This window comes from Arachis hypogaea, chromosome 12 (assembly GCF_003086295.3).
Source record: "Arachis hypogaea cultivar Tifrunner chromosome 12, arahy.Tifrunner.gnm2.J5K5, whole genome shotgun sequence".
Taxonomy (NCBI): domain Eukaryota; kingdom Viridiplantae; phylum Streptophyta; class Magnoliopsida; order Fabales; family Fabaceae; genus Arachis; species Arachis hypogaea.
In genome coordinates, this window is record NC_092047.1 from 113,875,332 (window position 1) to 113,939,677 (window position 64,346).

The following is a 64,346-nucleotide window of genomic DNA, read 5'->3' on the forward strand; positions in this document are numbered from 1 at the left end:
CACTCCTCCTCCGCTCAACTCGTCTCTGCCATCTTCGCAACTCGTCGAATCGTCTGATTCGTCTCAGCACCGCTCCTCCCTCTGCCACCTCCGCCACATCCTCTCGACCCTCTCCTCCCGTGTCGTCGTCTCTTTGCTCCCTCCAGTCCTCGCATTCACAACCTTCGCCGCCGCTATCGCCGCCTACAACTCCGTCGTCTCCTCACACTTCTTGCTCCCGGAGTATTTCCCGGTTCTCAGGGCTTCTTCTTTGCCTTACCAGCTCACCGCACCCGCCTTGGCCCTCCTCCTCATTTTCCGAATCGAGGCTTCATACGCAAGGTTGGTACTCAGATTTCAGATAATGGTGTGAAAGAAAAAATTATACTTTCCTGCTTCGTAATAGAATTGTTCACTCAAGTGAAAATTACTTGATTTATGATATTGTATCGTTAGATTCTGTAGCTAATTTCGTCAAGTGGGATAAGTCTTTAGTTGTTGAATTTCAATTTTTGGAAAGCAATGCTACTATAACTGTTAAAAACAAGGGGAGAAAAAGGAGGAGATTTCAGTGTTTCTGTGAAAAACACCATGATTGTTTGGGTAGTTTCCTGAGTTTGTAACTAAGTTTGTAACCGAGTTTCCTGAGTTTTCCAGCCTTTCTTTTCTTTTTGAAGGATTTGATATGTTGAAACAGCTTGTTTGGGTTGAATCACAAACTGTTCTGTTTGCTTTGTTAACAAAATATGCAGTTACTTGGAATAAAGCTTGAAAAATTGAATGTGTTTGTGAACAGCTTCCAGAGTTTGGTTTGATTGCCTTTTCACTAATTTGCTTCTTTTTTTTCTTTTTAAATTTCTAGGAAAAGTACTTTTGTTTTTCTCATGGAAATAATATCCAACAAACTAGTAAAATAACGAACTTTAATTTACAAGAGGAGCAAATACTGTAACTTAAAATTTTAGAATTTGTAATGTTGATAAGTTCTGTGGATTGAGGTGACCAAATTAGATTGAAGAATAATGTAACTGTTATCTTTAATGATGGTTTATTCTGGGACTTCAAGTAATCTTGTTAGCTAATATACATTTTTGACATATATTGCTGATTTGGTTGTAAGGAGGTGTGATGGTGCACGTAGTTGTCAAAGTTTGTCTGACCTGTGTGCCTATTCTCTTCCATTCTTGTACTCTTACATACTTTGGACAAATTTATGTTGTTTCAAAAATAATGTAACTGTTATCTTTTATGATGGTTTATTCTGGGAGTGGCTGCTGAAATTAGATGGTGTACACAGTACTGCAAATTTGATGATTAACTTGTAAATGCGAACTGTAATATGCTTTATTCTTCAATCTAATTTGGTCACTTGCTATTTGTCATGATTAGTTACACAGTTACCATAATTTGCTATTTGTAATATTGAATTTGTAATGTACCTATTATAGGATTTTAAAGGAAGTGAATGCATACATTTGGCTTTGATGTGTGGCCAAAGTTGGTTGTGGGCACCTTTGGGAAGTAAAGGTGATATATTGATTAATCTTCATTTATGTTAATTTTTTTCATACTTCCAACTAATTTGTTAATTGTTATCTCTTTTAATTTTCAGGTTTAAATCTTGATTTGCAAACTTTTAATGATGATGAAGATGTTGAAAGTGATCAAGAAGAATAAGGGTTGAAGATCATTTTATATCTAATATTGTAATTTCTTTATTATGGTGTTAAATTTGTAGTGATCTAACAATATTTTTTTTTTAAATTTCAAGTTATTTTAGCTAATGACATTGTATGAATTTTATGTTTGTATTTTAATTTATCTATGAATTTTAAATTTTTGTCTTAATTTATATATGAATAGGTAAAAATTAAAATATTTAATTTTTACAGGGGCGGGTCGGGGTGGGGCGGGTTCGGGTTCTGCTATTTACTACCCGCGGGTAGTATATGCATAACAGGACGGCGGGGCGGGGTCGGGTAGGGCAAAAACCCGTCCCTACCCGCCCCACTGCCACCCCTAACCTCTTCCAAGACTTCTGTCGTCTTTGAGGTCGGGACGCACTTTAGCAATGGTGTGGATATTCCTCTTCTATAGAGGATATTTTTCACCAAGGTGTAACTTTGTGCCTCCCTTCAGATTTTCTTGGCTTCTTTTTCCTCCTTGGGTAGGATGTTGAATTTTATGTATTCGACTAATGGGGTCATCCACTCGAGGTATAAGCCGAATACCTCTAAGACATCTTGTTTAGCCTCCGTCTTTGTGACAGAGGGTTCTTGGAGGGTTTTCTGGATCAAACTTCGGTTATTTCTTCCTGGCTTGGTACTTGCTAACTTGGAGAGGGCGTCTGCTCTGCTGTTAAGCTCCCGAGTTATGTGCTTAACCTCGATTTCTGAGAATCCCCTAAGATACTCCAAAGTTTTGTCTAAGTACCTTTTCATATTTGGGTCTTTAGCCTGATACCCTCCATTGATTTGAGAAGTCACCACTTGAGAGTCACTAAAGACCACTACTTTGGTTGCACCGACTTCTTCTGCCAACTTCAACCCAGCAATCAAGGCTTCATATTCTACTTGATTGTTGGAGTCCGGGAATCCAAATTTCAGGGAGACTTCTATTTGAGTCCCTTCTTGGTTGACTAGTATTATGCCTGCACCGCTTCTGACTTTATTGGAAGAGCCGTCCACGTACAATTCCCAAGTTGTGGTGGCCTCCTCTTGATCTCCCACGTATTCCGCCATGAAGTCGGTCAGGCACTGGGCTTTAATTTCTGTCCGAGTTTCATACTTTAGGTCAAACTCGGGTAGTTCTATAGCTCATTGAACCATTCTGCCCGCAATGTCTGTTTTTAGAATAGTTTGCTTCATACGCAAACTTCTTGAGTTTTTGATACCTTAACTCGGGGCCTTGCAAAATTTTACTAGTGAAGTATACATGATGCTGCCCGATCTCATCTTCCCGTATCAGTGCTGGCGCCACAGCCTTTTCTGCTATAGACAAATACAGGACGAGTTCTTCCTCGATTTTGGGTCGAGTCAGAAGGGGAGGTTGACTTAAAAACCTTTTGAACTCTTGGAAATATTTTTTGCAATCGGGAGTCCATTCGAAATGGCATCCTTTTCTTAGTAGAGAAAAAAGTGGTAGGGATCTCAATGCTGATCCTGTTAAAAACCTGGAGAGAGCTGCAAGTCGGCCGTTCAGCTGTTGGACTTCCTTTAGACAGGTCGGGCTCTTCATTTCCAGGACTGGTCTACACTTGTCGGGGTTAGCTTCAATCCCCTTTATGTTAGCATAAATCCTAGAAATTTTCTAGCCTCCACTGCAAAGGTGCACTTTGCGGGATTCAATCTCATCCCATGTGCCCTTATGGTGCTGAAGACTTGTGAGAGGTCGGTCAGGAGGCTGGTCTCATCCTTGGTTTTATTAACATGTTGTCAATATATACTTCCATTAAACTCCTAAGGTGAGGTGCAAACACCTTATTCATCAGCCTTTGGTATATGGCTCTCGCATTTTTAAACTCGAAGGGCATGACCACATAGCAGTAATTTTCTCTAGGCGTGATGAAAGATGTATTCTCTTGATCCGGCCTATACATCGGGATTTGATTATATCATGAGTACGCATCCATGAATGAAAAGTATTGACATCCCGAGTTGGAGTCTACCAGGGTATCAATATTTGGAAGAGGATATGGGTCCTTCGGACACGCTTTATTCAAGTCGGTGTAGTCGACGCACATCCTCCACTTATCGTTCTGCTTCTTGACTAGCACCACATTTTCCAGCTAGGCCGGATACTTGACTTCTCTGATAAAGTCGGCCTCTAAGAGGGTTTGTATTTGTTCTTTGACCACTTGAGCCCGTTTAGGACCGAGCTTCCGTCTTCTCTGTTGGACAGGTCGGGACCCTGGATATACCGACAATTTATGCGTCATGAGCTAGGGATATATCCCAGGCATGTTGGAAGCTTTCCAAGCGAAGAGGTCAAAATTTTCTTGTAGGAGCCTTATCAACTTCTGCTTCAAATCCCCTTTTAAATTGGCTCATATATTGGTATTCTTTCTGCCTTCTTGCCCGATCTGTACCTCTTCAGTCTTTGTTCCGGGCTGTGACCGCAATTCTTCCTTAACTCGGATGCCTCCGAGTTCAATGGTGTTCACCTCCTTGCCTTTACCCCTCAGGTTTAGGCTTTCATTGTAACACTTTCTCGCCAGCTTCTGATCTCCCCTGATGGTTACAATTCTCTCTGGTGTTAGGAATTTCATGCAAAGATGGGGGGTAGATACCACTGCTCCAAGCCGATTTAGTGTCGTTCTACCTATCAAGGCATTATAGGCCGAGCCCACATCGACGACAATGAAATCGATGCTTAGAGTTTTGGATTTCATTCTCTTTCCAAAAGTGGTATGTAGGGGTATGAATCCCAGTTGTTTTATTGGTGTATCCCCCAGTCCGAAGAGGGTGTCAGGGTATCCCCTTAATTCCTTTTCATCTAATCACAACTTGTCAAAATCTGGTTTAAACAAGATGTCTGCTGAACTTCCCTGATCCACCAGGGTTCTGTGTAGATGAGCATTGGCGAGAATCATGGTAATTACCACCGAATCATCATGTCCGGAAATAATACCCTGCCCGTCTCTTTTGGTGAAACAGATGGTTGGGAGGTCGGGTAGTTCACTCCCGACCTGGTAAACTTCCTTCATATGTCTTTTACGAGATGATTTGGTGAGTCCTCTGCCAGCAAACCCTCTCAAGATCATATGTATATGTTGTTCCGGGGTCTATGGTGGTGGGTCTCTCCTATCTTCCTCATCTCGCTTCCTCTTTCTATGATTGTCCGACCTTTCTATGAGAAATTTGTCAACCTGACCTTCCCTGGCCAGCTTTTCTATTACATTTTTTAAGTCGTAACAATCATTGGTAGAGTGCCCATATAATTTGTGATATTCACAATATTCGCTACGACTCCCCCCCCTTTCTTGTTCTTGATAAGCCGAGGGGGAGGTAGCTTTTCAGTGTGGCAAATTTTTCTGTAAATGTCAACTAGGGAAACTCGTAGGGGAGTGTAAGAATGATATCTTCTGGGCCTTTCAGGCCCGACTTCCTCTTTCTTCTTGGGCTCCCTCTCCTTTTCCCTTGACGGATGAGGGTGTCCGGATCGCCAGCTCGGCTCCCGTAATCTGGCATTCTCCACCATGTTGATGTACTTTTCGGCTCTTTCTTGTACATCGCTCAAAGAAGTCGGATGCCTTTTTGAGATGGACTGAGAGAAGGGTCCTTCTCGAAGTCCATTTACTAGGCCCATGATTACTGCTTTTGTGGGCAGATCTTGAATTTCCAAGCATGCTTTATTAAACCTCTCCATGTAATCTCTGAGGGGTTCTCTGATCTCCTGTTTTACTCCTGGTAGGCTAGGTGGATGCTTGACTTTATCTTTCTGGATTGAAAACCACATAAGGAACTTACGCAAGAGGTCTTCGAAGCTGGTGACCGACCTGGGGGGAGGCTATCGAACCACTTCATCGCCGCCTTTGTCAAAGTCGTTGGAAAGGCTTTGCAGCGGGTAGCATCAGAGGCGTCAGTTAAATACATCCGACTCTTAAAGTTGCTAAGGTGGTGTTTCCGGTCGGTAGTCCCGTAGTACAGATCCATGTCAGGACTTTTGAAGTTCCTTGGAACTTTTGTCCTCATAATGCCTTCACCAAGATTGTGAAAATCGGACCGGTCATTGAACCGGTCAAATAACTGGTTCAATAGTTTAATGGTTTAACCGAGGTCGAACTATGGTTGAACCAGTTTAATTAAATATACACTAAAATTATATAAAAGTTCAATACATAATTTTAAATATACCAAATTTTCCTTCCTCCAAAGGCTTCCTTTTTTCTAAATTAGTTGGCTAAGCTACATGCAAAACTAAAGTTTCTTGATTTATTTTTATTAAAATTTCAAAACCAAATCAACAGATACTATGGGAAAAATAAAATTGCATATCTAACTGAAACAAAGTTCTCACGTTTCTACAGCCTTTTCAATATTCTTGATCATGACACCCTTAACTTCAGAGACCTTTTTCTGAACCTTGGCAAACTTGCTTATCTCCTCAGGGTGATCAATGCAGTACTGCATATGCTCTTTCAATTTCAGCCTGCACCATCCAAACAAAACAAAACAAAACAACACAATTTACACAAATTCAAACAAATCAACTTCCATAATCAATTAATCTTAGAAAATAACAAACATATATTAACAAAATTTATCAATAAACAAAATCAAAATGCATAAAAATAACATAATGTTCTACAATAAAAAATAACATTAACATATATTTTTATTGTATGAAACGAATTTAACTCGAAAAATTATTTTGTGATTGTATCTTCCAAATTTGAAAATCGGAAACTAACAAAATTAAGCATCAACAAAATTAACTCAAACAAGCAGCAGCAATTCAGAATATTAATCCCACACACCCAGAATCACAAAATCATAAAATCAGTATTATACTAACTCAGTAACTCAGAATAGTAAACCCAGCAACTCAGAATCACAGAATCAGTATTATTAAAAATAATTGAAAACAAGCAAAAATAAATTGACGTACCGACAGCGAGGGAGAAAGGAAGTGACGGCGATGAGATCTTAGATTTTTAAGTGAGTGACGGATCGTCCATCTTCAACATAAACAATGTAGTGAAAAGGGAGGAAATCAGAATAAATAAAATTAACAAAAAAAAATGAAAAATCAATAACTTGTTCCACCCACAACAGTGGAAACAAATAAAAAACTAAAGTGAAAAAGGGAGGAAATCAGTGAAAATAAAGAAGAGCACGAAGAAGATGTTGAAGAACGGCGAAGATTATTGAAGAACTCACGGCGACGGTAAAGAGTCCACGGCGGCACAAGTACGTTCGCACTACGCATTGAGAGTGGTGCTCAACAGAGAGAGAGAGAGAGAGAGAGAGAGAGAGAGAGAGAGAGAGAGAGAGAGAGATGGCTCGGAGACAGAGGCGTTTTGATAACGAGAAAGAGGCAGCCGACGACGGCATGGACAGAGGCGGGCTTTACGGTGAGAACAGAGTAGCGGTGGCTATTTGCTCTAATAGGGTTAGGGATTTCGCCATTTTGGTGAATACTAAGAGTGAGATAGAAGGGAGAGGGGATTGGGGGCTTTCAACGCGTTTTTTTTTTTCTTTTAAACCAAAACGACGCCGTTTTATGCTGAATAGGAGAGCCGGACCTTCAAAAAACTAGGCCGGTTCAGTCGGTTCATCGGTTAACCACCAGTTCGACTAATTTTTTTGTCGATTTTTTGCAAGTCGGTTTTAGACGTTGACGGAACTCGACTTCTTTGAGGAGGTCGAGTGAGCAGTAAAGATCAATCTTTAAATTGGGCCTTTTTAATTTACTTGGACTTGAACTATAGTATTGGTTATTGGATCATAACATTAATAGGTTTAATTATAAATTATTCAAAGTTTAAAGCTGTATTATTTTAATACTCAGTTTTGTACTTCTGGTAACAGATAGGTCAACTTGGTCAACAAACTTTTTGTTACATTATTGATTTCTGGATGTTTCTCTGATTTAGACATTACTTTTGCACTTCAAGGAATGCTAGTGGCCTCGTGAGTAACAACACAAACATGGCCATGAGAAATTATTTATGCTAATTATTAAGTGACTTATAATTTATTTTTTATTTAATATAGAAAAATTTTTTAAAAGTTTTTTAAAATATTATATCTTACTCATGGAATTTATTTTTATATAAAATTATTAATTTAAAATTATTAAATAATTTAATTATATTTAACTAAATTATTAAATAATAATTTTTAACTAACAACTTTACATAAAAATAATTGTAAATAAATTTTTATCAAAAAGCTTTGTTGACATTGAAAAAAGAAAACCATGATAAAGAACTGGTTTAACTGCCAGGGGAAATTAAATTGATTAAATATTATATCTTTGATAATTGATTAATAAAAATGTGTTGTTACAAGAATAAAAAAGCTTTGATCTGGCACAGGAGAAGGTGACCCATTAATGCAATTGGCATTATTATACTGTGCACAACGTGTAACATATTTTCAAGCAATCTAGCTTCAATTATTTTAGGAATTACCATAAATTTTAGAGAATAATTTTAAAAATAAATTTGAGTAATTATTAATTTTAAAATTTATTTTAAAATTTAAGTATAAATTTAGAAATTACTTTAAAATTTAACTCTATAAAAATCGATGTTAATTGATACTTAATATAAATTATAAAATTAAATAATAAGAGTTTGAGTGTTAATTGAAAACCAAATTAAAAAATAAAAGACATAAACTAAATATCGATGCAGTACAAAATTACGACGGATACATAATTTTTTATATAAATGCATTTTGGAAATTTGTTTTTTAAAAATATTATATGCACTTAAAACTAGTTATCAGGTTAGTTAGTATTTTTGGATACAAATATATATTATTTTATTATGATAATATTATATGATCAGTAGATATTATTATTATTATATTTAGTCCATATTTGATCAGTAATAATTTATAATCATATTTATTAGAATTTTACATATAAAAAAATATATAATTTATATTTATATTTATCAAAATTTATACACATAAATTAATATAGTTTGTACTCATATTTTTTAAAATTTATACACATAAATTAATAAAATTTATTTGTTAAAGATAATTTAATATTTGTATTGGTCAAATTATGACTAAAAATACTAAAATTTACTGATTTCTAAAAGTTTTTTGTTTATTATTTATAATTTATATTTTATATTTTATTATGTATTTTATAAAATATAATGATTAATTTAATAAATAACTTTTTTTTTGTTTATTTTACAGGTAACGTAGTTATTATTTTTTTTCCATCATGCCATTCCTCAAACAAATATGTTGGTAATTGTGTCCTTAGTGCCTAGTGGTAACTCCACTCAAGAAAATTTAGTAAATTCAATAGAATCTATGGCTCTGTCAAGAACAGTAGCTAATAAAAAAAGGCTGCCCCAACTACTATAAAGTACTCAGATAACATTAATGTCTTCTAAGAAGTAATTATAATAAAAGAAAAAAAAGTGTGGACTAGTTACATTGCAATATATAGAAAACAATATATATTTCATAGTTGAGTTCAGATAACTAAAAAGAAAGTGTTCTTTTATCTTTGTGGTTGTGTGTGTCTATGGCAAAGAAACCTGTCAAATATTCAGTGGTAAGTTGTTATTCTATGATGAAATGTGTCAAACATTTTAAGGTATGTTTTCTTAGGGTGTGTTTGGTATGCAGGTGAATGCATTCACTGATTCAGCATTCAAAGGGAACCCTGCAGCTGTGTGTTTCTTAGAAGAAGAGAAGGAACAAAAATGGTTGCAATCTGTGGCTGCTGAGTTCAATGTCCCTGTCACATGTTACTTAACAAGAATTGTTTCACATTCCAATGGAACCATTCATCACTTTCCTCGTTTTAATCTCAGATGGTTCACTCATGTTACTGAGGTAAGAATTTCTGTAATAATGCTGCATGGTTTGTAGTGATTTTTGGAGTAAGCAGTGAAAATGATTCTTCAAATTTTTTTATCTGTTAGTTAAATTAGTATTTTATATATTTATTCAATCAAATTAGTACATTATGTTTTTCAGCATCATCAATCATGTTTGTTTCTACTCGATTTTCCTTCCACATTCCATTAGTTCTACAAATTAGGAAGAGGTTTTCTTCTAAGTTGTGACGGTTTTAAACACCCACTAAATATTTTTGTAGTTTAAAAATTTGATTTATTTGTTGGTATTTGTTTGTTTCTTCATTACTACTCTTCTTGTTATCATTTTTCCCACCATTCATACTCGCTATAGAAGAGACTGAACAACCTTTTTTTTTTTTTTCTTATTATATGACATTGATTTATTTTTTCATTTTGATTTTTGTTTGATTAGAGTGTGGTGGTTTTAAAAACTACATTTTGGAAAATTGAAGCAATGTAATTTTGTGAGGGTTTTAAATTTCTTCTAAAATCGAATTGCAGATTTGTGGGAGTTTAAAATCCAAGAATAGATTTAAGATGTAACCTTATCAAGTAAGGATAGACGTGATTCACATTGAAAATTTTAGAAAATTAAATTTGGAAAACTAATTTGATTAATGTTAATACTTATGTAATGTTGAATTTATATGAGGTTAATAACTAATCGTTATTAGATAATAATTTAATTAAATATATTAAATTATTATTACCATATATTAAATTATTATTACCATTTTTAACTATTAATTTTATATAAAAATAACTGCAGGTAGATTTTTATTTGAGTAAAGGATATTTTCGTTCTTGATCTTTTTTTTTCGGACATTTCGTCCTCAAGCAATGGAAAATACATTAAAGCCTCTGACCCTTGAAAAACGTGAACATTTATGTCCTTCTGTTGAATTCAGCCGTTTGCACTGGACGGAAAAGGCTGAGCTAGCAGAGGTGGCACGTAACAGAGGCCAGGTGGCATGGAGCATTTCGTAATAGGACGTATAAGTCCCTGGAGACAGAGCATTTCGTAACAGGACGTATAAGTCCCTCGAGACGAAAACGACGCCGTTTCGTCTCCTCTCCCATCTGCCCTTTTCTTCTTCCTTCGTCCCTTTTCCCTTCCATTCTTCTTCCTCAGCCCGTACCTCCATCACCGCCGCGCCTCTGTCAGCCACCATCAACGCCGGCGACCTCCTCTTTCTTCTCTTTTCACGTCTTCTTCCCTTTATCACTCCCTTACTCCCATTAGTCTCTCTCTCTTGCCAGCCTTCACCAAAGGTCAATTTGTCAAAAAACATTCCATGTGTCGAGGGATATACCTCAAAAAGTAGTTATAGTTCTCTATCACTATCTAGTTGTTGTGCTTGTGCATTTGTTGCTGCCTTATCAGCTTCTTCCAAAACAAAGTTCTTCAATGAATCAACATCCCTTGAACCTGGCAATTCAAAAAACATGTAAACTTAAAATTCGATCTATTAATGCTCCCTCAAACGTTGGTTAATACATGGGGTGAGAGTGCAATGGGAAATAGATAATACATGCATCCAGCAAGTAAAACAAATAAATAATTAAGTAGATAAATTAGTTAATAATTGATGGTGAAAAAAGCCATGATGTTTTTCATTGAGTTAAAGAATACCTTTCTTCATTCATGGCTGCTTAGATAATTAGATAAAGCAGTAAAGAATCACACATAAATTATATCCAATAATCCAAGACCATTCAAAAATATTTTTCTCCATTCACGCACTTGTGTCTTAACAGTGTTGATACTCAATTAACTGTCAAATGCAATTCAGAATTTTACAAGAACAAAATATATCAATCATTGAACTCATAAATGTAGAAGTAGAGTGCAGAGTAGACTCAAACATAGCATGAGATTTTAAGAAACATGCGACACTACATTATAAGCATATGCCACAAAGCTCCTTTGATGATCACCGCAATCCACTTCCCCAATCTCTATTTCATCAGTTCCTTCAATTGCTTTTCCCAAATCATCCCACAACGTCCCCAAGTTCTTACTGTAATAATAACCATCATCATTTTACAGCTTAGAAATCACTCTTAGCTCAACAATATAAAAGCAGTTAAGAGAATGAATGAATCAATTACCAATGCTTGCACCAGGGAACGCAGAACTTGACAAACCAAGCAGTGTCCTTCTCCTTGATCTATGAAGGGAGAAAAGTTAAAAACATTCCATGTGAATCTCATTGAAATTTTCACTCCCAATCAGAAGAAAAGTAGTATCCCAAAGGTCAATTTCAACGGTTTTCTCGCAAAACAAACAAAAGGGAAAAAGAGTTCACCTTTACAATTATGCAAATTGAGGACCCTCAAGCATGTGAAACCATTGGCAATGACGTCGAGGTCGGAATCGGTGACGCTGGGATAGAACGACGGCGAAACGGACTGGGCAAGGTCCAATTCGAGCAAGCATGTGAAACCATCGCCAGGATCGAACGAAGCTCGTCGTCAGTGAGAGTGTCATTTATGCAGAGGTTCAAGGATCCCAATCCGACACTGTTCATTATTGTTGGTGCGGAGGAAAACCCTAACCCCTCGAGATTTGAGACTGATTTTTGCAGAGAGGCGGCGGCGCGGCGGTAGTGGGTCGCCGAGAAGGTTGTCGTGGACGAATGGTGGGTGGAAGGAGGGTGAGGAGAGAGAGACTAATGGGAGTAAGGGAGTGAGAAAGGGAAGAAGACGCGAAAAGAGAGGAAGGAGGAGGTCGCCGGCGTTGATGGTGGTTGACGGAGGCGTGGCTGTGCGGCGGTGATGGAGGCAGGGGCTGAGGAAGAAGAATGGAAGGGAAAAGGGACGAAGGAAGAAGAAAAGGGCAGATGGGGGAGGAGACGAAACGGCGTCGTTTTCGTCTCGAGGGACTTATACGTCCTGTTACGAAATGCTCCGTCTCCAGGGACTTATACGTCCTGTTACGAAATGCTCCGTCTCCAGGGACTTATACGTCCTGTTACGAAATGTTCCATGCCATCTAGGCTCCGTTATGTGCCACCTCAGCGCCACTTCTGCCAGCTCAGTCTTTTCCGTCCAGTGCAAACGGCTGAATTCAATGGAAGGACATAAATGTCCACGTTTTTCAGGAGTCAGGGACTTTAATGTATTTTTCATTGTTTGAGGACGAAAATGTCCGCAAAAAAAAGATCAGGGACGAAAATGTCCTTTACTCTTTTTATTTTTTACTAAATAGTAAAATTTGAAAGACTATTTTGGGTTTTCATCTATTTGTCTGACTCCCATAAATTAATTAGCAGTAAGTAGATGGAGCTGAGTTTGGACAGGACAGTGTTACGTTTCATAAGAGTGTCAGGTGTACTATTATATACTAGTTTATACTAAAATAATTTAATTATAAAATTAAAAATAGTATAAAGATCTAATTAAAAAAATATATAAGAATCTAATTATAAATTTGATAAAATTATAAAAATTAATAAAATAATTAAATTAAATAAAAAATAATATATTCTAAATTTATAAAAAAATGGTTTAAATTGGATTCTAATAATCATTCCACAACAGTATTGTGTGTGTGTGTTTTTCACCAAATTTGTAATATGGAGTTTATATAACTAAATGCAGGTTAATATTTGTGCCCATGCAACATTAGCAGCAGCACACACACTATTTTCATCTGGTTTGGTTGATTGCAATAATGTCATTGAATTTGTTACACACTCTGGAATATTAAGTGCCAAAAGGATCCAAGCCATGTTGCAAAATGGTTCAAAGAAAGACAATGGATTTTATATTGAATTGGATTTTCCTGCTTACCCTATTACAGAGCCAAACCTTGATGAAACTTCACAGATTTATGAAGCATTGAATTATTGTGCCTCCATAATTGATATAAAGAGGACACAAATTACGGATGACTTACTTGTAAGTTGTAATTATTTTTTAATATAATGGTTTAATTACTCTGTTGGTCTCTTTAGTTTTACTAAATTTTTAATTAGGTTTCTATACTTTTTTTTTTCTTTTTAATTGGTCCCTACATTACTTTTAATTTTGTAATTAGGTATTTTTGATATAAAAAATATTAAAATTAACAAAATATTTCTTCCGAAATACATACAGTCAAAGATCTAACTAAGTTTTTAATTATGAATATCTTCAATTTACGAAAAAATATTCAAAATTCTAATATTTTTTATATTTGGAATGACCTAATTATAAAATTAACAATATAAAGACCCAATTGAAAGGAAAAAAGTATAGAAATCTAATTGAAAATTTAAAAAATTATAGGAACTAAGGGAGTAATTAAACCTATAATATTATTATTTGTCTATTAAACATAAGACACGATATTGAAGGAAACAAATTTTGTAGCTTATGATTTGTTTGTGTTAGGTTGTAGTGTCATCAGGAGAAGCTGTAAGAAAAGTTGAACCGAAATTCGATGCAATATCCAAAATTCCTGGAAGGGGAGTAATTGTTTCAGGGATTGCTTCTCCAAGTTCCGGATTCGATTTTTACAGTCGATTTTTCTGTCCAAAAGATGGAGTCAATGAGGTAAAGATACTATGACTGCATTGTTTGTCTAATTCAGAAACATAACATAATAGTAAATGATTATTAGTAGTGTTTGGTATTTAATTAAGGATCCTGTATGTGGAACTGCACATTGTGGGTTGGCATCATATTGGAGCAAGAAGCTAGGCAAGTGTGATTTCAATGCTTATCAGGTACTACTATTCTCTAATTTGATCTTATTAATTGTTAGAACAATAGAAGATGCTTTTGAAAGTGTTGATTTGAGCAGGCATCAGAAAGAGGAGGAATTCTCAACATTCATATTGATGCCAAGAATCAAAGAGTGCTTTTGCGTGGAAAAGCTGTCACTGTTATGGAAGGCTGTCTTCTTGTCTAGTCTTGTTCCTACTTCCTAGCTGCAACTGCTTCATGTTTTGTATCAATATATATATATCCATGAAAAAATGGTTACAATTAATTTTAAATTAGGTTTAGAATTTTATTTGTCATTTTATTATGGTTGAGTTGCCTTTTTATGACTTTAAGGTCACAGGTTCTAGCCACTGATGTAATTATCAAGTTAAGCTGCGTATATTATATTCTTTGGGTATGGTCATTTCTTGAATCCTATTTTAACGCAGAATGCTTGTGTACTAGACAACTTTGTCCTTTTTATTATGTAATCATGATGGAATTTGAGGGATGAGAGTGAGCAGTGTTATTGAGAAGAAGAATAACAGAATATAGTTATAGTAAGTTTATTACTTAAACTTAAGTTAGTGCTCTACTCAGATCAGCTAATTCCTTTTCAACGTTGGCCTCACTTGTAAATTTCATGCTTATTCTATTGAAATCAGTTATAATTATTACGAATAAATGTTTAAAATGGCCTCTAAATTTTTAATTGTTATCCAATTTAATCTCCCATTTTAATAAATAACCAACTAAATTTCTAAAATTTCAAAAAATACATCTCCATTGGTCCCTTAGAGAAGTGTCTTCTAAACATCTATGGCGTGAAATATGAAGTGCCAAGTGGACATTGGATGAAATGACAGTCGTTGAGAAAGGAACACCCTAAGCATGTGAAAACGACGTCATTTCAAGATCTTCTTCTTTTCGAATAAATTATTCGCACTGGTCATCCCATTATCAACGTTTTTCCACCTTCCTCCACTACAACGCCAAGGTGGAGGATCTACCAGCAGTGGCATTATGTCGAGATCGATGCAATCCACCAAAGATATGCTCTCGCAGCGACGCACGTGGCGTACATCAACTCGCTCCAGGGAATCAACCACTCTCTCTACCTCTTTATTCAGCAAGACAAGGAATTAACGGTAGGAGGCGGCGCCGCTTCTCCTCCGCCTTTCTCTTTGGCGAAGGCTCACTTAGTGAAGCACGCTTCTCCTCTGTCTTCTCCGCCTTACTCTGATTCTGGCTCCCACCTCCACTTCCACTCCGACGAAGAAGATGACAACGACAAAAATCCTCACGCTCTCCACGACCACAACTTGTCCAATCACTCTTCCCCTCTCCACGTGGATCTCTCGCCATTCGAGGAGGGAGATCATGAGCTTCCATTGATGGGGACGGGGATGGAGATAGAAAGGATGCAGATGAATTTATGAAGAAGCAATGCAATCAACGCCTTCAATTGTGTACCAACAACAGAGGCTAATGAATCACGAAATTATATATGTAGATGAATCCTCTTTTTCGTATTCCTATTCGTATCCATATCCGTATTTGTATTCTTCTTCTTCTTCTTTGTATCAACCCTATTAGCAGCCCTACGATCCGTATGGTGCTCTTCCACTCTCCGTCTATAATGGATCTTATCCGCCACAACACTGTCCACCTCCTTCCTCCGCCAAGCTGTCACCGCCACCATGCACCTTCCTCTCCAAGAGCTTCCTCATGGGATTTTCTCAACTTTTTCGATAGCGGCGACGATGAAAAGTGCTATCCTCAAACATAATACACTCCCAGTTGTGATTCTAGGGCGGTTCGAGAGGAGAAGGGAATCCCGATTTAGAAAATGAAGATTACCAACACAAAGTCATCAAAGAAGTCCACGGAGATCACAAACTCGTCGACGCTCCTGCTTCTGCAGTTTGAGCAAGAGCTTATTAATTGGACTTTTCAATTTTCTAGCTGGATAAGTGTCGAAAAAGGTTATGTGAGAGCATTGAATAATTGGCTAATAAAATGTCTACTGTACGAACCAGAAGAACACCTGATGGCATAATTTTCTTTTTCCCTATTAGAATTGGTGTCCCCAATTTTTAGGGAAAGTACGAGGAGTCAATGGAATATTTATACAGTGTGTACAATGGAAGTTTAGAGAGTATTAGAGATATAATCATTAGTATTATCTTTTTTCATCAGCTGAAGTTTTTGGGATGAGTGGTATCATGCATGGTATTAGAGAACTAGATCCGAAAGGTCAAGATTTCAAGTTTTGGTAAACCCTAAAATCAATTTAAGCAATTCTGAATACCAATATAGTTGGAATTTTTACCCGGTATTTCAGGTTCTATGCCATCGACATTTAAATAGTACTTCTATAAAAAGACTAATGAAGATGCACATTTTGAAGTTTTAAAAATTTAGTTAGTCATTTATTAAAGTAGAAAGATTAAATTAAATAGCAATTTAAAATTTAGAAACTATTTCCAACATTTACTCTAATTATAACTAGTTTGACTTTACAATAAGTATTTTGGTCATAATTACTTGATGATTTATAAAAGAAAAAGCAAATATTTGTGTATAAGCAATTAGCTTGCCACATTTGTCAGTATTAATTATATATTAGCTAAAATATTATTTATTATAAAAAAAATTCATTCTTAAATACTATTTTATTAAACAATAATTGTTTTATTTTTTTATTTTGAAGCACATTAGTATTGGAACAACATATTGCTATTAACAGGAATATCAAAAGGGAGTAACAAAAGCCGAGTAAACATCCAATCCGGTCCTTGTCCATTTTCACGAAGGACAAAGCGATCTCTGTCCAAAAAAAGGGACACTTCGACCCTCGACCTTTTTATTTTGGGACAATACGGTCCCTCTATTAAAAAATTCAACAATTAATAATAAAAATTAGTTTTATAGGGGATTTTATTTGTATTTTGTGGGGGTTTTAAACCCCACAAAAATCTTTTCAACAATATAACCAATTATTACCACTACTACCATTGTCTTTTTCATCTTCATTATTATCACTCCTACCTCTACTATTTTTTTTGTGTAACCAAACTTTATTATCATCATTATCTCCTCTACCGTCATCATCACCAATACTAATATTAATAATTTTGTTTTTAAACAATTTCTTCATCAATGGTGGTTAAGTGAAAAAAAATCATTGATAAAAATGATGCCACAAAAAAAAAGTAATTATAGTACAATACCTTTTAAAGGAAAAAAATAATATCGAATAAGAAATAAAAGAAGAGAATTTTAATGTTGATAATATTGGTATTGGTGATGATGACGGTAGAGGAGATAATGATAATGATAAAGTATGGTTACACAATAAAAATAATAGAGGTAGGAGTGATAATAATGAGGATGAAAAAGATAATGGTAGTAGTAGTAGTAGTAATTGGTTATATTATTGAAAAGATTTTTGTGGAGGTTTAAAACCCCCCACAAAATACAAATAAAACCCCCACAAAACTAATTTTTATTATTATTTAATAAATTTTTTAACAGAGAGACCGTATTGCCCCAAAATAAAAAGGTTGAGGATCGAAGTGTTCCTTTTTTTTGGACAGGGATCGCTTTGTCCTTCGTGAAAATGGACAAGGATCGGATTGGGTCTTTACTCAACAAAAGCCAGCTTAAATAATAGAATAATTATTTAAATTAGTCTTTAAAATTTTTAAAAATAAAATATTTTAGTTTTTATTGATTTTAAAATAAATAAAATCATTTCCAAAGTTTATTTCTATTAAATAATACAATTTTTCATTAACTTTTGTAATTAGTCAATAACTTGAATTACTGACCTAAAACATTACTTAAGTGTGCATGTGTAAGATGAATAATTATTTAACAAAACTACATTGTCTTAAACAAATAAATAATAATAAACATGAGAAAAAGCCAAGTGGAACACGTAATATACAAAATAGTATTGGGGACCCGTGACAATATGTGAAGTGTGTTTGGGAGGCTTTCAAGTTTCAACACCAGATTCCACACTCCCTTCTTCTTCTTCTTCATCCATGGCAAAGAAACCTGTCAAGTACACTATAGTAAGTTCATCTTTGATCCCTATACTCTGTTTATTTTTGTTATGAGAGGAATTACCATTTTGTTGGTTTATAGGTTGACGCATTCACAGAGTCAGCGTTCAAGGGGAACCCTGCAGCTGTGTGTTTGTTAGATGAAGAGAGGGAACAACAATGGCTGCAATCTGTAGCTGCTGAGTTCAATCTCTCAGAAACTGCTTTCTTGATTACAATTCATAATCAAAACTCTAATCCTCGTTTTGCTCTCAGGTGGTTCACTCCTGTTGCTGAGGTCAATATTCTCCCATCCCACTCCTACAAATACGTATTTCACATCTAATTTTTTTTTGAATAATACTATTCAAAGTAACTTTGATTATTTGTCTATCGGTTGTAAATTTAGTTATTCTATTATGACAAATTTAATTACTATTATGTAATTAGAAAAATATGTGAAGCATAAATATACGATGATTAATTTAATGATTAATTTTTACTGTATACGAGTGAAAAAAAAGACTTGGGTGAAATTTAGAGACTGAAATTTAGTATTGTATTTGGTGGCTAAAGACTGTAATTAAAATTTTATCAAGATACAAAATTTCACTCCCTACTTCTAGAAAGTGGGAAAAAGGACTGAAATTTTTGTGATGGAGATTGAAGTTTTGATAATATTTTTTTAAAAAAAATATTTTTATTTAATTTTTCAAATATTAAATTTATTCTTCAATCTCTATATTTATCTTAAACTGAACATAATACTAAAACATAATTCAGTCCAATATTACCAAACACAATACAATGACTAAATGTCTCTGTTTCCAGTCTTAATCTCTCGGTCTCAATTTATTCCTTAAGACTATGTTTGGTTGGAAGGAAATAAATAAAGAGGAAGGAAATAGAAAGGAAAGAAATGAAAGGAAAGAAATTGAGTGGATTTTTATTTTCTTTAAATGTGTTTGGATGGAAGAAAAATAAGAAGGAAAGAAATGTTGTAAAAAGTCAATTTTATTCTTATATTATAAAATATATTGAAAAAGTGAAAGAGTAGTATTAGAAGTAGAGAGAAAAACATTAGTTTTCTCTCCATTTTCTTTTCAATGTTGAAGAGAAAAAAATTGGTGGACCCTACCAGTTTTTTTTCATCCATTTCCTTTCCTCTCTAATTTTCTTTATCAACCAAACAATAAAAAATAATCATTTTCCTTTCCATTTTCTTTCCTCCCTTTCATGTTTGATTATTTTAGTAGCTAATTGTTTAGTTAAAAAAACATATATAAACCAGTATATAAATATACAAATACATAGAGATTAATGGAACATTTTCTTTTATTCTTTTTAAAGTACCTAAAATGAAAATCAATAGGCACTTTGTTATTAACATAAAGAGTAGCTTTCCTTTTAATAATACATGGATGATTCTTATGCAGGTTAAACTATGTGGCCATGCAACATTAGCATCAGCACACACACTATTTTCATCTGGTTTGGTTGATGCCAATAGTATTATTGAATTTGTTACCCTCTCTGGAATACTAACTGCCAAAAGAATCCCAGCAATCAATGAAGAAGAAACCAAGGATGGATTGTTCTATGTTGAATTGGATTTTCCTGTTGACCCTATAAAGGAAGAAGAATCCAACTTTGCTGAGATTTCTTCTCAAATCTCTGAGGCATTGAGTGGTGCTAACATAATTGATTTAAAGAGGACACAAGATTCAGAAGACTCACTCGTAATTACTAACTCTACTATCTACAAATAGTTTATTTATTACTGTCAAGTGTCAATAATGTATGTACAAAAATTGACAGAAATAAATAAGAAGACAGAAGATTAATAAACAAGTTTTTGCTGATCAAGATTACATAATTAAGGTTATTATTTTTTCTTTTCATAGGTTGTACTAGAATCTGGAGAAGCTTTGTTAGAAGTGGAGCCAAAAATTGATGCAATAGTTAAACTTGAATGTGCTAGAGGTTTGCTTGTTACAGCAATTGCTCCTCCAGGATCAGGATTTGATTTCTACAGTAGATGTTTTTTCCCCAAATATGGAATCAATGAGGTATGTATACTACTATGGTAACAGGGAAAAAATGTAATTTACCATTCTTCTAACATTTTGACTAGTGAAATTTACTCTTCAAACTTTTAAAATGTACAATTTGTCTCCCTAGAGTTACGAAAAGTTAATAAATTAGTAGAAGAGTTTAATTTTGATGTACTGACAGTGTAAAATGTCGTGCAATCACATCCGTTTTTTTAGATGACCATTCAGGTGGTCAATATAAAAGGTAGTTATTTTTGCTGATATGACGATATATAATTGGATGCAAGTGTAAAACAGTGCATCAAAATTAAATTTTTAGTAGAAGAGTTTAATTTTGATGCACTGTCATTGTCTTTTTTTATTTATGCATTTGAAAAATTTAAGAGATAAATTGAATATATGAACTGAATTTCAAGGTGGTAAATTGAACCTCTTACATGCTAATGTCTTAACTCTTAAGTCTTAAGGCAGTAATTGAATGAAGACTCAATCTAAGGTAAAGTTGTTACAATTAATTTTAGGATCCTGTGACTGGGAGTGCACATTGTGCATTAGCATCATACTGGTGCAAGAAACTAGGCAAGTGTGATTTCAATGCATTTCAGGTATACTATTCTATCTTTGATTCTTTGCAATGATCTTAACTTATATAATTTATGAGCCTAAATTATTAAATTTATCCAATAAACACATACTGTAATTTGAGCAGGCATCAAAAAGAGGGGGAGTTCTGAATATTCATATTGATGAGAAGAGTCAGAGAGTGCTTTTGCGTGGAAAGGCTGTTACAATAATGGAAGGCTGTGTTTTGGTTTAGTAGGGTTTACATCAATTCAGTTCTTGACTTCTTGTTGGTCCTTTAATAAATTTTTATGAGCACTTAATTCAAAATACTCATGTTAGACAAAACAAATTTGTCTTCGTTTTATGGGGTAATGAATTTTCATAATGCTTTTATCTTTAATTTGAATAATAACCTTTAAATATTGTGCAATTAATAAATAGTCAAAATAGTCTTTTAAATTTCGCTCGTCAATCTAATTGATCTTTTCATTTTTTATTAAATCAGACTAATCCATCAAATTCATTGAAATTTTGTAACAATAACAGAGAATTTAATTTTAATGTTTTGACAGTATACATGTTCTTTTAATTACATTCATTTTTTAAATAAAATAATGTAAAAATTAGTTATTTTTTATTGATAATTTTATGGGATTAGATGTATCTATAAAAATATCAAAAATTAAATTCAATAACAGAAACATTAATTTAGATTATTAAATGGTAAGCATCTTGAATTCTATCTAAAAAAGCCTTGTTGGCTAATTCTGAATTCTTTTGAATGCTTGCCCTCCAAGTTTGTCGTATCAATTGTTCTCATGAAAAACTTCAAGCCACTTGCTATAATTTCTACTTAATTATTCATTTTTTTTATATCATGATTTTAAATGAGACATTTAATTTGAAAAATCTTTACAAACTTAAACAATTTTATAATTTAAATTTATACGATTGTATATTTTACGTCTTTAATTTAATTATAATTCTTGGTTTTTGCTATCTTGTTTCATGCAAGAGCAACTTAGAGCATTCTAATAAATTATTTTTAGAATATTATTTTTGATAGTTTCAAAAATTGAATTGCTTTAAAATTAAAATCTGCATTAGAGTTTATTTATAAAATAAAATTGGTGTTACATTAGAAATACAGTAATTTGATAGAAAATTAATAAAATTTTGTTATTCATATAATTATATTGATAAAATAATATAAATTTTTAATTAAATTAATATTAAGCATTAGAAAAACAAATTTTACTTTTAATTTTAAATTATTATTTGTTATGATATATAGTCTTACAAATATTGATATAGGACTCAAAATAAAATAAAATTAAAACTAAGTATTGGAGATGCTCTCAAACTTAAATATATATTAAAAAAAAATTAAAACCTTAAAAAAAAGGAAAAATATAAGATACCAACATATTATCTACCAACTTCTGCCAACTCTTATTTATAATTGTGTTTCATGGAAGTGTGTTTGTGGATGTGTCTAATAATTAATATATTTTAAATACATATATAAAGAGACACATCCAGAAAATATATCTATAAAGACACTTCTATTAAACACAGTTATAAAAAAGACATTTTTATTAGACACATCCACGAACACACTTCCATGAAACACAACTATAAATAAGAGTTGGCAGATATGCTATTGGTAACATAACGGAACCCTAAAAAAAATGAAAAAAAGCGCATCATCAAGATTGAGGTGCACAAAAATCATCAAAATTTCACATAAAATTTTACAATTTTAACATGTGTACTAAAAATATAAAATAAATAATTTTTTTTAACTAATTATACTAAATATATATTAAAATTACTAAATACAAAATATATATTAAAAATAAATTAAATTATATATATTTACGTATAAATATATAATAATTAATTTTAATATATACTTAATATTTGTATATATTAATATATATTTTATATGAATAGATATGAAGGATTATTTTTTTTTTCTTTTCATCTCCTTGTTGCTCCCCACTTTTTTCAGCAAAGACTGCTCAATACCCCAGCTTGTTGAATAGTAGTAATTGTCAACAATTTCCCCAAATAATAACAATAATAGAAATGAAAAGGAAAGTGAAACACTAAGACTAACAGAAAGCGTTGACAGTTGACACTTACATTTACAAGGTTCTAACATCTTATTAGGAGTTTGGTTCATCAGAATAAACCTGTGTTCTTCTTCTATGGCAAACAAACCTGTCAAGTACACTCTGGTATTCTTGAATTATTACTCTTCCTGCAAATGATTATTTATTCATATATACTGACAACAACAACTAGGATTTAATATTGTGAATTTATGATGAGGAATAGGTTGATGCGTTCACAGAGTCAGCATTCAAGGGGAACCCTGCAGCTGTGTGTTTGTTAGATGAAGAAGAAAGAGAAGACAAATGGTTGCAATCTGTGGCTGCAGAGTTCAATATTTCAGAAACTGCTTTCTTGACTCAAATACATAATGGATCATATTCTATTCCTCGTTTTGCTCTCAGATGGTTCACTCCTCTCATTGAGGTTCAACTCAATTTACTTTTCTTGTCTTAATTTTCATCCTGTTCAAGTTAAACTTTTTCTAACAACTCTGTTGTTAATGTTAAGAGTAATTTCGTAAATTTCCTTATATATTAGGTGATATTCTTGAAACCGTGTTTGGAATAGATATAGAGAAAGAGATAGAGGAGAGGAGGCAGATAAATATTTTGTATCCACATTTCAGAAAATTTTTTTACATAGAATCAATTTTTAATTAGCAAGTTAACTTTTTTTTATTGTAAAAATATTTTACTTTCATTTTTTGGAAGGTTTAGAGTTAGGATTTAGGATTTAAAATTTAGATTTTAGAAAAAAGTTGTAACTAAAAAAAATTGACTTACTAGTTGAACTAGAAAGATATTGTGTTAGACAGTAAATTAATATATTTTGTGTCTTCTTAACAGAAAGGACACAAAAACACCAATAAGAAACAATTTAAATTTTGTGTCTTGTTCAATTATCAGAACCAAATGCAGCCAAAGATTACAATCTTGTGTGAAGACAGTGTAATAATATCTTAGTTTCATTGCTTATTGATCAGGTCAAACTATGTGGGCATGCAACATTAGCAGCAGCACATACACTATTTTCATCTGGTTTGGTTGATGGCAATAATAATGTCATTGAATTTGTTACACTCTCTGGAATAGTAACTGCCAAAAGAATCCCGGCAACCAATGATGAACAAGAAGAAAGCAAGGATAGTTTCTATGTTGAATTGGATTTCCCTGCTGACCCTATCAAAGAATCCAACTTTAATGAGACTTCTCAAATTTCTGAGGCATTGAGTGGTGTTGAGATCATTGATCTAAAGGGGACACAAAACTCAGATGACCTGTTTGTAATCTCCTAACTTTACTATCATTGTTAAGATCTACCAAAAAGTGACTGTTATAAATATTTGTAAAGAGAAGTGATAAATTTATACATATGAAGACTATATTTTTAGCAAACATTTGAATTTTATGGTTTCTTGATAGGTTGTAGTGAAATCTGGAGAAGCAGTGATAAAAGTAGAACCAAAACTTGATGAAATTGTAAAATTTCCAGGAAGGGGAATAATTGTTACAGCTGCTGCTCCTTCAGGCTCAGGATTTGACTGCTACAGTCGTTTCTTCTGCCCAAAATTCGGAATCAATGAGGTAAACTAATGTTCCTTCAGTTGCACTATTAATATGATGATGAATTGTTGATGCAGACATAAGATCTTAGTAAGATAAACTTATATATATATATATATACCTGCATTATCTCTTAAGAGAAGTTGTTCATTTAGTACAATTAATAAGAGGGTGTTGTATCATATGTATAGAATCTTAAATTAAAATCAAATATATCAAATTAGAACTAGTGATGAGATGAGATCATATGGTAAATTTAACTTGCAATTTGTTTTAGGATCCTGTTTGTGGTACTGCACATTGTGCCATAGCATCATATTGGAGCAAGAAGCTAGGCAAGTGTGATTTAAATGCTTATCAGGTACTATTCTTTAATTAACTTATTGTGTGATTAATTATCTTTTTAGCCTAAACTAAATTTTATTCAAACTCACTATTATTTGATTAGGCATCAAGCAGAGGGGGTGTTTTCAATATTCATTTTGATGAGAAGAAGCAAAGAGTGCTTTTACGTGGAAAGGCTGTTATAGTGATGGAAGGCTGTATTCTGGTGTAACATAATTACATGTATTTGGATAAAGATTGTTATTTGAAAATTTGAAACTTAGTATTTATGTTGCATCTTAAAAGATCTTAAGGGGAGAAAAATAAGTGGAGTTAGCTTGAAAGGCAGAGGCCACACCAAAATTTAAATAAAGGTGATAAAATGGATGTTGACACGATGTTCCAAAAAAATGTACACCTCTTTTAATTGTTTTTGGAATGATGATTTTTAATGATATTTAGAACTTCTGAATTACTAATCTTTCAGTGGATTATGTATATAATTCAAAATTTTACAGAAAACTTAGTATGATTATGCTCATCTAGTCATATTTGTTGAGCTTAATAAATTGTTCCGATCAATCATATAAGTTAAGAACGGAATGAATTTACATCAATTTTGTTTATATTTAGATGATACTACACATGATGCTCTTTTTTTTTTTTTTTTAATGATCTTTTCTATGAAAATGTTTGTATGCGCATAACAACTAAACATAACTTGATGGTTTCAACTGACTAAATCTTAACTATTTACTATATGAGGCATAGAAAAGAATTATATTAGCTCTTGGTCTTCAAAGCTGGTTAAGACTTAGGAGAGATTTTGCATCCTTTTTTGACATAAATTTTTTTGTTTGAAACAAAAAATCAACACCACAAGATGGAGGCTGATTAATTTTGATATGGAAAAGGTTTTGGTGATGTGCATTGAAATGGGTGTTTCACCAAATTTTGCACTGCTATGGGACATATAACAAACGCAAGTTGCGTTTTTTATGCTTCACAATTAAATTTTTTTTGCTTTACAATTGAATGGAGACAAACGCATGTTGCGTTTGTGAAATTGGAATTAAAAATTTTTTTTTAATATAAAACGCATGATGCGTTTGTGAATTTGATGGGCTCAGAAATTTTTTTGGGCAGAGTAAATCGCATGTTGCGTTTTATTTGGCCCGAAAATTTTTTTTTGAAGTCCGTAAAACGCAGGTTGCGTTTTATATGTAATATAATATTATAATGAAGAACTTTGCCTATAAATTGCTAACTCAGCTATCTCAAACTCGTACCTCACTCCTAAATCTCTCACTTGTGCTCCTTTTCACCTTTCATTCGTTCATGCATCTCTTAATTGTGAGATTTTTTGGGTATTAGAAGGGTTAAAAAAGTGAGATTATGGAAGGTATTGCAAATATACGAGTGTATTATAACGGTGAGGTTATATCGAACACACACGAAGGAGTGACTTTTGTTTGTAAATGTCCGTTTTCATTTGCTATTCCATATACCACGAGTTTTGTGGAGTTGCAAAATGGTATTTGTGTCAACATACCAAGTCACATTTCGAAAAGGGTGAGCTATATTTTGTACAGGAGTCCTGTACAAGTATTTGGTGGGCTGATACAGTTTCAAATAATGGCCATCACTGACGATGCAAGCATGCAGCGGATGTTCTGTATTTATCAACAAACCCGATTTCAGGTGCCGCTAATAGAGTTGTACGTTGAGTTTGAACAGCATACGGGGGTGGACGAGTTTGACGAGGAGGTCAACATTAACGAGTTTGGGGATATAGGCTGGGAAGAAGATAACGACGACAGTGAAGAGGAGTTCGAAGCCAACTATGAAGTCGATGACGAAAACGATGACGGAGATCTGGCCGGCAATCCGGCGGTGCCAAATGAAGCGCATGCTGTTATAAGCCAGCAGCCGTTTGGTGTTCCGTCTTTTATGCGGACTCTTGATCTCGAAGCCATGCATGCCCCAGAATTTTCTGAGTATGCGAATATGGGTATGTTATATTATGGTTATTAATTCACGTTACCACTAGTGTCCATTTTATTTGCCTTGTCTGACTGATGGTGGTGCGCTTATCGTAGGTGAAGGCAACGCTGCGGCCGAAGATGGTGAATTCAGTGTCGGAATGGAATTTGGCTCTAGAGAGTCGGTGATATCTGCAATCAAAAGCTACACTATCTCTAGAGGAGTTGATTACACTGTGTATGAGTCTGAGCCGCAGACATTCTATGCGAAATGCAAGGGTTATGGTGCCGGGTGCGATTGGCTTATCCGAGCTAGTTTGATTCGAAAGAAAGCTTGTTGGGAGATCAGGAGATACAATGGCAAACACACGTGCACCATGGGAACTATCTCGCAAGATCATGCCAAGTTGGACTCAGACACAATTGCAGATGCCATTAGGCCGTTGGTCGAAGCAGATCCGTCCATAAAGGTGAAGTCTATTATTGCAGAAGTTCAGTCAAAGTTCAACTACACTATCAGTTACCGCAAGGCTTGGTTGGCAAAGCAGAAATCTGTCGCAAAAGTTTTTGGTGGTTGGGAGGTTTCTTACCAGACTCTGCCAGTTTGGCTGAAAGCAATGACTGCAAAGATGCCAAGGTCTCGTGTTCAAATAAAGACGCTCCCTGTTTACCGTGAGAGTGAGGAGGTTCAAGGTGTAAGAGTTCTTCATCGCGTTTTTTGGAGCTTCTATCCGTGTATAGTAGCATTCCGACACTGCAAGCCACTGGTGCAGGTTGATGGCACACACCTGTACGGTAAATATAAAGGTGCGCTTCTAGTCATGATGCTGGGCACCGCTCAAACGCCTGCAATGAGCACTACCGATCTGAAATGCCGGGTCTGGTGAAAGCTGCTGCAACCCGAATTGTCGACGAACTCGATCTGTTGGGTGCCATTCTATACATTCGAACGACACTAATGGCGACTTCGTGGAGCACATAAACAAATTTACGCCGAGTTCGATCGGAACATCCACGTCGATATACGGCCGCCATGTAAACTGCACACCAGTAAGCACGAGACCTATTAGTAACATTATTTTTCTTAACAAAGACGCATACCTAAATGGTTAAAACTCACATCATTGACTCCCATGTCATCGAGTCCTCGTCTAAACTGCGCCGTAGACCTCCGTGTATATCTTGTATGCCGGCGCCAATGACTCCACCTACGCACAAGTAGGATGACCTCAACAACAACAACAACAACAACAACAACAAGGATGATAATAATAATAATAATAATAATAATAATAATAATAACAGTAAAGTACAATACCGTCGCGCAAGTGGAACACCAATATCGAGAAGCTGATTGCGCGGTATAGGGGCCATGAACGGCATACGCTCCCACGCCCAAACAAAAAGCAAAATCAGTGGCCCATCCATCTCTTTACAGTTGTACCGCGATGCACGACACAACGATCTGTATAGATGTGCCAGACTAGCTGCCCCCCAACTGTATTGTGAGATCTGATGAAAATCACGAAGTAGAGGCAAAAACTTCGAGTTCAAAGACGTGGTGGACTTATCTGGAAACACCACTGTACCAAGCACACAGAAAATGTGAGCCCTGACATACCGCTCAATAGACTCCTGCGTGTCACACGGTTCACTGTCTCGACACCGCCGGACCCAATGGAGATTTACCTTGCCCAACACGTGATCGTCCGGACCCGGTTGCCGACCAAAACAAGCGAGGCAGTTATCCACCAAAAACTGGTAACTGCTATCCGATCTACCCGTGACGGGTTCTCCGTTAACATGGAGGCCAAGTATATGTATCACGTCTTCCAGCGTCACCGTCACTTCACCCACTGGAAGGTGGAACGTATGAGTTTCTGGCCTCCATCGTTCCACCAAGGCACTTAAGAGTGCAGAATGACCTCTCATTTCACCAATTCGTGAAACGTGTTGAAACCCAGTTAATGCTAGTGCCTCTGCAGCTCTCTCATTAAAGATATCTGGCGGATCAAGTTTTCTAGGCAACAAATTTCTGATCGCCTGCCAAAAAAAGATAATATTCATTGAAATTAACAACAACTAACATAATAATAATAATAATAATAATAATAATAATAATAATAATAATAATAATAATAATAATAATAATAATCCGGTTATTACTACTACTACTACTATATTGATAACAATAATAACCATCATCATAATAATAATAATAACTACTACTATTATTATAATTATTACTACTACTACTACTAATAATAATAATAATAATAATAATAATAATAATAATAATAATAATGCAACTACCAATAATAATAATAATAATAATAATAATAATAATAATAATAATAATAATAATAATAATAATCCGATTATTACTACTACTACTATATTGATAACAATAATAATCATCATCATAATAATAATAATAATAACTACTACTATTATTATAATTATTACTACTACTACTGCTAATAATAATAATAATAATAATAATAATAATAATAATAATAATAATAATGCAACTACCAGTAGTAGTAATAATAATAATAATAATAATAATAATAATAATAATAATAATAATAATAATAATAATAATAATGCAACTAACTAACAGTAATAATATTAATAATACCAATAATAATAATAATAATAATAATAATAATAATAATAATAATAATAATAATGTTACTAACTAACAGTAATAATAATAACAATAACACTTTTCAAATAAAAAAAATAAATTAAAAATAAATATATTCATTCATCATAAAATTAAAAGAAAAAATATTACCCATTGAGGATGATCCAAATACTCAATAATGTGTTATTCAGGTAACGTAAAATTACGAACCATTTTTTTTTCATATACTTAAACCCAGCCTACTATTTCTTCTTCTTCCTCCCACAGTCAACACTGCCATGCTCCTCCACCGCAGCTTCAACTATCTTTGTTACACTCTCCCTCTCTTCATCTGCGTTTGTAACTTTGGCTTTTTAAAGCCCTCTCCAAACCCATTTATTGGACACGCGTCGAACATGCAATAAGGGTCAGTGACAATCGCAACTTGCGATTGTGGAGTGTGGCTTGACCAAACCCTTCTGCATGCATTGGTTTCATTTGTGTCTTGGAATAAAACGCAACTTGCGTTTTTCAGTGTGCAGCAGACACGTCCCATCCATGCATTGGCTTCAACTTTGTTCATCAATAAAACGCAACTTGCGTTTTTCAGAAGCTGTTTTTGGCAGATCCACATTCCAGGATAACACACCATCTTACAATAACCTTGCATAACACCATTTTTAGTTCCATTCATAAATTATTTTCTGCAAGATGGAGTAACTAGTGAAAATAAAGGTACTAGTCAAACAAAAAATTAATCCGTAGTAATTTCCAGCATTGCCATCAACAACGAAAAGCATCAAAATCAATCCACTCTTTGTAACTCCTAATCGACTTGTTGATAACTTCTGTTACACCTGTTTCTTGATCTCTGAATATTCTGTCCTTTTCAACCACGTATTCCAAACGATAGCAAAGAAACTAATCAACCACCTATTACGTTCGCCTTTCCTCACAGGAAATCCTGTTCAACTCTCAAAGTGTTACTGAATTATTCCTGAAATATACCATAATTTTCTATAAGGGGATAAACAAGCACACTACACTTGCCAAGTAAACTCACAATTAAAAAAAGTGATAATTATTTTAAGTATCTTTTTAATATAGAATACAAATATTATCATTTTGATCAATAATGCCCAAACTATTCAATCTCTCTTTAGTATTGATTCTGCCAACTAATACAAACTAGGTGAATAACTCCTTTTTTGACAAAAATTATAGACCGTTACATATATACTTAGCAAAGCACACCTTACACCATATACACCTTATGATGTTTAATTGTATTCCTTTTTTTCCCATATGAACTGAGGGCTGTTCCAAATTCATTCTATTTATTGTTGCTTTTTAATCCAAAATCAGGTGCATCACGGTGACATTTATTATGAAATGCTAAAAAAGATTTATTCATGCTTGGTACTTTTATATGAGATGAACATGAAAATCAATAATTTAACTTCACATAAATTAGGAAGATACATCAGCAATCCTCTTTCTGTATATAAGATACCTCATATTATTCTATCAAAACCCTAAAAATCTCTCTTGCAACATAGTTCCTATAAAAGCTATATTCTCCAATAATGCATTGCTCTAATTCTGCTTCCAAGGTAACAACATTTTCACCACTTATTATGAATTTCTCCTAGTTCTCAACAAATTACCCAAGCTTCTAAGTTTAATTTATTTTTCTATTTTTGTAGAGTTAAAACTGCACCATGTGTCAAAAGGAGGCACAAAATTTGCTATCAACCACAGATGGTAATGTGGTCATTTAATTTATCCACTTCTTTACTTATCTGATTAAAAAATTCCTTATGCTAATTTTCATATTAATTAACATTCACATGATTTCCTAGGTGAATACATCATATATGCAGATAGAGGAAGAAATTGGAGTTCACCAAAACTAGGAGTGGGAGAATGACTTTCAACGAGGAAAAGAAAGATGGGCCTCTCCAAACTTGGTCCAACAAAAAAGCCCAAACCAACAAAATAATAACCCAAATCATGTTGGGCAATGTTGTTGCAAAAAAGGATCAAATGCAAACACTAGCTAGCCCAAATACTTGTGGTGATTCCTTAAATGTTCCAAAGACATACACTAGCCCAATTTATGTAGGGCATGGTCCTTACCCAAATGAGTCAAATGCAAGGAATGGCACAAGTGCTTGTGGTGCTTCCCAAAATGCATCAAAGGAAGATGCTAACTCAACTAATTTATGGTATAGTCCCTGCTCAAATAGAATTCAGATAGTTGCACAAGTGTTACTAATAGTGCTCCCCAAGATGGACCAAAGTCAACTATTATTGACTATAATAGTGATGATGCTTGTAGTACTATTTTCCTTCAATAGACTTGTCCTTCAACTCAAGGGGAGGGTACTTCTAATGCTGACTATAACCATCATAATTACCTCATAGATCCATATGGTTATGGCAACCATCACACTCCACACATGGTAACGGGGGTAAAGCCGCCACATTCACAGCCATTGCCACCACCACAACCAACCCGACACGGCGGTCAGAATTCAATAGTTGCATAATAATGTGAGCACCAAGATGTAACCTAAAATTAAACTCATTTGTTTTTTATATTTTGATAATATTCTTTTAAAGTAACATTTAAAAAAATATTATTTTAATTTTAACAATACTTTTTAAAATATCATAATCACTATAATTACTGTAACATAATTATCTTAGAAGGACGCTAACTAAAGCTGATGAGAGAGAACGCTCCTCAAAATAAAATACGATGCCTTGTACACTTGACAAAGCAAGAGGATATGATTATCATATGGAACCATGGCTGAAATGAAAAGAATGGCGATTTCAAATAATCTAGTTAGAAAGAATAATATACAAAATAAATTAGAACATTGCACTACTAGACAAGTGAATCCCTCACACTTGATTTGTTTAGAAGAATCGACAATATTATCACATGTTGAAATTTGAATAAGATAATCCTTGCACATTTATTAGAAGCAGCATATCATGAGATCCAATAAATACTATATGATATGATTTAAGAGAAATAGATTCGATAGATCATGGCATGCTGTTATTCCATAGGATCCATACGCTATATTATATTCCACCGCTACATCGATCAATGTATTATATCAATTATTATAGATGCAATTAGTGGATTACACAAATTAATAAATTAAAATTTTCTATTTTCTTTGAAAACCCTAATAATTTTACAGTTTTATATTTCTAACGTGATACACACTGGAATATGTGATCATCATTATCATAATATAAAATCGATCCTTGCTCATCTATATAAATTAAATTAATCTATTGTAATTATATCCCACTTAGTTTTGTCTCCATTGATAATAGTTCCAAAAATGCCACATTCTCTTTCACCATGGAGCTTCACCTTCTTCTTACTCTTCTTTACTTTCTTCTTTCTTCCCATTCCAACCCTACAAACAACTCTAATCTCACCAGTTTCAAAGGACAAATCCACCAACCTCTTCACTCTTTCTGTGTACCTCAAAACCCCACTTCGCCCCACGAAACTCTTCCTTGACCTCGCTTTCTTGTTCCCATGGACACTTTGTGATGCTAACTACAACTCCTCCTCTTTTCGCTATGTCGATTGCGATCGCACCTTTTGTTTTTACCTCGGCTTCGGTGGAGCTTCTTGCAGCAACTGCACCGAAGCCGGTCTCTCCGACCCTAACTGCATTCCAGAAAATCCCATATGCGGTGCATATCCCGAAAACTTAGGGTGTGTTTAGCAAACACGTTGGAGATGACAGAAGCCCGTTTGAGCTTCTTGAAAGTTTCGCTTTGATGTTTGGCAATTTCTTTCTTTTTAAACGCAGAATTGATTCTGCCTCTAAACCCACGTTTAGGAGAAGCTAAAATTTGTAGCTTCTGCGTTTTACGTTTCACGTTTCACGTTTAGGAGAAACTAAAATATTTCTTTTTTACCAACCCTACCCTTCATTTTCTTCTATAAGAATGATACCAGATACCAGTAACTATTATCTTCACAGTCATTCTTTATAGTTCTTCCTACTTCTTCATAGTATTTTCGTTCCATTTTTTTTCATCAAAATCGTTCAGATTTATTTCAATCACTAACAAATTGAATATTTTAATTTTTTATTATTTTTAGTACTCATTTTCATATTTTAATTTTTATGTTTTTTATTGTATTTTTTATTTATATTTTTTATTATATTTTTATTTATATGATAAATATTTTTATATTATTTGTGTAAGTCTTCTGAATTCTCATGTTATGTTTTTATATGGGTTTTTTTTATCATTTACTATATTATTTTTTTATATGTATATTTTTTATGAAATATTTTTTTTAATTTTTGGTTGGCTTTGTTTATATGATTTTTTATTTATTTTATTGTATTTCTTTTATTCATACGACAAATGTTGTTGACTTTTTTTTATTTTTATAATGTTCTGATTTTTCAGGTATTTTATTAATTTTTATGATATTTTTATTATGTTTTTTATATGAATTCTTTTTTTTATCCTTTACTGTATTGTATTTATGTTGTGTATGAAATTTTTTTATTTTTATTTGATTTTATTCATGTGAATTTTATTTACGATTTATGGTATTTTTTTTGTTCATATCATATATGTTGTTGGTTTTATGGAATTTTTATTATTTTTTATCTGTATAATTTTTTTTCTATTCTTTGATGTACTCTATTTTTGTTTTGTATTAATTTTTTTTATTTTTTATTCTGATTTTGTAAAATTTGTAATTGTAATTATTATATACTACGTTTATTATCAAAATTTTGACTAATATAAATTATGATCTTATAAAAAAAAAGACAAAATAAATAAATAATTAATTATAAGCAACAATAGAGTCATAAATAATAATAATTTATAGTCTAAAATAATACTAAATTAAAGAGTACTGATGATACTAAAAAAATTATAGAATATTTTCTTTTTGTGTGACATTATAAAATTTATAGTACTCTCCTTTATATTTTTATTTTTTATTGTATTTATTTTATTTATATGATAAATATTTTTTATATTATTTTTTATAGTATTCTGATTTTGCAGGTATATAAAATTGATGTCTCTTTTAGTAATTTTTCATTTAAAAGTGATTTTGAGTAGTATAATCCAAACAACATTTATTTTACTATAATCAATTTTGATATAAAAATTACCAAACATAAATCACGTTAACCTAAACCAACTTATTATCAAAATCAATTTTACAAAATCAATTTTATGCAAACTCCAGTTTGCAAACTGTAATCCAAACATACACTTAGTCGTTAGAGACTATGATTTTGATGCCACGCTTATTGACACGCTGGCACTTCCTAATGCTGACGTGTCAACTAAAACCCACCTTATTTCTCTTCCAAATTACACGTTTTCTTGTGCACACTCTTCTCTTCTTAAAGGCTTACCAAAAGAAGTAACCGGTTTAGCTTCATTGAGCCGTTACAATCTCTCTCTTCCGAATCAAATTAGTTCGACTCTCTCGGTTCCTAACACTTTTGCGGTTTGTTTTCCTGGTTCATCTAAATCAACCGGAGTTGCTTTCTTTGGATCCAAAGGACCCTACTACGCTTTTTTCCAAAATTCCAAAATTGACCTTTCGAAATCACTTATTTACACTCCACTCATTGTGAATCCAGACGGCATTGGCGATACTGTGATTTCTTATTCCGATGACCCACCTTCCTATGAGTATTTCGTTAACCTAACTTCCATTAGAATCAACGGTCAAAATGTCCCCATCAATGTTTCTCTATTGAATATTGATCATGAAAACTTTTTGGGTATTGGTGGCACCAAGTTTAGTAGTAACACTCCGTACACTCTTTTAGAAAGTTCTATCTACAAAGCATTTACGAAATTGTTCATAAAAGAGGCAAGTTCGTCTAGGTTTAACCTCACGAGAACTAGTTCAGTAAAACCTTTTAGCGTGTGCTATGCCGCGAGATTGGTCAAAGTGACAAGTATAGGTCCGGATGTGCCGACCGTTGAGCTTGAGTTGGGAGGGAAGAAGGGTGTGGTGTGGAGGATTGTGGGTGCAAACTCAATGGTGAGGGTTAAGAATAAGAAAAATAATTTGGATTTGTGGTGTTTGGGTTTTGTTGATAATGGAGTGAATAAGAAGACATCCATTGTGATTGGTGCCAAGCAACTTGAAGAGAACCTTATGCAGTTTGATATTGAATCTAACAAATTAGGGTTCACCTCTTTGCTTACGTCTCACTCACTCAAATGTAGTCATTTTAATGTCACTGATTTTGCAAAAAATAATTAGAAGTTTAGAACAAGCAACGAAGTTGATGTCCTAATAATGTTGATGTCCTTTTGCTTTGTATGTTCAATAAGCTAATCACTCGAGTGCTTAGTTATTTAGTTAAGTTCTTGTATAGTAGTAGTAGTAGTACTACTACTGTATTATATTGTTTTCATAATGCTTGTAATAATCCTAATGTCTTGGAATTGAAGCAACTCTTGTTTTATTTTAGTTCGGGCATTATTGAATATATTTTGAAGTGTGTTTATTAGTCACAATTGTTAAATGACTAAATGTTGTTGATTGACAAAAATAATTTCCTCATGCGGTAGAACGTAATTAAGCCGTATGTCAATAATGAATAATTTAGTTATTAAAGCTAGGAATTCTATGATGCCCTATCATTGAAGCTAATTAGTGGTCGATGCACAGACAAGGACACGAGAGATATTTACAATAACTGAACTAAATAAGAAAAAAAAGTTGACAAGTTATAAACCTATAATGACCATATTAAGTTGTCAAATCACAATCCGTGATAATTAAGAATGCAGTATATACATTTCGTTTTCATATCAAATCCACAACAACAACAATATATAAAATAATCTTCAAATTGCTCTAGACAAAGTGAATCCCTATTAGTAATTGTTGACTACATACATACAATGTTTAGAACATGGCAGTGATGGCACCCGAATAAATTATGAAATATTGCACATTAAAAAAGCTATTCGACAATTCATCATCAACAGATCCAAGAACCAAAGCAGAATGGTGGTCAACCTTTACATGCTCACATATCATATATAATTAATTAATTTATAAAAAGAAACAAGATGCTATATTATTGATGTGCAACTGTTACATATAATATATTAATTGATATTATATTATTAGTATATGAGCGAAATAAGGCACGTGAAAGCGTGTTTTTCCATAATGCATGGTTTTGTTCCCAAGTAGGCAGAAACTATAGTATATATATATATAAGTTATAGTAACAAAAATGAGTATCATCTATTTCACTCAATTTTTCTTTTTTGGGTTATTCCACCACACTACCTTCCCAAAATGTGTTCTCTACATTCTCTATTGAGGTTCAGCTACTTCCTCATATTCTTCACACTCCTTTCTTCCAATCCAACCTTGCAAACAACTCTAATCTCCCCAGTTTCAAAGGACAAACACACAAACCTCTTCACTCTCTCTGTGTACCTCAAAACCCCACTTCGCCCTACAAAGCTCTTCCTTGACCTCTCCTTCCTATTTCCATGGACAGTTTGCAATGCCTCCACCTACAACTCCTCCTCCTACCGCTACATCGATTGCGGCACCGATTTCTGCGAAACCCTTGGCTTCGGCGGCCACGCATGCGGTAATTGCATCGATACAAGCTTGCCGGATAAAAACTGCATACCAGTAGACAACCACATGGTATGCGGTTCTTTTCCGGAAAACCCAGTAACAAGAGACTCGTACGCAAATGATGTATTAATTGACACGCTGGCACTTCCTAAAGCTGACGTGTCAACTCAAACTCAACTCTTTTCTCTCTCTAACTATACCTTCTCTTGCGCTCCCTCGAGTATAGTCAAAGGTTTACCAAAAGGTGTTACCGGCTTAGCATCATTAGGCCGGTCCAAACTCTCGATTCAGGCCCAAATAACTGCGGCTTTTTCTACACCAAATTCTCTCGCGATTTGCTTTCCCGGTTCATCCAAAAATACCGGGGTTGCTTTTTTTGGATCGCGTGGGCCATACTATGCATTTTCTCATTCCCAAAAAATTGATATCGCAAAATTCCTTCTTTACACTCCCCTCATTGAGAATCCGGTCAGTTTAGGAGATACGGAAATTAACTACGAAACCCCATCTAATCAGTATTTCATTGGTTTGACTTCAATCAGAGTCAACGGAAAGCAAGTCCCGATCAATAGCTCTCTACTAACTATCAACAAAGAAAACGGTTTTGGTGGAACCAAGATTAGTAGTGATGTTCCATATGGTGTTCTAGAATCTTCCATTTACAAGGCCTTCACGAAGTTGTTTGTAAAGGAAGCAAGCTCTTCTAGATTTAACCTCACAACAATATCTACTATTGTAAAGCCGTTTAGTGTATGCTACTCTGCGGAAAGGGTCATGGTAGCAAACGGTGGTCCTCTGGTGCCTACCGTTGATCTTGTATTGCATAGGGATGATGTGGTTTGGAAGATTGGTGGGTCAAATTCAATGGTGAGAGTTACGGATAAGAAGAAAAAATTGGATGTGTGGTGTTTGGGTTTTGTGGATGGTGGAGTGAATAATAAAACTTCGATTGTGATTGGAGGGAAGCAACTTGAAGAGAATTTTGTGCAGTTTGATCTTGAGTCTAATAGATTTGGATTTAGCTCTTCACTTGCGTCTCGTTCTCTTTCATGTGCTGACTTTAAGGTCGTTGACTTTGCCAATTAGTAATGTGTTACTATGTAATTTTTTTTTCCAAAGCAATATTCTAATGTTGTCGTGGTTTTGTTTTTGTTTAGAAAGAAGAGATGTGTTATTTCGTTCACTCCTTTGGCTATGAGCAACTTGAGACCTTTGAAAATGTGTAAAGTCAATTATTAATTCTCCCACTGTATCTTTTTGGACTAGTAGTTTTAATCATCAATCTATTTTTTTAAGTCTATACAATCTAATAACATGTTTTACTTCATACTTCTAATATTATTGATTAAATGATTAATTATTGATCAAAAACAGTAAATTTTACTGACTTTTTCTAAGATTTTTCTTCACATTATTTAAAAGGTGATATTAATTAAAATTAAGATAATATTTTTAAATTTGATTATATTTTTAATTTTAGAAATAAAAAATATTATCAAATAATAATTAAAAAATATTATCTTAATTTTAACTACATTAAATTTTTATGAATTGTCGAAATTTTACTACTACAACTACTATAATGATATTCAGTTATTCACCATAAAGTACATCTTATTTTTTTACACATTTTCTTACTTGGTCTCTCCTAGTCCTAGACAGAATACACAAAATTTGACAAAATTAAAAGCTTGTCCATCGCGATACATTTATTCGTTTCGTGTAATTCACTAATTCTAGAACAATAATATATATATATATATAAATCAAATTACACTAGATAAGTGCATCCCCAAAAGTACCTGATTCGTTTAGAACATCACCACCCAAATTATAAATAAAAAATTGAAGACCAAGAATTAAGCCGTAATCCATCGACAGATCAAAGAATAATGAACAAGCCAAATTGGTCAACAATGACAGGCGCATGTTGAAATGAGCCACGTGAAATCCTATCTTTCATCAATTTCTATCTATATATCCACTTGCTTACCTTTTAGGTTCTCACTACTACTACAGTACTACTACCTTTCCAAAATGCATTCCCCACTTTCACTATTCTTGATAAGGTTCAGCTTCTTCTTCATTTTCTTCATCTTGCTTTTTTCAAATCAAACTCAACAAACAACCCTAATCTCACCGGTTTCAAAGGACAAACACACAAACCTCTTCACTCTCTCTGTCTACCTCAAAACCCCACTTCGCCCCACAAAGCTTTTTCTTGACCTCTCTTTCTTGTTTCCATGGTTAGATTGTGATGGCAACTACAACTCCTCCTCCTTCCGCCAAGTCCCCTGTGACGCTACTTTCTGCGACTCCCTCGGCTTCGGTGCACTCTCTTGTGCCAACTGCACCGACTTCACCCCATCACCTAATCCCAACTGCGTACACATCCCCACCGAAATGGTTTGCGGCGCATTCCCAGAAAATCCAATAACAAAAGATGTCAATTCACAAACTGTTCTTGTTGATACGTTAGCGCTCCCAAATGCCAACGTGTCATCACAAGAGCAACTTGTTTCTTTTTCTAATTATACTTTCTCTTGTGCACATACTACTCTTCTTAAACGCTTACCAAAAGGTGTCACCGGTTTAGCTTCGTTAGGTCGGTCCAAAGTCTCGATCCAAGCCCAAATTAGTTCGACTTTTTCCACTCCTAATTGCCTTGCAATTTGCTTTCCCGGTTTACCAAAATCAACCGGGGTCGCTTTCTTTGGTTCACGTGGACCATACTATGCTTTTCCTCGATCCGGTAAAATTGACCTTGCAAAATTTCTTATTTACACTCCACTTATTGAAAATCCAATCGGTTCAGGAGATACTGTGATTACCTACGTAAACAAACCATCCAATGAGTATTTCATTGGGTTGACTTCTATCAGAGTCAACGGTAACAAGCAAGTTCCAATCAATAGTTCTCTACTAACTATCAACAAGGAAAACGGTTTTGGTGGAACCAAGATTAGTAGTCATGTTCCATACACTCTTCTAGAGTCTTCTATTCACAAAGCCTTCACAGAATTGTTTGTAAAAGAAGCAAGTTCTTCTAGTTTCAACCTTACAATAATATCTAATCCGGTAAAACCATTTAGTGTGTGCTACTCTGCGGAAAGGGTCACGGTAACAAATGGTGGTCCAGTGGTGCCTACCGTTGATCTTGTATTGGATAGAGATGATGTTGTTTGGAAGATTGATGGGGCAAATTCAATGGTGAGGGTTGTGAACAAGAAAAAAGAGTTGGATTTGTGGTGTTTGGGTTTCGTTGACGGTGGAGTGAATAACAAAACTTCGATTGTGATTGGAGGGAAGCAACTTGAAGAGAATCTTGTGCAGTTCGATCTTGAATCAAACAGATTTGGATTTAGTTCTTCACTTGCATCTCGTTCTCTTTCATGTGCTGACTTTAAGATCGTTGACTTTGTCAATGCAAGCACATAGAGTAATGGTTTTGTGCAAATAATAATAAGACACCATAGTGATTAAAAGTAATCACATGATGGGTTTAGTCAATTATATAATTAAGTCATTTGTCAACTGTTTTTCCTTTCAATTTTATCAATAAGTCTTGGAATGAGAAAATGAATACACTTATATTGATCATTGAATAGAACGAATTAAGGAATATCATATATATGCGACTTGTGCAAATGTATAAACTCTAAATGAGCTAACATGAAAACTCTATATAAGGAGGATCTAGTAAAGCTTGGTGCACTTTTTTAAAATATTAAGTATCATATATGATTTATAAAACAATCGTGTTACGTATACATTAAAATCAACCATTAAAATTAGCTATTAGTATAAAATATATATTAAAAAATAAATATATATTAAAAATAGGGATAAGTATGATTTTAGTCCCCAACGTAGGGGCTGAAAATTTTTTTCGTCCGTCGCCCTTTTTTTTCGCTCCAAAATGGTCCTCAAAGTTTCAGTTTGTCTTAAAATGGTCCTTTTTACTAATTTTATTTTTTTTATTATCAAATTACTTTTTATTAAAAAATAATAAAATAAAATAAATATAAAATAAATATAAAATAAATAAAAAAAAGAAAGAAAGGGAGAGACAGAATCGGGGGAGGAAAGAAAGGGGGCGGGGGCGAGAGGGGGGGAGGGGAAGGGAAGAAGGGGGAAGGGAGAGAGCACCACCGCACTGCCGTCGCATCGCCGTCCTACCGCACCACCGATCCCGCCGATCCCGCCACTGCCCGCTTCTTCTTCTTCTTCTTCTTCCACACCGCAATAGCCGCTCCACGCCGCTCCTTTCTTCCTCAGCAAATACACAGCGCCGCCGAGACGGGGGAGGGGGAGAAAGAAAAGCGGGAGGGGGAGAAAGAGAAGCGGGAGGAGGGTGTTGTTTCGGGAAGAGGGGAAAGGGGAAAGGGGGAAGGGAGAAGGTCGCCACCGCAGCCACTCCACGCCACTGCTCCTCCACGCCGCTCCTTTCTTCCTCAACAAAAACACAGCGCCGCCGAGACGGGGGGAGGCGGGAGAAAGAGAAGCGGGAGGGGGTGTTGTTTCGGGAAGAGGGGAAAGGGAAAAGGGGGAAGGGGGAAGGTCGCCGCCGCAGCAGCTCCACACTGCCGCAGTCGCCGTTCACCGCCGCAGCCCCTCCTCTCCACCACCACCGCAACCCTTTCCCTCTGTTTTAATTTTTTATTCCTTTTTCTTTAATTTTTCATATTCAAAGGATTCCATTGTTGTTGTTGTTGTTGATGCTTTTGATTATTTCTGTTTATTCCTTTTATTTCATTGTTGTTGTTGATGCTTTGGTTGCTTCTGCTTCTGCCTGTTTTTGCTTCTGCCTGCGTTTGCGCTTTTGCTTCTGTTTCTGGTTGAGGAAGAAGAGGGGAGGGAGGTTTGCGCTTCTGCTTCTGGTTGAGGAACTAGTTGAGGAAGAAGAGGGGAGGGAGGGGTATTTTTGTCCGAATGACCATTTTAAAATAAACTGAAACATTGGGGACCATTTTGGAGCGAAAATAAGGTGAGGAATGAAAAAAATTTTCAACCTCTACGTTGGGGACCAAAATCATACTTATCCCTTAAAAATAAATTAAATTACACATATATTTATACATAATTACATTAATAGTTGATTTTAGAATCTGATTTTGATATACAAATAGTAATTTTTTTTATAAAATTATATTTTACTATTTTTAAGATTTAAAATTCAAAAATATTTTAGAATTTAATTTTAATACAGTATTAATAAAAACTAATTTTACATATGCATCTAATTACGTAAAATTTTACATTAATAAAAATAATTATTTTTTATATTAACAATATAAATAATTATTAAAAAAATAAATATAATTAAATAATTATGTAAAATATTTTATACTATTATTAATATATCAAAATTAAACTATTTTAAATTAGTATAAAGTATTTATCATTTAAATTAATTTTTATATTTTAATTATACACATTTAATAAATAGACGGATGGATTAATAAATATGTATGTTAATGTTAATTCAAAATTTTTATTTACACATTAAAATTATTAACTACTAAAATTAGTCATTATATATTTGTATATATATGTAGTTTAATTTATTTTTAATATATATTTTATTTTAATAATTAATTTTAATATATACTTAATATGATTGATATCAACTAATATACACTAATATCTATAATTTTAAAATGATTTAAGAAAAACATTTTTTTAAAACGAAAAGAGTAAAGAGTCTAAAATCGAATTTCTAGAACCCGTAACAATCACCAAACTAAATACTAAAAAGTAAATAGTAATTATCACCCAAATTACCATTAGTTGGCCAGATTAATTAATATAATAAAGAAAGAATCCTGCTAGTGATAAGGGTGAAAATAGAACAGATTTGTAATGTATTTAATTAGTATCACTCTGACATATAATTTGTTATAAACTTTATTTTAAGTATTAAATTTAATTTGAATTTGGTAAAAAGACTCATATATATCATTTTTTTACCAAAATAAAAAATAAAAAATATTTAAAAATTAATTTTTTTTAAAAAATATTTATATATAATATATTAAATTCAATTTTTATAATAATATTTAAATTTTTAAAGTATTTAAAATATGAAAAAATATATACAATAAAGTATAACAAATTTAATATTTTTAATAACTATTTTAATTATAAAAATTATTTTTGTATTTATTTATATTTTAATAAATTTAAACAGATCTAATAAATCTATTAAACTATTTTGTGGGCCTGGACCTAATCTATTAATAGAATTAGCCTTTTAAATTTGTTTGAGCCTAAAAAGCTAAAATTATTTTATGACAAATCAAGCCAGGTCAAATACAAACCAGTTTGCAGACTGCTGACCTATTTTCAACTAACAAACAAACAATTCACTCAAATTTTTTTCAAATTATTCGTTTATCCCTTTTGATTACTTCTTCTTTCTTCCAGCATCACAGTGTAATCTATCACCATCAGTCCTTCGTTACCACCGTCACTCCATTAGACGCCAACGACCACTCTAAATCCTAAATCTAAATTCTAAATCATAAATTTAATTAAATTTAACTACCTAAATTTTAAACTTTAAAATTTAATTTCTATATTTTAAATTAATTTTTTTATATTTTACTTTTAAATATTTTTTAATTTAAATTTTGGATGTTATTGTTTTTAGTTTGGTGTTTATTTTGTATGTTTTTTTTACTGTTGACTAATTAGTGTTGAATTAATGTTGACTCTCTAAACTTTTTTCAATAATAAACATAAGAAAACTATAGCTAGTAGAAGTAATTTTATATGATCTTTTTTTCTAGAATAAAAGTATTTTCGGTCGCTTTGTTGATTCATGTACATAATTAAAATTAAAATAGACTCTACTAAGTACTATACCTCTTAATATTTCAATATCAATGAGTTTATGGATAACTCCTTTCTAAGATAACTAGCTTTTGACATTGAGTTGATTAATAGGCTAATTCGCATGAATAAAGAGGGAAAAAAATTCTGATTACAAATTAAAATGAACAATTTTAAAAAGTATTACAAAATTATGATGTTTGGAATTCGTGTCACTGCCAAATACAAAGAACACGACACATGATATGTAGTATACAATGTTAAAATAAGTTGTAATTCATATTTTCTTTTTATTTTAACTTATGTGCTGTAATAATGTATTATAGCATAGATCTATGCTATAATAATAATAATAATAATAATAATAATAATAATAATAATAATAATAATAATAATAATAATAATAATAAATTTTAAAAAAACAATAAACGAGAATTACTACAAACAAAAACTACATAAAACCCATTTGAATAGGTTCATAAGTTATTTTTTTTATTTTTAATTTATGAAAAAATATAATATTAATAATATCTAGTACAATTTTTAAAATTAAATTGTAGTTAGTTTTTTAAAATGTTATTTTAGTGCTTCTAGAAAAGTTTAAAAAATAACTTTTTTCATAATAAAAAGTTTTTTTTATTATTATTCTCTTAAAATAAGTATTTTTAGAATTAAAAAATTAAATATAAAATAATTTATATAAATTATTTTTAATATAACAATTTATTATTAAAATTATTTTTTCAAAAAAAAAACTTAATTAATCACATTTTTGTTACCTAATTTAGAATATCACATTCTTGAATGAAAGTTTTATTTTTTATATATTGATGAAAAAATTTGTAATTAATAAGTCGATTCAATTATAATTAAAATCACAAGTGTGAGAATGGGAAGAATATATATAATTGTGAAGATAATGATTATTTTGATAAAAATATATATACTTTGTAGTGTGTTTATTCACACCTGTGTTCAATGTTGTTCAATGCATTAATATATATATATCATCATGATTCCCAAAATAATTTCCACATGGTATATATGTAGACCGCCCCTCCCTATCAATAATTTATTTAAACCAAGGAATTCTATGATGCGCCATCTTTCAATCTGATTAGTTATTACAAGCTTTGACAAATTAAAGTATAAATAAATTAAGGAAAAGTATGAGGAGACAATATACCTATCGTACAATACATACAATGGGGGTTTAATTGAAATTAACATTAAATTATGGGTAATTAATTAATTTTGATTTCTTTCTAATTTGAATTTTGAAACAAATTAAATTATGGATAACTAATTAATTTTGATTTCTTTCTCATTTGAATTTTGAAACAAATTAGGATTACCGTCCATCAAGACGGCGTGAATTTAACTCTCTCCACTAATTCGAGGATCTCGCCGCCTCAGCACTGCAAGATCACTGATTGCCGTCTGCCTCTCTTCCCACCGCCGTGTTGTTCGAACTGTGCATAGGTGGTTTGCGTGGTCTTTGCGCTAGCGCAGCAACCCAGACCTGCAGCAAGGAGTATTTGCTGCCGGAAGACTGTCTTCCCAATGGCCACATCTCAAGACGAACGCGTTTTAAGCGAGGGCCATCCTTCATGCACACCACCGGACAAAGATTCATTAATGGAATGTGATCTCGTTGAACCCCTAGGTTGTGATATGTCTACCGTTGCAGTGGTTTCATCAGACCAACCTCAAAACATATCCGGCGATGTCCTCGTCGGCGTTGAGAAGTCGAACCAGGTGAGCTATTTTCATAAACAAATCTGCCATGGATGTTTAGTTTTCAAAAAATTCAGATTTTATGTCACACTGTAGATGAGGTATTTGTTTTATATTGAATTAAATGTGTGATTGTTTTATATTGAATGATATGATTATATCCATGCAGAAATTGAAAGAATTAATTAATCGTTTCATGCGTATATGATTTTTAAATGTATGGTATACTTATGTGCAGCAAGCATATTTTATAATTATTTTTTTTGTATATGAATGTATGCTGCCTGCATATTATATGGCATGTTTTATATGCTAACTATCCTTTTATATTTGTATCTGTTATCCAGATGGCCATATATTTTATATGGATGTTGGAATAGCCTAAATTAGCTAGTTGGTATGCATTGGAATGGCCATATATTGGTATGCGTATATTGTTGTTACATAATGGTCATTCGATGAATTAAAAAAATAAATATAAGGTGATGCAGGGATTGTGAAACGGAACTAAATTAAAGTGTATGGTACTTGGATTTCTTGCATGTTAATCATGACATGGTTATTTTAGTGCTTTGTAATGGTATGGTATCTTTGTATGAAAACTGCATATAATTTAATTTTTTTTATATGCTCACATAATATGGATATAGGGTTTGTGTGGTTTATATGGGTGTGTGTTTTATATGGCATGGTATCTTTACATGAGTGTTTTGTATGTATATGATACCTGCCTATTATGCTTGCCGGCATGTTATTTATTTATATGGCATGGTATCCTTACATTGGTTTACTGTTTGACTTTTTCTTTTTTTTTTGGCAAGTGGTTCGTCTGCACGCATCTCAAGATATAAACCATGGTGCTGTTGCTGGCTTGAATATTCTTGAACAAGCTAGTGATTTTATGTCTTTGTTAAGCTCTTTCAACAAAAAGTAGGATTAGTTGGACAAGGTTGTGATAGTGTATATTTTCTCATCTCTGTGTTTAAAGGATTCATGTTAGTTTCAAGGTTCTGAGGCAGCTGTTGCAAAAGTCCACATGTTATTAATTGCAAGAACCCTTTTTCCATTTGTTAGAACGAACCATTTTACTATTTTTATTTCGTGTAGACTTAATGCATAAAGAGTATATTTGATGGTTATTCTGTAATTTATGAGATAGTTTAACAAAGTTGTACCTAATTTCTACATGCTTTACTGTATAATTTTTTGGTACGTAGCTGTTCGTCATAGACATTGTTTTCACGTATTTTTAATGAACTAAAGTGGATGTTCATTTCCATAAGTGACCGGATGTTCATTTTTACTCTAAGCGTAGATGGTTAGCCGTTAGTATTCGAGTGTGTAGCACTTGGTTGTTATGTTTTGATTTTGACCAAGTTAAACTGGATGTTCATTATAGTAAGGTATCGGATGTTCAGTTTAGCTATATTGGTGGATGTTTATTGGTCACCTATTTCAACATGCACAAATATGACAACTTTACCAAACAACTTTGATAAATTCGAGATTCTAACATATGAAAAAACATAGATAATATTAAGGTAACATAACCAATAAATCATTGTACTGTAGAAAAACAAAATATGTTCTGGAATCAAGTCTTTCTAATGTGACATAAACAAATTCCTAAGCATGTCAGCAGTAAGTAAACTCATTATAATCTGGTAGTTAATGTAGCAAGTGGGTAAATAAGTTGTTAATGTAGCAAGGTGAGCAACGCGTCTCGACTAGTTTCTGTTGAACAAAACAAATACGGATCAGCAGATCGTCGTAAAAAATATCCAGATATGTTCATGTATTCATGTAATCAATGAGATACCTTTTTACCCATTTGAGTTTATCTTCGGCCAATTTAGAGTTTGGTTTGTCTTTGCTTAGTCTGGTGTAGTTGCTGTTTTCAACTAGCTGCATTATTGCAAATACTAATTACTTAAAGGAAAAGAAATAAAATAAAATCCCCTCATTTCTAACACTCGACTCTCATTCTACCCTCAATTCCAACAACAATCCAAGATGCTCTCAAAATCAATTCCAGGGGCAGTTAACAGTAAAATCTTTAAAAAAGACAAGCAGAAACAAATTTTGAAAATGATGTGGAGGCCTTATACATGTGTTCCATACACTGTTCTATTAAACAGGACCAATGAAGATGAAAAAATAAATAAATAAAAAAAAATAACTCCAGCAGACAAAATGATCATAGAAATAAAAATAGGTAATATGAAGGAGCAACTATACACTGAACATATACACCATAAAATTCTCAACAGTCAGTCACAGGATCAAAGAATGATTCTCAAGAAGTGGTAGTACTGGTATATAATGGTGGTGATAAATCATGAGCAATAAAAATCAAAGAGCTGATATATCATTTCCTAATTCCAACACACACACATATATATATATATAGTGCTGGATCAGACCCCATTTAACAACAACAATCCTCATCACAAAGCACTCACAATTCACAAAACCTTAAAAAAGAAAAGCAACTTATCCAAAACACTAATGAATGATTCTCTATTGCTGGATTCCTATATACAAGACTAGTATATGGTACACCATTTTATTTTTTTAGAAACTAGAGAGAAATAATCAAAGTGGGTTACATCTAATAAATTGGGATCCAATTTTTGAAAGCATGGAGTTGAAGCTAAAACATAACAGGTCCAAAATACTGCTCTTTGTAACAATAATAATCACTCCATCTGAAAAAAAAAAAGAACACTCACTAATCGGTAAGGAAAAATAAAATTAAAAATAAAAAAATACCCCCAATTAAATCAATTAAAACAAAACTAACTAATCTATGAACACCACTACCATCTAATCATGCTCAGTTCAGCGGTGAGATCTCCCTGGCGGCAGTTCTGATCAGCGGCTTCTCGCCGGGCGACTGGGTTGCAGCGAAGGCCGGATGTTCAGTGACGGCGCCATGCTTGAGGGCAACGAACAGGTCGCTTGCATTCACCCGTGACCTTCCTTGGTTGCAGGTTGCGGGGCTCAGGGTTCTAGCGCCGTAACGAGTCTCTACAACGAATTGGGAGAATTTGAGTGGGGGGAGAAGAAACGGCGAAAAAAAAGGGATTGGGGATTTGGGAAAAAGGTAAAAATAGCAAAAATCTGGTGGTGTGTTAAAATAAACAGCCATAATAGATTAGGATTAATTTTCTGCTTTAATTTTAATTGGGCCTAATAAAGAGCCCATTATAGACATTGTATACATATTTCATTGTCTCCCTAGCAGGATCCTAATCAATATTTATATTTAAATATTTCAAAAACAGTTGCATTGTGAAATTTCAGTTTTGTCCTCCTCTCTTTCCTTTTACTTTCTTCCTTTCCATACAACCACTACCACCACTATTAAAATACCTTCCTTATTCATCAACATTCTTCATTATATCACTGTTGCCAATCGGAAAAGTCTAGGGGCCAGCAACTTTGTTAAATTCTGGCCAACATGTAATCAGCAAAAAAAAGTGAGCTATTGGATGAAATTTCATATCAATCTCATACCATTAAAATTATTATTGATGGCTATTTGATGGTTACAAATCACAAAAGTTGCTGTCCCCTAGCATTACTCGTTGCCAATCACCAACAACTCATTATATATGAGGAATGCTTGATGAACCACGCTGTCGCTATCAACAGCGACGCTCTCGACGGTTGCGGGGAGATCATGCCAACGCCCATCACTAATGCCAGCGACCATGCACCCATCAAGCGTCGCCTGTTGCTACCACCACAACTTCCACCGACGCGCCAGAGGACCCGCTCATCTCCTCTGCCTTCGAGTTTCATTTTCAAAATTGACCACCCTCCTCCACGCCGAACCAGAGCCATAACTCGGCGTCTCCAGTGGCAGTCTCTCCTGCTTACTATCACCACCCTCAGCAGCATCTCACATGCTTCTTGACCTCTCCGACGTTGGCTTTGCGACGCTGCCGGGGAACATCGCGACACCAATTTGGTAGTTTTATAGTGAGATTGGTGTTGATCATGGTGTTCTCAAAATTTGGAGACATAACAACAAGAGAGCAATGGTAGTGATGGTGCTTCCATTAATGGTATTTTTGTGTAGTGGTTGTAGAAGTATTATCATAGAAGAAAGGATAGAAAAAAAAGGATAAAAAAGATTTTTTATATAAAATTATTTTTTTTTTATATAAAGTTATAGACCATTAAGATCTGACATTCTATTTGGTGCATCTAAGACATTTCCTTATTCTATATAGTATGTAATTTCTCATTGTGTAACTAAATTCCTACCTTTATTTAAATCTAGGAATTCTATGATGCGCCATCTTCCAATCTAATTGGTTATTACAATAGTTGACAAATTGCAATGATCCACGAAAATACTGCAGCATGTATTTACGTTTAGTTTTCATATATAATCCACATGCAACAAAAACAATTAACAACATGAAATCAGTAAACTACTCTAGACAAATGAATAATAGTCCCCATTAGTACTTGATTTTTGTTTAATAGAACATTACCATTTATTACCACTACAGATTAAACTTTGCTGATTAAGAAAGCAACCATCATTCACAGATCCAAGAATCAAGCAGCTGATGAGTAGTGGTCAATAAATACAAGCGCGTTAACCATATAATATATAATACTGAAATAAATCAGATACTTACAGGGTTAACATGCTATGACGATAATGCATATTGCTATAAATTATTAGTATGCCACGTGAAAGCGCGTTTTCTCTATGGTTTGTGTCCATAAATAGGTAGCAAGCATAGTAACCCAAATCTTGTGTCATCATCATCAATAATTTCTATGCTACCTTAACTTTCCGATCCAAAATGCACTCTCCACTTCAATTCATGATAAAATTCAGCTACTTTTTCATCTTCTTCACACTTCTTTCAATCAATCTAACCCAACAAACAACTCTGATCTCACCGGTTTCAAAGGACAAACACAAAAACCTCTTCACTCTCTCTGTCTACCTCAAAACCCCACTTCGCCCCACAAAGCTCCTCCTTGACCTCTCCTTCTTGTTCCCATGGACAGTGTGCGCCGACGCCGCCTCCTACAACTCCTCCTCCGACCACTATATCGAGTGCGACGAAACCTTTTGCGATTACCTCGGCTTTGGAAAACCTAGCCTCTTATGCGAAGATTGCTACTATTCCAACCTAACCACCTCTCACTCTCAATGTCCATCACCATCCACTATGATTTGTGCCAGCTGGCCTGCAAATCCAATTACCAATGTCGTCGATGCAGGTTATGTACTCGTTGACACGTTAGCACTTCCCACTCTCAACCAGTCAACTCACCATGGTCAACTCGTTTCTCTCTCTAATTATACCTTCTCTTGCGCTCCCTCATATTTCGTCAAAGGCTTACCAACGGGTGTGACCGGTTTAGCTGCATTAGGCCGGTCCAAACTCTCGGTCCAAGCCCAATTCGGTTCAGCTTTGTCCACTTCCCATTCTCTTGCAATTTGTTTTCCCGGTTCAACCGAATCAACCGGGGTTGCTTTTTTCGGAACCCACGGTCCGTATTTCGTGTTTTCTAAATCCAATAAGATTGATCTTTCGGAAAACCTTACTTATACTCCTCTCATTCACAACCCAATTGGAATAACAGATGATTTTCCCATTTCTCCACCTCACAATGAGTATTACATTGGTTTGACTTCTATTAGAGTCAACGGTCAACATGTTCCCATCAATGCTTCTTTGTTGACTATTAACCAAGAATACGGCATTGGTGGAACTAAGATTACCACTCGTATTCCATACACTCTTCTAGAACCTTCTATTTACAAGGCATTCACCGAGTTGTTTATAAAAGAAGCTAGTTCATCTAGTTTTAACCTTACCGTTACCAATCCTGTGAAGCCATTTAAGGTGTGCTACTCAGCAAAAGGGTTAATGGTGACAAATAAGGGTCCCAAAGTGCCCATCATTGATTTTGTGCTTGAGAAGGAGAATGTGGTTTGGAGAATCATGGGGGCAAATTCAATGGTTAGGGTTAAGAATAAGAAGGTTGACTTGTGGTGTTTAGGGTTTATGGATGGTGGGGTGAAGGAGAAAACTTCAATTGTGATGGGAGGGAAGCAACTTGAAGAGAATCTTGTGCAATTTGATGTTGAGTCTAATAGATTAGGGTTCTTCTCTTTACTCACATCTCATCACTCACTTTCATGTGCTGATTTTAAGGTCAGTGATTTTGCCAAGCACATCAAATAACTTGATAGTTTACAATCATGTTCTTCATCAGGTGCTAATTACAATTTTTTTATATTTGTTTTGCTTTTTTCTTTTGTTAAAATAAGGAGACATTGAAGTTGTCGGTGCTCTTTTATAATGTTCACTAAAGAAATGGATCTAGCTAGGTATATATATGCACTCAAGTTCTTGGTGTATTTTTGAAAGTGTAATTAATATCAAGGTATGGCTGAAATATAATGTAATGTTGTTTAATTAGTTTTCAACTGATGAAATTTAATCATAGGTAATAAGAGAGGGCATTGGAATGAGAAACAAGATTTATATATGGGGAATGCTAGGGGGACAATGATTTTGTTGAACAATATGAACAACCACCAATCAAATAAAAACACACTACACCTCCAAATTAATCCTCTAATTTTTAATATTAAAATAACCATCCGTACACTAGTAAAATGAACATCCGATATATCTATTGTTTACATTGTTTAATATTTTCATTGTTTACCTATACTTTTCCTTTATATATTGCTAGACAAGTTGTTCTCAGGATTATTAATTACTAGCAAAACGTGGTTTATATAATGTATTTTTCTAGTAACATTTTATCCATTTAGAATACCAAAAGATTTCTGTCAGAACAAAATATTGATAATTAAATTTTATGAATTTGGATTTTCTAAAATTTGAATTTCACTTTAAAGAGTAGAGTAAAGTTTGATCTTTCATTATTTATTTTATAGGTAGAACCAAAAATAAATATGAGAAAGAAACTATGCAAGGGTAAAAGATCATACTTTACTCTCTAAAATACAAATTTAAAATTTAGAAAATCTACATTCAAATTATATAGGTTATTTTGTATCATATATTTTCCTTGTTATTGTATCATTTGGAAACAAGACATACACAAACAGATACACAATACTCGTTCTTTTCCAAAAAAAAAAAAAAAGTAAAATAATATAACTAGATAATTAATATACATCAACAATTATTCAGCCATTATTTATAGGAGTTCAGCTAAATAATTGCAAGAAATATATTCAGATTTTATTACTAATCACTTCATAATTTTATAGTGTTAACTTTCCGTTATATCATCCATTAAACACACTTAAGTTTCCGCCATAGGTGCATGAGTGCACAAGCTACTCCGTCCTGAGTTATATATAATATTTAGAATAAACACGCAAATTAATCTTTAAAAAATTTTAGATAGAATACTTTGGTCCCTAATAAATTTTTATTCTTTAAAAGTTTTCGAAAATTAATTAATCTCGTCGAACAAACTGATTCTACTGTCATTTTAAATGAGAAGTAATTTATTATGTAGTAATATATTTTAGAACATAATTATCTTATAATAAATTTGTTAGGAACTTATTTTTTTCAATTCACATATTAAAATTTTAATTAAAAATGATAGAAAGATCCATTTATTCGACGGATTAATTTTTTAAAACTTCTAAAAAATAAAATTTTTTTAAGAACCAAAGTATTTGATCTAAATTTTTTTAAGATCAATTTAAATATTTACACTCTAAATTTATGAAGTGTCATCTAAGTATAGAGATGGAAACATGTAACTAACTAATTAATAAAGTAAATGTCCCAATAATTGATGATAGGATGATATTGGCTTATTAGTTAGAACTAATATAATCCATATCTAGAACTCTAAGAACTAAACAAAAAGAGGGAAAAAATTAATTTTTAAAAATAAGCATGTATTTAATCTAAATAACTGTCTATATATACTCATACAAGCAACGTTATGATTATTAAAACAGGCTATACTGATTGGTTAAGTGATTAGTAGGGATTAGTTCACTTATTCATTTAATTAAATTTTAGAAATTAAATTTTATTTTATACATAAATTAATCTATTGACTAACTATATATTTTTAAATAAAATTTTAATCTACAAATTTAAAAATTAATATTTAATTTGTCAGACTATAAAACATTATTAAAAAAAAAAACATGCAATGATGAGGGGTTTGGCTGTCCACAAATATTATCACAGGTACGGCCAATGACAGCTCAAGAGCTAGCGCTTGCTCATAAATATTATTCAATTGGCTACTTGGCTTCTCATTTATGTCACTCTTCCCACATGATTTTGGATTAGGGTACTACTCATCATCATACACTTTCGTATACTACTACTACATACGCCACTAATAATATACTCTCATTATTTTTGTTGGTTTGGTTTTTTTAGGAATGGAATTTATTATTCTTTTTCGTGATAAGAGAATAAGACAATTTTATTTTAATTCTAGTATTAAAATATGTAACAACTAAGAACTAGGAATCTAGATTGATCCATATTTGGGACCTACAACCTTTCTGTATTGTTTGTTAGATGTTAATTCATCCTCAACGATGGTTGTTACATATACTTTGAAGTTGAAATGCATAATCCTTAGTATATGATTATAATTAATTAATTTCATAGAGAAAAATAATTCTAATAAAACAAAATTTTGTACACAAATTAGAACAAAACACATGTTTAGTTAACCCAAGTGGAACCTAATGGACCTCAGGCGTAGACCACTAATTATGATTCTTATTTATTAAATAAAGTAGTTCAAAACTTGTTCAACTAGATTTACCTACGTTGAAGATTAGTATTAGTATTTTTCCTTTGGAAGTTTAAAATCTGGAAAAGAAAACTAAGAAAGGAAAATAAAGCTTTTATCAAGTTTTCTACAAAAAAAAATAAAAAAATAAAGAATGGGTATGAGTAGGTTGAAAATCTACGTACCATTCGAAACTCTTAATCATATATATGTAAATGTAATGAAATTTTAATTTTCAGTTAGGAGAACCAATAAAAATACAGTAATTATAATAACAAGGACATAAATTAATTACACATACCCCACTAAATATAATTCATATATAGTTCTATCAGAGTGTCTTTCTCATTCTATTAAATTTGGTGAATATACATCTATCTAAATATGGTAGTAGTTGCATATTAGATTGTTTGTTTACTCTACTCGACATTCATTTTCTATTAAAATTAAAAGGTTTTGATGTGGATATTTTATACGTGGCAATGTTTAACTTGTGTATGGTGAATAATGATGTAGATTGCTTTGACGATAATTCTTATAATAGCCGTCCCGATTAATTTTTTAGTTTAGTTTACCTAAACTTAACTTATATGCTATTAATTAAAAATTTAGGTATTAAGTATTTTTTTTCCGCCCTTAATATTTGGAGTGAAAATTAAAATTCTTCTTAATTTTTTTAAAATAATTCTCAGCATTAAATTTAATATTAAAATTATTCTTTCAAACATAATAATTTTTTAAATAATATAGATATCACTTTTTCTATCACTAGTACCAACCCACCCACAACTCCCAATCTTTTCCACCTAAAGCAAAAACAAAAAAAGAAAGGAAGAGAATAAAAGAAACATAGAAAGCAAAAAAAGCAAAAAACTAACAGAAAAGGAATAAAAATGAAGAAGGAAGTGATGGCGAAAAAGAGTGCGGGCCGCTGCCTTTGCATTGTGATTATGACAGAGAAAAATAAAGAAGGACAAGAAAAAAAAAGGAAAGGAAGAAGAGAGAGGTGATGGCAGAGAAAAGTGTGGTCGTTGTCGCCGCGCGTGAAAGAGAGATGACAATGGAAAAGAGTGTGGTCGCTGCTGTCGCATCGTAATTAAAGGTGGCAAATGGGTCGAGATCCGCCGTGCCGGCTCGAGTAACCAGCCAAAAAAGGCAGATTGGGGCGTTGGGCTAGAAATTTGAAATCGCCAAAGTTAAAAAGCTCGCCTAACTCGCACCACCTAATTCGTGGACTTTGGCGGGTTTCGACGGGCGCGGGCGGGGCGGACTTCCCCGGCGGGCCAGCCATTTTGTTGGTTAGGGCTTTTTTTTTTTTTACAAATTTCTAGGATGTTATTGATCTACAAGAGGATGAAGATGATAATTGAAGATGTTTTTAAGTTATATTTTGGATTATATTTTATGTTTGATTTATTATAAACTTAAAGATGTTTAATTATATGTTTTGGACAATATTGGTTTTATTATTTTATTTCAAAAAAGCTAGTTTATGATTATCTTTATTACATATTTATAATTATAAAGGCTTTAATGTTTATGAATTTAGAAATTATAATTTTTTTCTGCTTTTAGAAATTAATAAATTTATTGAATTGAGTGTGAAATTATATATATTATTTAATATTTAATGGTTTTAGAAAAAGAGATTTGACGGGTTTGGTTCGCCAACCTATTGTTAGACGAGACGGGGAAGAAATTTAGGTGAGGCGGGGAGGGGCAGGATGGGGTGGGTTTTCCCGTTTGCCACTTCTAGTCGTAACTGAGGTGGGAGCTGCTTCTATCGGCATCGAACTACATCATCGTTGTTGAGTTCTTAGTTATGAGGGGGCTCTGCTCTTCCTCCTCTCTCTCTGCGACATGTTCCTCTCCTCAGCCACAACTACGATGATGACGACAACAATGGCTTCCCACGTCGTCGCTTTTTTCTCCTCTTCTTCCTTTTCTACAGCCTCTGTTTCTCACCCTCTCTTTTTTTATATCTACTTCTCTCCTAGTCGAATTCACGTTTTTTTCCTTCAACCGCGATGTTAACGGACGGTAGCAACATCACCTCTCTCCATTATTATCTCCCTCTTCTCTTTTTTCTTTTTCTCATTTCTTTTCTTGAGTAGTCTTCTCTTCTCTCTGTTTTCTTTTTTTTTCCTTCGTGTAGGTATGTGTGTTGGGTGTAAATTTAAGAAAATAGGATTATAACAATGTAGATGTATAGTGGTAATGATGAAATGAGAGGTGTGCCAGTGTACAATAAAAGATAATAGTAGTGGTGCAAACAGTTTGAGTGAGAAAGATAAAGAAAAGAGATAATGATGAAAAATATTTTTGTTTAAAAATAAAAAAAAATAATTTTAAAATAAAATTTGACGTTAGAGATGATTTTAAATATAAAAAATTTCTTAAAAATAATTTCAATTTTTGCCCCAAAATTTCTTAAAATTTTCTTTGACATTACAATATAAACTATATATTGTTGATTTTTACTGCTACTTAATAAATTGTTGTTACATAATTTAATTAGTTTTTTAGTAATAATTAGAATAACCATTATAAAATGGTCAATTTATTTGAGTGATTTGCAATCTCGTTATTTTTTGGATTTGAGTTTAAAAGGTAAAGTTGCGGCAGTTTATTACCTTCATTTTCTTTTTAAAATTTGTGACGGTTTTTAAACCGTCGTAATTATTTCATACATGATATTAAAATAAATCATAAAAGATTAGGCTGATAATTATTAAAAAAAAAAAAACTAAAGTGAGTCCATATAAAATTTTATAATGTAAATTAATTTCTTTTTCCATCATATTTGTCCACTCTTCATATTTTTCATTTTTGTTTTTTATTAAAATTTCTTGAAGTAAATGGATACAATTATAAATTTATAACATAAAGCACAAAATTTTACTTCGAGTATAAAATAATCTCTCTTTTAATTTGTTCTTTAATTGAATTTAGGTGTTTAGACATTTTGTTCATAAAAATATAGGAAGAATTTTTTATTAAAATGTTTTTATAACAAAAAAGATAAAAAAATAAATATATTGACAATCAAATAAAATTGTTGTCTGCTTTTCTTCTAGTACCCATAAAAATAAGTAAATAAATAAATAAATAAAATTGTTGTCACAATAAATGGAAAGCATAGTTTGCACGGCATTCACTGTAAATCGTTGACCTCAGAAAAACAATCTCATGTGGAAAGAAAAGAAGGGTTTAGAACAAGAACGTGAACTCACAGCATTCTACCTTCAAAATCGATCGTGACCCTTCAACCGATCCTTCAAACTACTCGTCAACTTAGCTCAAATCCCCTCTTTTCCTATCTGGGTTCCCTTCAAAATTTGATTTTTCCAATTCAATTCACCTGCTCCTCCTCCTATTCTGCCTGCTCTGTTTCCCCTGTTTCTGTTTGATTCACAGCATGTTTTGATATTTAGGTAAGTAAACACTTCTTTCTCTTTCTCTTGTGCTCTTGATTGTGCTGAATTTGGCATTGTTTTTGTTCACTGTCTCATTTTTTAGTTGCATTTCTCAAGTTTGTTTCTTTATATTTATTCCTTTTTGTTTCTATTTTCGGTTTTATTTTGGATTAATGGCAATATTTTTTCATTGATTTATGGTTGTTTCTGTGAAAGGGCTTAACTTTCTTCTGTAATAATCGTAGTAAAGGGTTGCAAAATGTTTATGAAGATTCTATTTTATGAACTAATGTATGTTGAGTTGTGAGCTGTGTTTGTGATCCACACATTTCATTAGTAGTTTCGATGCTTTTTTTGAGTTTATCATTGGCTTCTCTGAACAATAGTACAATATTATAGGAATTTTTGAGTTAGAGTTTGTTAGATGAAATTGGGAATTCCAGGAATGAAAATTAGTACTACTGAATTTTTGCTCCAATAAGAATTTACTATTTAACGCTTGAAATTCATTTCATTTTTTTCATGTTTCACACTTAAAAAGACCTAGATCATTTTAAGCGCCGAATTTCGCTTCAAGTAGGCCCTAGGATTCTTGGAACGTTTGGATTCCAAGAGGATATCTAAATCGATAGATCATAGATGATTGTTATGGAACTTTCCTAGTTTGTCTACTATGCTTCATAAGTTCATATGTTCTTGCTACTTGCTAGTACAGTCATGGTTAGGAACATCGAGCATTGAGCGCCTAAATTAGTTATTATAATCACTCATTCTATGCAATAATTTTCTGTTTCCTCTTAAACCCTGCTGTATGTGATACCAAATATTGTTACCAATTTAGTTTGTAGTGAAAACACTCTTCCTATCTTAACTGTATTACTTAGCTTATTCCTTAGTTGCATAAGAACAAGTTCTGATAGAGCTTCATGTCTTTGTTACTCGGCAATAGTAAACATGTTGCAAGATTCCCATGCAGATCTTTTGTAATTACAGTATCTGTTACTGCTGGTTTCCATTCATTTGATTCACAGTGAAGAACCCTTTTTGAATAATATTGTTATTTGGGATTGGCAATACCCCTATTTTGGTTTCTTGGGATGCTATAGCCTATAGGCCATGTGCTGCTTTTCCCAAAGGCCTGTTTGGTAATCGTCATGAGACAATAATACCGAGACACAACACATGTTTGGAGAAGGATATAGATACAAAAGTAGGCAAAATATTTCCGGACAAAATTTGTCAAATTTCTGTCAACTCAGAAACCGGGGATAGTAGAGATAGGGACAGGGACCTTTTCTTTTTCCGTCCTGTCTCTGTCTCTATTGTCTCAATGTTTCTGAATATTTTGTCCTAAGACATTTATCAAACACAATTTAGAATTTATATTACCCCTTTTGCCATCCCAATCTTTAGAAAGAACTCATTTGTCTTGGCTGTGAATTATAATATATACTTTAGGGAGTGAGTGGAAATTACATGAGATGAGCACTACATCCTGATTTTTTTTTTCCTCATAAATTTTCTGTATGTTGGGAAACCTATGTTTATAGGAACGTAAGATTAGATTTGGAGTATCTCTGAAGAAGTTATTTTGATATTCTAAGTTCTAAGATGTTAACTTTGGATTTGCGGATATTCACTTGATCTCCCCTGTGTTGTGTAGGTATGTATGCATGTTTTTAGGAAACTTTCTTTCATAATTTGGCCATGGCATGTGTTAGAAATGCTTGGAAAATGATGTAAATCTCTTGGTCTGATTGATGTTTCTATTTCAAACCCTTAAGTTCCAATGACGGTATTAAGCTATGTTCATGCTATTATAATGCTATGATGTTGAGGTCTTATGATTACAAGATGGGGATAACTATAGACTATAGTTACAAAATTTTTCGCTTAAATTTTATGAAACACATATATAGTAAAGTAAGCATAATTTTACAGGCATATACATTCCTGAAGTCATTATCAAAATTTGGATTGAGATAGTTGTTTGCTTTTTTTTTTTATCAGATAAACTAAGTCCCGATAGTCCTACCTTTATATGCCTGATTATCAACTAATAAATTTTTAGTTAATTTTTTTTATTATTCAAGAGAATGCAGGTTCTTTCATTTTTCTGTTATTATTATTATGCAATTTGATTGTGTTCCTTTGACAGGCTGCGGATTATAGCAATGTCAGTCGTGCCGGTTGATAGCATCCCTTCGTTGAATAGTGATCTCTTCTACGACATATTACGACGTCTTGATGGCCCTACCCTGGCTAGTGCAGCATGTACCTGTGCAGCTTTTTGTTCCATTTCAAAAGAAGAAAGTTTGTGGGAAAATGTGTGTTCATCTGTGTGGCCTGCAACCAACAGGGAAGATATCAAAAGCTTAATATCATCCATGGGGGGATTCAGAAAGTTTTATGCGGATTGTTTCCCACTTATAGTAAACAAGGAAGTTGCGGATTATCAAGAGAAGAACTTTCTTGAGTACCCGGATGATTGGACCGAGGCAGAATACTATGGTGATATGAATGAGTTCGAAAGCCTCTCTCCATCGGATTTCGTCTCTATAGTCGATATCAGATTCAAGGATAAGGCAATCTGCTCGAAAGTTCAATGGGGTGTCGGAGTTCCAAATGCTAATGGATATGATGGTTGGTTCTACAACTGCCCCTTTAGGATTGATCTCCTCACATATAGAGATGACGATAACAATGATGGTGTGGTTACCCTCTCAGTATCCGATGGTTTGCCACCGATTACATCAATGGAACGAGAAAGGAAAGATGGGAAACTTTGGCAAGAGCTTTTCGACGGTCTCCAATTAAGTTGGATCATGGTGAACCGTAAAATGAAGCAAGCTGCCAATCTTGCTAGCTGGAGACCTCTTGGCGGCCAAAGGCATTGGCCGACAGATAATGATTTCGTGATCAGGTTTGGCTCCGTTCTCCCTGCAACAGACATTCTTCCTTCACAAGTAGTAGAATGCATCCTTATAATGAAGTTTAGAGTGGTTAACACCGAAGAAGATGGCGTTGGAACGAAAGTTAAGCTAACCGAGTTAAGCATGCAATTGGAAGACATGGAAGGTGCTCATGTTAATGGAAGGAACAGTTTGCTTATTCTGAAGGAAGCACTTAGCTGTAGAAGGAGCAAGAATTATAGTGAAGTTCTTGAGTCTTGTCATTTGTACTCAAAAGTGCAGAGTGAGTTGAAGGAAGAGAAGATGAGGAATGAGAGTAGGTTGGATAGGCTTTGTATTCTAAGTGGCATTGCTGCTTTTATGACATTTTGGTACTGTGTTTTGTGAAATTATTATTATTATTTTGCCACTCTTCCATTTATACTATAATGAGCTAATAATATTGCTCATCAAGATGATCAATTTTAGCATATGCTCTTTTTTTTTTTTTGTGGTAAGGTATATATGATATTCACAATTTTATAAATCAAATGGACAATTTTTTCTTATCCATAATTCAATCCACATTTAAAAATATTTTGGACTGATCATTTTATATACCATGTGAAATGTGATCAACTCACTGTTGGGAGAAGTTCTACTAATTAGTAATTAGAGTTGTCACATTTAGTAAGAAAGTTACCCACAATTTTTTCAAGATATGAGTTCATAATGTGAGACTTTGTACATTCAAACTTGAAATAAAAAATATAAAGATTTTTAAGCCATTAAGCCCAAACTAGATAAACAAATAGAAATCAGAATGAGACTCAAGAAATGAATATGGCAAAACAATAATTTGAGTTGATATGGTCAACAAAGTAATCATTTAATTTATTATTATTTGTGGTACACATTACACAACCTCCTTATCCTTACAAAAGAAGCCTTAGCTTCTTCTATAATTGTAGGAAAAAGTTGTAAACCAAATCAAAGTTCTAACACTTGCACAATCAATTAATCATCAAATGGGTATTGTTCATACCTAATTGTACAATCATGAAGAACAGAACGAGCCCCTATTCTTTTCTCACATGAACTCAACATAGTAGTTTTTGCAACACCAAGACATGCTTTGCAATCAGAGGATGTTAGATTCGTCTTCTTCTTCAAGTTGTTGTTGTTGTTGTTGCAAGCAGCATGTCCATATGCAAATGCATTAGGGTAAGGTGAAATATTGTAGTAATCATAGTTTTTTTGTGTTGGTGTTACTTCCTCTAATTCTTCAAGAACATAGGATAAACTAATTGCAAAAGGGTCCCCAGAAGTGTATACACCAGAATTGCATAGAATAGTGGTGATGTTTGTGTTGGGAACACACTCACAAACACTACTACTCCATAATAATATTAAGCACAATATCAAACTAATTGTTATTGATGCTGCAAAGTTTGAAGCATTATTGATCATTTTTGCTATGATCTTTGATGACTTTTTTTTTGTTGTGGTTGTGTGTGTATAGGTTTTGTGAGTCTTATTATTTTGTCTATATTGGATATTTAATAGCCACTAGCTTTTGTTTTTTTTTGTTAGTTTAATTTTTTTGTTGTCCACGATATTTTTTGGTCCGACAGGTTAATAATTAATCTGTCGCGAATTTGAGTTCCATTCAATGATGTCGCTAGCTAATGAGTTGCTACATGCACAATGAAAAATTTGAATTCCCAACACTTATTTAAGTAGATCATTCGACCAACCCAAGTTGATTTTGTTAGCTTAATTAATAGTGGATTCTTCCATTAACTTTTAATTAAATATATGAAGGCCGGCCTTAATTTCCGAATGCATACAAAAGACATATGCTATACGCCTAAAGAAAATTATTAGTTTAATTTTGCATAATGTCCATTCATCTATACACACAAGAAAATATTTTCAGTTAATAATTTATCCATATATCATTGTTTAAGGTAATTTTATAACTGAATGATAATAATTGGAAAAACTACCAAAAGTACTCATGAAGTTTACGAACGCTGACAAAAATACCCATAAACTAAGGAAATTAATGCTGTACTCATGAAAGATGGGTTCCGTATGATAAAAGTATCCAAATCCTAATTTTTTGTTAATTTTTTAATAAAATTCCTAAACTACCCCACCCTAACCACATTCTACTGTCACTTCCTCTCTTCTCTTCTCTTCTTCCTCTCTCCTCACTTATCTCTCAAAAATCCTCACAGAGTCACTGAAACTCTCCTCCTACCTCCTCATTGCCGTCCGCCACCCACCTACTCCATTACCGCCAATCTCTTCCCTTCTCACTGCTTATCCCTCTCACTATTAAGGTGACTACAACACCTTCATCGCACACATGTGACCCAACCTGAGGAGAATGCTGCCGTGGCGCGCCTGCCGAGAAGAACATCGTCGTGGCGCGTCTGACCCAGCCGAGGAGAACATTGTCGTCGCACACGGCACACCTGAGAAGAGAGAGGCGTCGTGGTACTCTTGCATGCAGAAAACGGGTTTGGTAAAGAGAAATTAGAGAAGAAAGGGAGGCGACACTGTGAATAGAGGTTTTGCCATTAACGATGTTACAGTCCGCCGACAAAGAAAAATGTATTTCTTTTTTTTTAAATATTTTTATTTTATTTTTCTTCTTTTCAGAAAATGATTTAGTTACTACTAAAATGATACTGTTCTTTTTTTTTAAATCTGCTTCTATTTTTTATGAAGGTTGAGATTGATTTACAGAAGATCCAGTTGATGGCTACTTCTACTTCTGATTTTTGCTGAAATAAATTTTAAATTGGATGAATGGATTTGTTGATTTTTTATGGTTGATGGCTTTTTCTATTTCTAGTTTTGCTAAAGTGAATTGAAATTGGATGAATGAATTTGAAAATTTTTATGTTTTGAGTATTTTTTTGTGTTTGATTAATTTAGTTTGGGTATGGTTTATAAACTTATGAGTGAATCGGTTGAGGTCCGATCCTCTACCACCGCCACCACTACCATTAATTTCGGTCTGGTTTGTTGTAGGAGTAGTTTTGGACTACATGGTAAGAGTTGGTGCAAATTGAGTTATGAAATGTTAAAAAAGTGAGTTGAGGTTGAGTGTATGGTAGTTTAGGAATTTTATTAAAAAATCAACAAAAATTTAAGATTTGGATACTTTTGTCATACGAAACCCATCTTTAATGGGTACAGCGTTAATTTCCTTAGTTTATGGGTACTTTTGTCAGCGTTCGTAAACTTCATAGGTACTTTTGGTAGTTTTTCCGATAATAATTTATAATATTTCAATTTTCCTGAATAGCATTTCCTTTCTATCCAATAAAAATCAGATAAAAATCCACTTCAAATCTATTTAAGATATGCACTTGCTTGTATCACTTTATTTTAGCGTAATGCTAGGTAGACAAAAAAAAAAAGCAAGAACTTGCCTTATTTAGCATTCATTAATTGTCGCAACAATTAATGAATGCTAAATA

At 33.2% G+C, this 64,346-nt stretch overlaps 11 protein-coding genes across 11 annotated transcripts; 8 read left to right on the forward strand and 3 right to left on the reverse strand.

The window, feature by feature from the left end:
* Positions 1 to 9,166: 9,166 nt before the first annotated feature.
* On the forward strand, positions 9,167 to 14,520 carry LOC112728413 (uncharacterized). The gene is made up of 6 exons (XM_025778531.3): positions 9,167 to 9,228; positions 9,303 to 9,512; positions 13,142 to 13,441; positions 13,916 to 14,077; positions 14,167 to 14,250; positions 14,328 to 14,520. Exons 1-6 carry the CDS (start codon positions 9,199 to 9,201, stop codon positions 14,433 to 14,435), a joined length of 894 nt encoding a protein of 297 aa, XP_025634316.1. The 5' UTR covers positions 9,167 to 9,198; the 3' UTR covers positions 14,436 to 14,520.
* LOC140177165 (protein disulfide-isomerase 5-1-like) lies at positions 10,850 to 12,069 on the reverse strand. The gene is made up of 5 exons (XM_072209994.1): positions 11,986 to 12,069; positions 11,651 to 11,709; positions 11,427 to 11,559; positions 11,295 to 11,313; positions 10,850 to 10,991 (listed from the first exon to the last, which is right to left on the reverse strand). Exons 1-5 carry the CDS (start codon positions 12,067 to 12,069, stop codon positions 10,864 to 10,866), a joined length of 423 nt encoding a protein of 140 aa, XP_072066095.1. The 3' UTR covers positions 10,850 to 10,863.
* A 3,626-nt stretch (positions 14,521 to 18,146) lies between the features above and the next one.
* On the forward strand, positions 18,147 to 21,300 carry LOC112728416 (uncharacterized). The gene is made up of 6 exons (XM_025778536.3): positions 18,147 to 18,312; positions 18,386 to 18,580; positions 19,719 to 20,021; positions 20,187 to 20,351; positions 20,858 to 20,941; positions 21,046 to 21,300. Exons 1-6 carry the CDS (start codon positions 18,283 to 18,285, stop codon positions 21,151 to 21,153), a joined length of 885 nt encoding a protein of 294 aa, XP_025634321.1. The 5' UTR covers positions 18,147 to 18,282; the 3' UTR covers positions 21,154 to 21,300.
* A 1,614-nt stretch (positions 21,301 to 22,914) lies between these two features.
* Positions 22,915 to 25,382, forward strand: LOC112728417 (uncharacterized). The gene is made up of 6 exons (XM_025778537.2): positions 22,915 to 23,143; positions 23,244 to 23,444; positions 24,004 to 24,303; positions 24,443 to 24,604; positions 24,861 to 24,944; positions 25,032 to 25,382. Exons 1-6 carry the CDS (start codon positions 23,114 to 23,116, stop codon positions 25,137 to 25,139), a joined length of 885 nt encoding a protein of 294 aa, XP_025634322.1. The 5' UTR covers positions 22,915 to 23,113; the 3' UTR covers positions 25,140 to 25,382.
* A 2,495-nt stretch (positions 25,383 to 27,877) lies between these two features.
* LOC112730609 (serine/threonine-protein phosphatase 7 long form homolog) lies at positions 27,878 to 32,007 on the reverse strand. Its single transcript, XM_025780678.1, has 4 exons — positions 31,939 to 32,007; positions 28,203 to 28,932; positions 28,010 to 28,097; positions 27,878 to 27,929 (listed from the first exon to the last, which is right to left on the reverse strand). The coding sequence occupies exons 1-4, from the start codon at positions 32,005 to 32,007 to the stop codon at positions 27,878 to 27,880; spliced, it is 939 nt and encodes a 312-aa protein (XP_025636463.1).
* Positions 32,008 to 33,133: 1,126 nt separating this feature from the next.
* Positions 33,134 to 35,822, forward strand: LOC112730611 (probable aspartic proteinase GIP1). The gene is made up of 2 exons (XM_029291127.2): positions 33,134 to 33,208; positions 34,785 to 35,822. Exons 1-2 carry the CDS (start codon positions 33,134 to 33,136, stop codon positions 35,820 to 35,822), a joined length of 1,113 nt encoding a protein of 370 aa, XP_029146960.1.
* A 1,053-nt stretch (positions 35,823 to 36,875) lies between these two features.
* LOC112730612 (probable aspartic proteinase GIP1) lies at positions 36,876 to 38,255 on the forward strand. Its single transcript, XM_025780680.1, has one exon. The coding sequence runs from the start codon at positions 36,876 to 36,878 to the stop codon at positions 38,253 to 38,255; it is 1,380 nt and encodes a 459-aa protein (XP_025636465.1).
* Positions 38,256 to 39,572: 1,317 nt separating this feature from the next.
* Positions 39,573 to 40,607, forward strand: LOC112730613 (probable aspartic proteinase GIP1). The gene has a single exon (XM_025780681.2). The coding sequence runs from the start codon at positions 39,573 to 39,575 to the stop codon at positions 40,605 to 40,607; it is 1,035 nt and encodes a 344-aa protein (XP_025636466.2).
* Positions 40,608 to 50,569: 9,962 nt separating this feature from the next.
* On the forward strand, positions 50,570 to 51,967 carry LOC112730614 (probable aspartic proteinase GIP1). Its single transcript, XM_025780683.2, has one exon. The coding sequence runs from the start codon at positions 50,570 to 50,572 to the stop codon at positions 51,965 to 51,967; it is 1,398 nt and encodes a 465-aa protein (XP_025636468.2).
* Positions 51,968 to 57,602: 5,635 nt separating this feature from the next.
* Positions 57,603 to 61,340, forward strand: LOC112728418 (F-box protein At2g27310). Its single transcript, XM_025778538.3, has 2 exons — positions 57,603 to 57,976; positions 60,117 to 61,340. Exon 2 carries the CDS (start codon positions 60,133 to 60,135, stop codon positions 61,255 to 61,257), a length of 1,125 nt encoding a protein of 374 aa, XP_025634323.1. The 5' UTR covers positions 57,603 to 57,976; positions 60,117 to 60,132; the 3' UTR covers positions 61,258 to 61,340.
* A 526-nt stretch (positions 61,341 to 61,866) lies between these two features.
* On the reverse strand, positions 61,867 to 62,319 carry LOC112728419 (antifungal protein ginkbilobin-like protein). Its single transcript, XM_025778539.2, has one exon. The coding sequence runs from the start codon at positions 62,317 to 62,319 to the stop codon at positions 61,867 to 61,869; it is 453 nt and encodes a 150-aa protein (XP_025634324.1).
* Between the last annotated feature and the right edge of the window lie 2,027 nt (positions 62,320 to 64,346).

Bases quoted from the DNA above. Each gene is read 5' to 3' on its own strand.
- LOC112728413 (XM_025778531.3), top strand. From the start codon at position 9,199: ATGGCAAAGAAACCTGTCAAATATTCAGTG. The intron at 9,229-9,302 runs GTAAGTTGTTAT...TTTGGTATGCAG, and splicing joins AACCTGTCAAATATTCAGTG to GTGAATGCATTCACTGATTC. The intron at 13,442-13,915 runs GTAAGTTGTAAT...TGTTTGTGTTAG, and splicing joins AAATTACGGATGACTTACTT to GTTGTAGTGTCATCAGGAGA.
- LOC140177165 (XM_072209994.1), bottom strand. From the start codon at position 12,069: ATGAACAGTGTCGGATTGGGATCCTTGAACCTCTGCATAAATGACACT. The intron at 11,710-11,985 runs GTTTCACATGCT...CTCCCTTCATAG, and splicing joins TTCGTTCGATCCTGGCGATG to ATCAAGGAGAAGGACACTGC. The intron at 11,560-11,650 runs GTAATTGATTCA...TTATTATTACAG, and splicing joins GTTCCCTGGTGCAAGCATTG to TAAGAACTTGGGGACGTTGT.
- LOC112728416 (XM_025778536.3), top strand. From the start codon at position 18,283: ATGGCAAAGAAACCTGTCAAGTACACTATA. The intron at 18,581-19,718 runs GTCAATATTCTC...ATTCTTATGCAG, and splicing joins GGTTCACTCCTGTTGCTGAG to GTTAAACTATGTGGCCATGC. The intron at 20,352-20,857 runs GTATGTATACTA...AATTAATTTTAG, and splicing joins CCAAATATGGAATCAATGAG to GATCCTGTGACTGGGAGTGC.
- LOC112728417 (XM_025778537.2), top strand. From the start codon at position 23,114: ATGGCAAACAAACCTGTCAAGTACACTCTG. The intron at 23,144-23,243 runs GTATTCTTGAAT...GATGAGGAATAG, and splicing joins AACCTGTCAAGTACACTCTG to GTTGATGCGTTCACAGAGTC. The intron at 23,445-24,003 runs GTTCAACTCAAT...CTTATTGATCAG, and splicing joins GGTTCACTCCTCTCATTGAG to GTCAAACTATGTGGGCATGC.
- LOC112730609 (XM_025780678.1), bottom strand. From the start codon at position 32,007: ATGTGGCGGCTTTACCCCCGTTACCATGTGTGGAGTGTGATGGTTGCC. The intron at 28,098-28,202 runs GTACTTTACTGT...ACTTGTGCGTAG, and splicing joins TCCACTTGCGCGACGGTATT to GTGGAGTCATTGGCGCCGGC. The intron at 27,930-28,009 runs GTGAGTTTTAAC...ACTGGTGTGCAG, and splicing joins ATGACATGGGAGTCAATGAT to TTTACATGGCGGCCGTATAT.
- LOC112730611 (XM_029291127.2), top strand. From the start codon at position 33,134: ATGTCGATTGCGATCGCACCTTTTGTTTTTACCTCGGCTTCGGTGGAG. The intron at 33,209-34,784 runs GTCTCTCCGACC...TGCAAACTCCAG, and splicing joins CAGCAACTGCACCGAAGCCG to TTTGCAAACTGTAATCCAAA.
- LOC112730612 (XM_025780680.1), top strand. From the start codon at position 36,876: ATGTGTTCTCTACATTCTCTATTGAGGTTCAGCTACTTCCTCATATTC.
- LOC112730613 (XM_025780681.2), top strand. From the start codon at position 39,573: ATGGTTTGCGGCGCATTCCCAGAAAATCCAATAACAAAAGATGTCAAT.
- LOC112730614 (XM_025780683.2), top strand. From the start codon at position 50,570: ATGCACTCTCCACTTCAATTCATGATAAAATTCAGCTACTTTTTCATC.
- LOC112728418 (XM_025778538.3), top strand. From the start codon at position 60,133: ATGTCAGTCGTGCCGGTTGATAGCATCCCTTCGTTGAATAGTGATCTC.
- LOC112728419 (XM_025778539.2), bottom strand. From the start codon at position 62,319: ATGATCAATAATGCTTCAAACTTTGCAGCATCAATAACAATTAGTTTG.